The following is a 72,089-nucleotide window of genomic DNA, read 5'->3' as shown; positions in this document are numbered from 1 at the left end:
TTAATCGGGCAGAATTGGAAGCCACTAAGAGCACAGTCGGTCAGGACCTTGATCTCCCATTACACGGAAAGCAGTAAGAAAGCATGCGAAAATTTTGACCCAGTGGACAATGGCTGGACTGAACAGTGGGCAGTTATGCGCTTTACCCTCGCCTGGGAAAGGGAGGCGCAGGGGAATGCAAGGCAGCCGAATAAAGAAGGGCGAATGAACCAGGTTGAAAATCACAGTCAGGGCCCTGTATTGAAAAATGAAGGTCTAAGTGGGGGCGGGGAAATATCAACTCGCAGCAGCCTTCAACGTCATATGTTGCACCAGTAGGCAGAGGCTGGAATCAAAATCAAAATATCTATCCGGGTCAATGTTATAATTGCAGTCGGATGGACCATTACACGAGAGAGTGACAAGAATCACCCCGCCGAACTCCCCAAGATCAGGGACCCGGTGAAAATCAATTTTACCCTCCACCTCCACCACAGGAGGGGTGTTATGGAAAGGGTCAAACATCCGCCCATATGGCCCCATTCGCGGAGACAGACTGTCCCAACCTTCTGTACTTTCAGTGCCTGGCCCAAAATCGGAGCACATGATAGTGCCAGGCCTCTCAAATATGGGTGTGGAGCAGGAAATGGGATAGTGTGGGACGACCTCTTGTGGAAGCTGAGGCAGGAGGCCACCTCACCGAAATTGTCTGGGATACTGGAGGTTCCCGCACCACCCTTAATACGTCCAAAGGAATAGATCCGTCATGCCATATGCATGAATGTCAAGTATTGACAGCGCATGATCCCAAGGGACCATTTGAGCCAAAACAAAAAGTGTGGGGAGGACCTGCCAATCAGACACTATTATTTTTATTGATGGATCCTCCATAGTGGAGGACGTAATTAGAAAAACAGGATGTGCAGAAGACTACCAAGGTACAACCGCTAACAGAGATAGCTTTAAAACTGCCAGCTAAAATGAGCACTCAGACTGCCGAATTAGCAGTGATAGCGTATGTGGTCAGCTACCCAACAGATTTTCTCCACTAGTAGATCTATATTTGGATAGCATGTACATATGCAACCTTTTAACTGATTTCCTGCCCTTGCGGGAAGCAAAAGGTTTTGTTTCAGTGGACAGAAAATCTTTACCATCTGCACCCCTCGTAAAACAGACAGCCCAAGACAAGAAGATGGTATAATCAAAGTTAAAGCACACCTTAAATCTTCCCCAGCTGGGGGCATACGAGCAGACGAATTGGCAAAGCAAGGCGCCCGAGACGGAGAGCCATGGCTACTCCCAATCGGTGAACAAACAAATGCATTCACTTTCAATCAAGGTCAAGCCTGTCGACTATGATAAAGGACATGAAGTTATGCTCCAGGTCCACCAGCCAGGCACATTCCTGTCCCGTAAGGATTTTGCCCCCAATTCGATAGTGGACAAAGCTAGCCCCTAGGTATACAAAGTCCTGGTGGATTCTGGGAAGACCGGATGGTATAATGTTAAACAATTAAAATTGTTCTGCAAACAGAGTATTATCTCCAGCCTCTATCCTTTTGCCATTGCCACAACTACCGCAAGCGAGGCAGGCTTGAGGGAACGTTCAAGGGACCCAACAACAACAACCACCCCAGGGCCAAAGGCGAAGAAGGCCTAGGAAGATACCAATCTCCCCGTCCTGGACTCGCTTATGGGGGAACAGGCATTTAAATCGTCTGGATGATGATATTAATCTCAGCCAGTTAATTGGGTATAGTAAGAATCTGCAAATCAAAGCAGAAATTACCTTGTGTTTTACAGATAATAAGTCATTTGAAAATTAAGTTCTGAATCGTGTTTGTGATGAATGGACTGCCAAACTTTAAGGGCATTTAAGTGGTCATTGGATATAAATATGGATGAAAATGGAATAGTGTAGGTCAGATGGTTTCACAGGTCGGCGCAACATCGAGGGCCGAAGGGCCTGTACTGCGCTGTAATGTTCTAATTCTAATTCTAATAAATACCACATCCACTGAATCAAGGTCTGATCCTGCCCACACTTTCTGGGAACAGCCATATGGAGAGGTCGTGATATCCGGAGAACACCAACTGGCTTCAAACCGTGTTGCATTGGAAAGTAAGGGTCATCCATATCAGGGACCATCCCGGGGCCACAACCTGATGGCGAGGCACCTGGTTTGGTATTTACATGGACTTACAATGGATCAAGAAACAGTTAGCTGAAACTCATTTATAAAAGTCATCCAGAAAGCTGAGGGAACCAGGCGAAAGATTGAAAAAATTAGAGTAACCAACTGGTGGGCCGATATTTTGAATTGGGATACCATCATACAGATACATCCATGGACAAGAATTGTTTCGCACATTGTGATTTTTGGTAAGGTTGTGATTTTGACATATCAAACGTATAACATGATTATATTTAAACGTTAAAAAGTTGAAATGGAATGGAAGTTGGAAATGGACTGATTTGTGCAAAAACGTGAACGAATGAAAGATATAAATACATGTGACATGGTATGGACTTGAATATCTGCTGTCGCGATTTGGGTATGATCTGGGCTCCTTTATGATCCAATTCACTAATGCTTAATGGATCAAAGGGGGGATTGTAGTCAGGTGGCTAACAGCGAAGCATCTGGAGAGCAAGAAGGGAAAAATAGCCAGCCTTACACAAGGACAAGGACTGCGAAACAGCTGCAGTTGCAGTTTAATGAACCCAGCCTGCTGAATAGGTGGCGTTTGGTAAGATGTGCTCTAATTTAGACTGTGAGCTTTTGCGAAAGACGCTAGACAATTATTAATAAGGACAAGGCCAGCAGACGTATTTACTTTTTGCTTTGCAACTAACACTGGCTCCAAGTCATGGGTGTATGTGACAAAGAACATTCTCGCAGCTGGGAACAAGTGGATAAAATGGGGAGGCTAGGAGCCTCCAGACGAAGAAGACCTGCAGGACCATCAAGGAAGGAACCCTGACTCTGGGATTCAGTGAGGAGGACCAATCGGAGGGAGACTGTTCAGCTCGCCTCGCAACGGGTTGTATTTAAGACCAATCCATGGGACTTGTGCCTTATTGTAACAAGTAGCATATAGTTTAACAAGTGAAATAACGAGTAGTTTAGTGATTTAAGTATCAGTAATAGTGTTTATACGAAGTATCTCGTGCAGTTGTCTTTTGTCCGCCACATCAGTTGACATCCTAATATGATAGTCAACCGAATGTTCATGCAAAAGGACATTTAAAAGCAGCAGGACATGTTCAGATTGCAGTTAGTTACGAAGGAATATGGGATCTTGGGCTTCATAAACAGAGGAAATGAGCCCACAATCCAGTATCAGTTATGCAGAATCTTTATAAAGGTCTGGTTCGATCACATCTAGAGTATTATGTCCAGTTCTGGTCAACACACTCCAGAAAGGATGTGAGGGTCCTTGAGGTGCAGATGAGACTGACCAGAATGATTGCAGAGATTAGGGGTTTCAGCAACAAGGTAAGGTTGGAAAACAAAGAAAAAAGAACAAAGAAAATTACAGCACAGGAACAGGCCCTTCGGCCCTCCAAGACTGCGCCGATCCAGATCCTCTATCTAAACATGTCGCCTATATTCTAAGGGTCAGTATCTCTTTGCTTCCTGCCCATTCATGTATCTGTCTAGATCCACCTTAAAAGACGCTATCGTGCCCGCGTCTACAACCTCCACTGGCAACGCATTCCAGGCACCCACCACCCTCTATGTAAAGAACTTTCCACGCATATCCCCCCTAAACTTTTCCCCTCTTACTTTGAACTCGTGACCTCTAGTAACTGAATCCCCCACTCTGGGAAAAAGCTTCTTGCTATCCACCCTGTCGAGAACTGTCAGGATATTGTACACCTCAATCAGGTCCCCCCCTCAACCTTCGTCTTTCTAATGAAAATAATCCTAATCTACTTAATCTCTCTTCATAGCTAGCGCCCTCCATACCAGGCAACATCCTGGCATCCTGGTGAACCTCCTCTGCACCCTCTCCAAAGCATTTACATCCTTTTGGTAATGTGGCGACCAGAACTGCACGCAGTATTCCAAATGTGGCCGAACCAAAGTCTTATACAACTGTAACATGACCTGCCAACCCTTGTACTCAATACCCCGTCCGATGAAGGAAAACATGCCGTATGCCTTCTTGACCACTCTATTGACCTGCGTTGCCACCTTCAGGGAACAATGGACCTGAACACCCAAATCTCTCTGCACATCAATTTTCCCCAGGACGTTTCTATTTACTGTGCAGTTCACTCTTGAATTGGATCTTCCAAAATGCATCACCTCGCATTTGTCCTGATTGAACTCCATCTGCCATTGTTCTGCTCAACTCTGCAATCTATCTGTATTCTGCTGTATTCTCTGACAGTAGCCTTCACTATCTGCTACTCCACCAATCTTAGTGTCGTCTGCAAACTTGCTAATCAGACCACCTATACTTTCCTCCAGTTGTCCCAGCATGGTTCCCTGTGGAACACCACTGGCCACACGTCTCCATTTTGAGAAACTCCCTTCCACTGCTACTCTCTGTCTCCTGTTGCCCAGCCAGTTCTTTATCCATCTAGCTAGTACATCCTGGACCCCATGCGACTTCACTTTCTCCATCAGCCTACCATGGTGAATCTTATCAAACGCCTAACTGAAGTCCACGTATATGACATCTACATCCCTTCCCTCATCAATCAACTTTGTCACTTCCTCAAAGAATTCTATTAAGTTGGTAAGACTTGACCTTCCCTACACAAAACCATGTTGCCTATCACTGCGAAGCCCATTTTCTTCCAAAAGGGAATAGATCCTATCCCTCAGTATCTTCTCCAGCAGCTTCCCTACCACTGACGTCAGGCTCACCAGTCAATAATTACCTGGATTTTCCTTGCTACCCTTCTTAAACAAAGGACAACATTAGAAATTCTCAAGTCCTCTGTAACCTCACCCGTGTTTAAGTTTGCTGCAAATATATCTGTTAAGGCCCCAGCTATTTCCTCTCTCGCTTCACTCAGAAACCTGGGATAGATACCATCCGGACCTGGGAACTTGTCCACCTTAATGCCTTTTAGAATGCCCATCACGTCCAACCTCATTATGCCGACTTGACTAAGAGTAATCAAACTTCTGCCCCTAATCTCAACATCCGTCATGTCCCTCTCCTCGGTGAATACCGATGCAAAGTACTCTTTTAGAATCTCACCCATTTTCTCTGACTCCACGCATAACTTTCCTCCTTTGTCCTTGAGTGGACCAATCCTTTCTCTAGTTACCCTCTTGCTCCTTATATATGAAGAAAAGGCTTTGGCATTTTCCTTAACCCTGTTTGCTAAAGATATTTCATAACCCCTTTTAGCCCTCTTAATTTCTCGTTTCAGATTGGTCCTACATTCCCGATATTCTTCCAAAGCTTCGTCTTTCTTCAGCCTTCTGGACCTTTTGTAAGCTTCCTTTTTCCTCTTAGCTCGTCTCACAATTTCAACTGTCATCCATGGTTCCCTAATCTTGTCATCTCTTTCCCTCATTTTCACATTAACATGTCTCTCCTTCACGCTAATCAGCCTCTTTTGAAAAGCCTCCCACACAGCAAATGTTGATTTACCTTCAAACAGCTGCTCCCAAACTACATACCCCAGCTCCTGCCGAATTTTTGTATAGTTGGCCTTACCCCAATTTGGCACTCTTCCTTTAGGACCACTCTTGTTTTTGCCCATGAATATTCTAAAACTTACGGAACTGTGATCACGATTCCCAAAGTATTCTCCTACTGAAACTTCAACCACCTGGCCGGGCTATTTTACCAACACCCGGTCCAGTATGGCCCCTTCCCGATGTGGACTCTTTACATACTGCTCCAGAAAACCCTCCTGGATGCTTTTTTCAAATTCTGCCCCATCTAGACCTCGAACACGAAGTGAATCCCATTCAATGTTGGGAAATTTAAAATCTCCTATCACCCTGTTGCTCCTACAGCTTTCCATAATCTGTTTCCATATTTGTACCTCTATCTCACGCTCGCTGTTGGGAGGCCTGTAGTACAGCCCCAACATTACTACTGCACCCTTCCTATTTCTGAGTTCTGCCCATATTGCCTCACAGCTCGAGTCCTCGATAGTGCCCTCCTTCAGTACAGCTGTGATATCCTCTTTGTCCAGTAATGCAACTCCTCCACCCCTTTTACCTCCCTCTCTATCCCGCCTGAAGCATCGATATCCTGGGATATTTAGTTGCCAATCATGCCCTTCCCTCAACCAAGTCTCAGTAATATTAATAGCATCATACTCCCAGGTACTAATCCAAGCCCTAAGTTCATCTGCCTTACCTACTGCACTTCTTGCATTAAATCAAATGCACCTCAGAACACCAGTCCCTTTGCTTTCATCATCTGCTCCCTGCCTACCCTTTCCCTTTGTCACTTTGACTTCATTATCTAGTTCCTTACAGGCTTTTGTTACTACCTCCTTACTGTCCACTGACCTCCTCATTTGGTTCCCATCCCCCTGCCACATTAGTTTAAACCCTCCCCAACAGCATTAGCAAAAGCACCCCCAAGGACATTGGTTCCAGTCCGGCCCAGGTGTAGACCGTCCAATTTGTAATAGTCCCAGCTCCCCCAGAACCAGTCCCAATGTCCCAAAAATCTGAACCCCTCCCTCCTGCACCATCTCTCAAGCCACGCATTCATCCTGACTATTCTTTCATTTCTACTCTGACTATCACGTGGCACTGGTAGCAATCCTGAGATTACTACCTCTGAGGTCCTACTTTTTAACTTGGCTCCTAACTCCCTAAATTATGCTTGTTGGACCTCATTCCGTTTTTTACCTATATCATTGGTGCCTATGTGCACAACGTCAACTGGCTGTTCACCTTCCCCTTTCAGAATGTTCTGCAGCCGATCTGAGACATCCCTGACCCGTGCACCTGGGAGGCAACATACCATTCGGGAGTCTCGTTTTCGACCACAGAACCGCCTATCTACTCCCCTTGCAATCGAATCCCCGAAGACTATAGCCCTTCCACTCTTTTTCCCGCCCTTCCGAACGGCAGAGCCAGCCACTGTGCCATAAACCTGGCTACTGCTGCCTTCCCCTGGTGAGCCATCTCCCTCAACAATATCCGAAACGGTATACCTGTTTTGGAGGGAGATGACCACAGGGAACACCTGCGCTGCCTTCCTGCTCTTTCTCTGCCTTTTGGTCTCCCTTTCCGTTTCTCCCTCAGCAACCCTAATCTGCGGTGTGACCAAGTCGCTAAACGTGCTATCCACTACCTCCTCAGCATCGCGGATGCTCCAAAGTGAGTCCACCCGCAGCTCCAGAGCCGTCGTACAGTCTAACACGAGCTGCAGCTGGACACACTTCCAGCACGTGAAGGAGTCAGGGACATCAGCCGTGTCCCTGAGCTCCCACATTGAACAAGAGGAGCATAACACGGTTCTGAGATCTCCTGCCATTTTTATCTTAAGCTTAACTTACTCTTAACTTAGAGAAATGATAAAGGAACGAAAAGTTTTTACCAATCACACGGTTAAAAAAAATGAGAAATAGAAAAATCCTTACCTTATCTACACATCACCGAGTCCTTTTTTTTGGTTAGTGGAGGAGGGCGGGTGGGAGACACTACACGTGTAGTGTCTTGGGTTCAGAAACGGCCCAAATATCTAGGTTTTTACTTACCCAGAAGCCCCCTGGTCCGCCGAAAACAAAAGGAAATTAAGTTTCAGTTGAAACTGACCTTCCCAGCTGATCACTCGCTCGCGCTTTCTGCTTCCGAATAAGCTGCTGCAATGAAAGCCAAGTTATTTTAAACGGCCCAAATATATAGAAGCTGGGGTTGTTTGTATAAAATATTAAATCTATGTGGCATAATCTGTGATCACATTAAGTCTGATATTCTGCGACAATTTCAAGTGATATTTGTTGTGGCCACTTTCTCTGTTATTAGCTGTGACCATTTTAAGTGATAAGTGATTTGTTCCGTTTAAGGCATATTTGATTAGTCCATTTTTGTCATATTTGCTCTCTCTAAGTAATACTTTCTTGGAATTTACTGTCAAGTTTGTTCCTCCACGTCCTTCCCACTAGGTGGTGGCCTAAACACAACACCGAGCAATGTCACTACACATTTTCCGTTCTTTAGCTCTTGCCAAATATATTCTGTCCTCGACCCCTTTGAGACATCCTTTTTCTCCAGCTCTGCAGTGCTCTCCTTAATTAATCCCGCCACCCTTCCCCTCTTTTCCCCTTTTCTATCTTTCCTGAACACCTTGTGTCCAGTGATATTTAATACACAGTCCTGTCCTTCATTCAGCAGGTCTCGGTTACAGCCTCAACATCGTATTTCCGTCTGGCAATCTATGTCTGTACCTCACCAGTCCGTGCATTCACGTACACACACATTAACCTTGATTCAGACTTTATTACTTTCCAAAGATTCACAACACTTTGAATGAAGAGGACACTTCTCCTTTAAGTCCTGCATGATTGCCCCCTCATCGTGACAATGTACCCCGTGTTCTAGATTCCACATCTCGGGGCAACAACGTCTCATTGTCTACCCTGTTACGCACCTTCACGACCTGTGTGTTTCAATGCAATCTCCTCTCAATCTTCCAAACTCCAGAGAATATAGGCCCAATTTAATCAGCCTCTCATCGTCGCGAAACACTTTCATCCCAGGAACCAATTCAATTAACCTTGGCTGTCCCACCTCCAATGAAAGTACACCCTTCTATGAATGTGAACACAAAACTGCACACACTAGCGCAAGTGTTGAAGCCAAGTCCTTTACAATTGTAACAAGACTTCCTTATTCTTGGACTGCATTCTCCGAGCAATGAATGCCAGCATGCCTTTTGGCTTCCGAATTGCCTGTGGTACCTGCATGTGGAATGTCTTTTGGAAATCCTAGTTTACTGCATCTACTTGCTCTGACTGGTAACATCCTCAAAAACTCTAATAAATTTATGAAACTTGATTTCCCTTTGTTAAAGCCGTGTGTAATTTGTCTGATCATGCTATGAATTTCTAAGTGCATTATTAGGAATTATTGACCAACACGCCAGAGGCAGTTGTTTGTTTGTTTTACTTATTCGATCAAAACCTTTCATCATCTTGAAGACCGTTATTATGTCACCACTCAATCCTTTCTGTTACAAGTAGAACAGCGATCACGTTTCCATCCTTTCCTCACAACCGATGCCCCTCAACCCTGGGATCCTTTGGATCCTTTTCACAGCCCTTATATCTATTATGAAGGGGGCTGTCCATTGTTGTTAAGATATTTCCGCTGTGGCCTAACCAATGGTTCATAAAGTTCCATCATTTTACGTTCTGTTCCTCTGTTTATAAAAAAAGTAACCAATATGCTTAAAAAAAACACAGCAGCAACTTGTTCTGCCCCCTTTAAGGATTTGTGTAGCTGCACACCAAGGTCTTTCGCTTCATTTACACTCATATAAATCATGTCATTTATTGTACACTGTCTTTCTATATTAGTTCTCCCAAACTGCAACACTTCTCCGCATCGAAATCCATCTTCCATGTTCAGCCCATTTCACCTTTCTGTCTATGTCAACCTGACGTCGACGACCATACTCAACACAATCTACTGCTTTGTTAAGTTTTGTATCATCTGCAAACATAACAATCATGTTAGCTACTTTCTAGTCTAAATAATAAAAAGTGAAACAAGTAATGAAGCCCAAATTGACCTTTGAAAAGGTCATTGCGCTACTGAGCTACAAAGACCAGGTGGTTGGTAGCTTTCATACCTGCTGTGGTTGTTATTCGACTTTCACCAAGTGGCGGGAGAGTTTCCATGCCTTTTGATATGATTGTCTGAATTTCATCTTCTCCACTGTTTCCCGCCATCCTCTGAGGGGACTTTCATCGAGAACCTGAGGTGTGCTTTGCCATGTCGATGTCAGGATATGAGGATTGAGTGAGAAAAAAAAGCATTGAAGTAGATGATTAGCCATGAAATTAGCGAGTGCTTGGGCAGGCTCGATGGGCTGAAAGGCCTACTCCTGCTCCTATGTTACTATGTTCCTTTTCCTTAGATTCTTCAGGAGCTGTTCACTTTCCGGGATCCAGCGTGACATGACGTTTTTATTCTGAAAACCCAGGGAACTAAATTGGAGGCTGCCAGTTTGAGAAGTCGAATGAAGCTTTTGTAGTTTTCAGGGAGGGGTGGCAGCTGGCTAATGGTGTTTTCTATGCACCGGTTGTAGGTATCCCAGTTGTCCTTCCGCAGGTGCCTGCAAGGTTTGGCTTTGCATTTACAGATGGTAGCTCTAAGCCAATGTGGATGAGGCTTCCTCGACATTTTGCATGGTGGGCGTGGGGGTTGGGAGTGAAGGCGGGAGGATAGGCAGCACTAGTTATAGAGTCATAGAGTTATACAGTACAGAATTAAACAGGCCCTTCGGCCCATCGTGCCCATGCTGGTTATCGAGAACCTATTATATCCCATTTTCCAGCACTTGGATCACGTAACGTTGTATGCTATGGTGTTTCAGGTGATCATCTAAATACATTTTAAATGTTCTGAAAGTTACCCGCCTCTAGCACCCCTTCAGGCAGTGTATTGCAGACTCCAACCACCCTCTGGGTGTATATTTCTTCCTCAAATAGCCTCTAAACCTCCTGCCCCTTACCTTAAATCTATGCCGCCTGCTTATGGACACCTCCGCTAAGGGAAAGACGTTTCTTACTATCTATCCTATTAATGCCCTTCATAATTTTCTAACCTCAATCAGGTCTCCCCTCAGCCTTCTCCGTTCTAAGAAAAACAACCCTAACCTATCCAGTCTCTCTTCATAGCTGACATGCTCCAGCTCAGGCAACATGCTGGTGAATCTCCTCTGCACCCTCTCCAGTGCAACCACATACTTCCTATCGTGCAGCGACCAGAACTGTACATAATACTCAAGCTGTGGCCTAAATAGCCTTTTATACAGCTCCATCCTCACCTCCCTGCTCTCATACCTCGGTTAAGAAAGGCAAGGATCTCATATGCCTTCTTAATCACGTTATCTAGCTATGCTGCTTACTTCAGTGATCTATGGGCAGGTACACCAAGGTACCTCTGCACTTCCTAGGGTCCTACCATCTATTGGAGATTACCTTGCCTTGTTCGTCCTCGTAAAATGCATCACCTCACACTAAATTCCATTTTCCACTGCTCTGCCTATCTTACGAGTCCATCTATATCACCCTGTAATCTAAAGCTTTCATCCTCACTATTTATGACACCATCACGTTTTGTGTCATCTGCAAACTTAATGAACATACCTCCTATATTCACGTCTAAATCATTAATGTGCACTACAAACAGCAAGGGTTCCAGCTCCAACCCTGCTTACACCACTGATCATCGGCTTCCAATCGCAAAAGCAACCCTTGACCATCACCCTCTGCCTCCTGCCATCAAGTCAATTTTGGATCCAATTCGTCAAATTGCTTTGGATCCCATGGTGTCATAAAGTCTTGACCAATCTTCCATGTGGGACCTTATCGGGCCCGAGGATCGAGGCCCAGTCTCTTGCCTTCCGGGAGTGGAGCGGAGAGGACCTGTGGGGAGAACGCCGGGAGAGGAGCCTATGAATCGAGCCCGCGGATTGAGACCCACTCTGTTGCCTTCTGGGACTGGAGAGGAGCAGAGTGGATCTGTGAGGAGAACGCCAAAAGCGGAGCCTATAAACTGAAAGCGAGGATTGAGGCCCAGTCTCTTACCTACAGGGGCGCAGCGGAGTAGACCTGTCGGGAGAACGCCGAGAGTGGAGCCGATAAATCGAGCCTGAGGATCGAGGCCCAGTCTCTTACCATCAGGAGAGGGGTGAAGAGGAACGGAGCGGACCTCTGGGGAGACCGACGAGAGTGGAGCCTATGAATCGAAAACAAGGTCTTACCTCCAAGAGTTGAGATCAGTCCGACTTGTGTGAGAGCAGTCGGGCCTCTTCCAGCGCGCCGATTTTTGAAAAAAAAGCCAACAGGAACGTCACAGGAGAGCTGCAAGGTGATTGGTTGGTGAGAGACTGCTGTTCGGGAATAGCTCTAAATAGCTGGGTAAGTATCTCAGGTAAGAAAAGTTTAAAAGTTTAAAGTTTATTTCAAATACAGTAATCGCGTATTTTTTGGGGAGTTCTGTAGTAATGAGAACCGGGAAAGAAGGGCCCAAGAGTAACTGATATTATTGGACATTAAGAACTTCCAGAAGGTTTAATTTAATTTAAAGGGTTAAGTCATGGCAGGAGAGCTCAAAACCATGGTGTGCTCCTCGTGCTCCATGTCGGAAGCCGGGAACATTTCCAGTGCCCAGGACCAACATGTGTGCAGGAAGTGTGTCTAATTGCAGCTTTTGGAATTCCTGGGTTTTGAAGCTGCAGCGGCAGCTGGTGACACTGTGGAGCATCCACGAGGCAGACAGTTTCGTTGATAGCACGTACAGAGAGGTGGTCACACCGCAGGACCAGACCCCACAGCAGGAGGGGAATGGGTGACCACCAAGCAGAGCAAGAAGTCTCGGCAAACAGTGCAGGAGTTTCCTGTGGCTATACCGCTGCAAAACAGATATACTACTTTGGATACTGTTGGGGGCAGTGGCCTCTCAGGGGAAAGCAGCAACAGCCCAATTCGTTGCACCACGTTTGACTCCGCTGCACAGGGGAGCAGTATAAAATGTGGTAATGCAATAGTTATAGGGATTCAATTGTAAGGGGAATAGATAGGCGTTTCTGTGGCCGCAAAAGAGACTTCAGAATGGTATGTTGCCTCCCTGGTGCGAGGGTCAAGGATGTCTCAGAGCGGTAACAGGACATTCTCAAGGGGGAGGGTGAGCATCCAGTGGTCGTGGTATGCATTGGTACAAACGATGTAGGTAAAAAAAAGGGATGCGCTTCTAAAAGCAGAATATAGGGAGCTGGGAAGTAAGTTGAAAAGTAGCACCTCAAAGGTAGTGATCACAGGATTACTACCAATGCCACGTGCTAGTCACAGTAGAAAGAGCAGGAAATATTGGATCAATACATGGCTGAAGAGACGGTGTGAGTGGGAGAGTTTTAGATTCCTGGGGCATTGGAAACGGTTCTCGGGGAGGTGGGACCAGTACAAACTGGATGGGTTTCACCTGGGCCGGAATGGGACTGATGTCCAAGGGGGAGTATTTGTCACAGTGGTTGGGGAGGGTTGAAAGTAAAATGGAAGAGGGATGGGAACCTTTTCAAGGAGTCAGAGTGGGGGGGGGGGCGGGGGGGGGGGTGGTTCAAAGACAGGAACAAAAGTCAGTAAGGGGAATAAGAAAAGTGATAGGCAGAGAAATTAAGGGCCAGAATCAAACATGGACACAGTGAAAAATAGCGGTAAGAGGACAATTAATGTTAAAAAGAGAAGCCTTAAGGCTTTGTGCCTTAACACGCGGAATATTAGCAATAAAGTGGATGAATTGATCACATAAATAGATGTACTGCAGCAATACTCCTTAGACAGTATCTGGCAAACCCGCGACCTCTACCAACTAGAAGTAAAAGGGCAACAAATACATGGGAACACCACCACCTGCAAGTTCCCCTCCAAGTCACACAGCATCCTGACATGGAACTATATCGCCGTTTCTTCACTGTCTGTGGGTCAAACTCCTGGAACTCCCTTCCTACCAGCACTGTGGGTATGCCTACCCCAAATGGACTGCAGCGGTTCAAGAATGCAGCTCGCCACCACCTTCTCACGGGCAATTAGGGACGGGCAATAAATGCTGGCCTGGCCAGTGACACCCATGAATGAATTTTTAAAAAAGTCTCGTCCGCCTGGCATCCCCTGCGCTCACTGACCTACCTTGACAGATACCAGGTCCTGTTCCCTATCACCCCTGTACGCACTGACCTTCATTAACCAATACCAAGTCCTGTTCGCCTATCAACCCTGTACTCACTGATGTACATTAACACACACGAAGCGCCGATTCCCTATTACTCCTGAACTCACTGACCTACATCAACACCCATTCCTCTGTGTCTCTTGTGCTCAATGACCTCTATAACGCACACCAAGTCACGTTCATCTGTCAACTCTGTACTCACTGACTCTCTTGAGCGCATACTAAGTCCCGTTCCTCTATCACCACTGTGCTCAATAACTTACATTAGCACACGCCCAAGTCCCGTTCCACTACTAGCCTTGTGCTAAATGGCATATATTAGCACACACAAATTCCCGTTCCCCTATCACCCCTGTACTCATTGACCTACATCAAAACACACCGAGCCCGTTCCCCTGTGAGCGCTGTATTCTCTGACCTACATTATCGCACAAGATGTCCCGTTCCCCTGTCACCCTTATACTGAATCACTTACATTGACAAACAGCAATTTCCATTCCTAAATCACCCCTGTGCACAATGACCTACATTTGCTCAAAATAATTTCCGATCCACTATCACCCCTGTGCTCAATGACCTACATTAACAGACATCAAGTCCCGTTCCCCTATCACCCCTGTACTAACTGACCTGCATTTGCTCACAGGAAGTCTTGTACCCGTATTATCCCTGTACTCAGTGACCTACATCAACACACACTGAGTCCCAATTGCCTATCGCACCTGTACGCACTGACCTACATTAACACACACCGAGTCCCGTTCCTCTATCATCTCTGACCTACATTAAGACATACCAAATTCCGTTTCTCTATCACACCTGTGCTTACTGCCCTTCATCAACACACACCAATTCCGTATCCCCTATCACTGCTGTACTCTCTGAGCTACATTATTACAAGTAATGTCCCATTTCCCTGTCTCCTCTTTACTGACTGACCTACATTAACAAACACCTATCGTTCCCCTATCACCCATCAATTCACTGACATACATTTACTCGCACCAAGTCCCGTTTCCATATCATGCCCGTGCTCAATGACCTACAGTTGCTCACAATATGTACCTTTCCTCTACCACCCCTGTGCTGAATGACCGACATTACCACACACCAAGTCCTGTTTCCCTTTTACCCTTGTGCTTACCGACCCACATTATCACACTCACGTGATTAACACCACAGCTCTTGTGACCCGGATTCAGTTCTGGGTGCTACCTGTGACGAGTTTGCAAGTTCTCCCTCTAACCACGTGGGTTTCCTTCGTGTGCTTTGGTTTACTCCCACATGCCAAAGACTTGCAGGTTGATAGTTAAATAGGCCAATAAAAAAAGCCCCTAGTGTAAGTCGGTGGTAGGAGAATTCAGGGAAGGTGGGGATGTGAGAGGGAAAATGGGATTAATGTATGATTAGTATAAGTGGGTGGTTGATGGTTGGCACGGACTCGGTAGACCAAAGAGCCTGTTTTGGTTCTGTATCTCTCTATGACTCTGTAAGTTCCGATTCAGTATCACCGTTGTACTCACTGCCCTACATTAACACACACCAAGAGCTTCTCCTCTCTCAACTCTGTACTGAATGATCTATATTAACACACATCAAGACACGTCCACCGATTTTCATTGTTCCCACTACATAAATTAACATAAAACGAGTCACGTGCCGCTACGCCCGCTGTACTCACTGACCACACGCCATTCCCCTATCACCCCTGTACTCCATAACCTGCATTATCACACACAAAGCCCCATGCCTCTATTACTGATGTACTTATTGACATAAATTATCACACACCAAGTTCCATCTCCCTTTCACCCCATGTAATCACCGACCGACCTTAACACACGCCAAGATGCACTGTCCTAGGACCACTCTACTCACTGACATACATTAACCTACATCAAGTCCCGATACCCTATCAACCCTGTTCTGACTGACCAACATTAACACAGACCAAGTCCCATGCCGGTGTCACTTCTGTGCTCACTGACCCACATTAACAAATACCAAATCCCAGTCCCATATCATCCGTGTGCTCAAATATTTGCGCGGACACACACCAAGTCCCGTTCCTCTTTTATTATACTCACTGACCTACATTAACAAATAGCAAATCCCATTCCCCTATCAACCCTGTACTCAGTGAAATACCTTGACACACACCAGCTCCCGTTCCTCTATCACCATTGTACTCATTGACCTACATTTTAACACACACCAAGTCCTTTTTCCCTGATCACCCCTGTACTCTCTGACCTACATTAACATAAACCAGTCGTGATCCGCGATCACCCCTGTACTCACTTACCTTCATTAACACATACACCAAGTCCCGGTCCCCTATCACCCCTGTACCGCATAAACTGCATTAACACACACCAAGTCCCGTTCATCGATCACCCCGGTACACACTGACTGACGTTAACATACACAAAGTACCTTTCCTATCCCTATCACCGCGTTCCTCATTGCCCTACATTAACACAGACCAAGTCCCGTTCACCTATCAACCCTGTACTCACTGACGTACAACTACAGTTACCAAGAACCGTTCCTCTCTCAACTCTGTACTCAATGATCTAAATTAACGCACACTGAGTCCTGTTTCTCTATCACCCCGGTTCTCACTGACCTACATTAGTACAAACCAAACCCCGTTCTTCTATCACCCTTGTACTCACTGACCTACATTAATGCAAACCAAGCCCCGTTCTTCAATCACTCTTGTACTCACTGACCTACATTAATACAAACCAAGCCCCGTTCTTCTATCACCCTTGTACTCAATGACCTACATTAACACACACCAAGTCACGTTCCACTCTCACGCCTGTACTCAAAGACCTACATTGACACACCGCAAAACCCGTTCCCCGTTCACGCCTGTACTCAAAGACCTACATTAGCACACACCAAGTCCCGTACCACCCTCACTCCTGTACTTACTGACCTCCATTAACACAAGCCAAGTCCCGTTCCCCTATCGCCTCTGTTACTCACTGACCTACATTAACACACACCAAGTCCCGTTCCCCTTTCATGCCTGCACTCAAAGACCTACATTGACATACCACAAGTCCAGTTCCCCTTTCACGCCTGTTGTCATTGACCTACATTAACACACACCAAGTCCCGTTCCCCGATCAGAATCTGTAATCAATGACCTGCATTAACACACTCCACGTCCCATTCCCCTTTCGCACCCTGTTCTCACTGACCTTCAATAACTCACACCAAATCCCGTTATCCTATCAGCTCCTGCACTAACTGACCGACATTGAGCCAAACCAAGTCCCGTTTCCGTCTCACGCCTGTACTCAAAGTCCTACATTAACACACACAAAGTCCCGCTCCCCTCTCACGCCTCTGCTTACTGACCGACATTAACACACGCAAAGTCTCGTTCCCCTATCGCCTCCTGTATTCACTGACCCACATTAACACACACCACATCCCTTTCCCCTATCGACTCCTGCACTCACTGACCTACATTAACACATAACAAGTCCCGATCCCCAATCGCCTCCTGTACTCACTGACATACATTAGCACAAACCAAGTCCCGTTTCCCTCTCACGCCTGTACTCCCTGACCTACACCAACACACACCAAGTCCCGTTCCCCTATTGCCTCCTATACTCACTAACCTACATTAACCCACACCAAGTCCGTTCCCCTCTCACGCTTGTAATCAAAGACCTAAATTAACACACCGCAAGTCCCGTTCCCTGTCGCCCCCGGTACTCACTGACCTACATTAACACACACCAAGTCCCGTTCCCCTATCGCCTCCTGTACTCACTGACCTCCATTAACACACACCAAGTCCCGTTTTCCTATCACTTCCTGCACTCACTGACGTACATTAACCTACACCAAGTCCCGTTCCCCTCTCACTCCTGCACTCAAAGAACTACATTAATGCACGCCACGTCCCGTTCCCCTATCGCATCCGGTACTCACTGACCTGCATTAACACGCACCAAGTCCCGTTTTCCTATCACTTCCTGCACTCACTGACGTACATTAACCGACACCAAGTCCCGTTCCCCTCTCACTCCTGCACTCAAAGAACTACATTAATACACTCAAAGCCCTGTTCCCCTCTCACGCCTCTAATCACTGACCTACATTAACACACGCCACGTCCCGTTCCCCTATCGCCTCCTGTACTCACTGACCCACATTAATACACACCATGTCCAGTTCCCCTATCGCCTCTGGTACTCGCTGAACTACATTAACACACACCAAGTACCGTTTCCCAATCACCACCTGCACTCACTGACCTACATTAACTCACACCAAGTATCGTTCCCCTCTCATGCCTGCACTCAAAGACTGACATTAACACACACCAAGTCCAGTACCACCCTCACTCCTGTCGTAACTGACATCCATTAACACAAGCCAAGTTCCGTTCCCCTATCGCCTCCGGTACTCACTGACCTACATTAACACACACCAAGTCCCGTTCCCGTTTCACGCCGGCACTCAAAGACCGACATTGACACACCACAAGTCCTGTTCCACTTTCACACCTGCACACATTGACCTACATTAACACACACCAAGTCCCGTTCCATCCACACGCCAGTACTCACTGACCACCATTAACACACACCAAGTCCCGTTCCCCGATCTGAATCTGGACACAATGACCTAAATTAACACACTCCACGTCCCGTTCCCCTTTCGCCCCCTGTTCTCACTGACCTTCAATAACTCACACCAAGTCCCGTTCCCCGATCGCCTTCTGTACTCACTGACCTACATTAACCCACACCAAGTCCGTTCCCCTCTCAGGCTTGTACTCAAAGACCCAAACTAACACACCGCAAGTCCCGTTGCCATTTCACGCCATTACTCATTGAGCTACATTAAGCCACACCAAGTCTCGTTCCCCTCTCACGCCTGTACTCAAAGACCTACATGAACACACGCCAAGTCCCGTACAACCCTCACTCCTGTACTTACTGACCTCAATTAACACAAGCCACACCCCGTTCCCCTATCGCCTCAGGTACTCACTGACTTACATTAAAACGCACCAAGTCCCGTTCCCCTATCACCTCCTGCACTCACTGACAGACATTAAACCACACCAAGTCTCGTTCCCCTCTCACGCCTGTACTCAAAGACCTACATTAACACACACCAAGTCCCGTACCACCCTCACTCCTGTACTTACTGACCTCAATTAACACAAGCCAAGTTCCGTTCCCCTGTCGCCTCCTGCGCTCGCTGACCTACATTAACCCACACCAAGTCCCGTTCCCCTATCGCCTGCGGTACTCATTGACCGACATTAACACACACCAAGTCCCGTTCCCCTCTCACGCCTGTCCCCATTGACCTACACTAACACACACCAAGCCCCGTTCCCCTATCGCCTCCTGTACTCACTGACCGACATTAACACATAACAAGTCCCGTTTCCCCATCGCTTCCTGTACTCATTGACCGACATTAACACACACCAAGTCCCGTTCCCCTCTCACGCCTGTACTCATTGACCTGCACTAACACACACCAAGCCCCGTTCCCCCATCGCCTCCTGCGCTCACTGAACTACATTAACACACACAAAGTTCCGTTTCCCTATCACCTCCTGCACTCACTGACCGACATTAACCCACACCAAGTCACGGTCCCCTCTCACGCCTGTACACAAAGACATAAATTAACACACCGCAAGTCCCGTTTCGATTTCACGCCTGTCCTTATTGACCGACATTAACACTCACCAAGACCATTTCCCCTATCACGCCTGTAGTAACTGACCAACATTAACACACGCCAGGTCCCGTCCCACTACCACCCCGTGAGCTCACAGGCCTACATTAACGCTCACCAATCCCGTTCCCCAATCAAGCCAGTTCTCAAAAACAGAAATTAACACACCAAGTCCGGTTCCCCTGTCACAACCTGTACTCACTGACCTAGATTTACACAAAACCAGTCCCGTTTCCCCATCACATCCTGCACTCACTGTCCGACATTAACCAATACCACGTCCCGTTTCCCTCTCACGCCTGGACTCAGAGACCTACATTAACACACATCAAGTCCCGTACCGCACTCACGCTTGTTCTTACTGACGCACATTAAACCAAGCCAAGTCCTATTCCGCTATCGCCCCCACTATTCACGGACCTACATGAAGAAACACCAAGTCCCGTTGCCGTCTCACGCCTGTACTCATTGACCTACATTAACACACACCAAGTCCCGTTTCCCATTCGCCTCCTCTACTCACTGAACTGCATTAACACAAGCCACGTCTCAAAGAACATAGAGAACAAAGAAAATTACAGCACAGGAACTGGCCCTTCGACCATCCAAGCCTGCGCCAATCCAGATCCTCTATCTAAACATGACGCCTATTTTCTAAGGGTCTGTAACTCTATACTTCCTGCCCATTCATGAATCTGTCTAGAAACATCTTAAAAGACGCTATCGTGCCCGCGTCCACCACCTCCGCTGGAAACGCGTTCCAGGCACCCACCATCCTCTGCGTAAAGAACATTCCATGCATATCCCCCCTAAACTTTTCCCCTTTCACTTTGAACACGTGACCCCCAGTAATTGAAACCCCACTCTGGGAAAAAGCTTCTTGCTGTCAAACCTGTCTATACCTCTCATGATTTTGTACACATCAATCAGGTCCCCCCTCAACCTCCGTCTTTCTAATGAAAATAATCCTAATCTACTCAACCTCTCTTCATAGCTAGCGCCCTCCATACCAGGCAACATCCTGGTGAACCTCCTCTGCACCCTCTCCAAAGCATCCACATCCTTTTGGTAATGTGGCGACCAGAACTGCACGCAGTATTCCAAATGTGGCCGAACCAAAGTTCGATACAACTGTAACATGACCTGCCAGCTCTTGTACTCAATACCCCGTCCGATGAAGGAAAGCATGCCGTATGCCTTCTTGACTACTCCTTTGACCTGCGTTGCCACCTTCAGGGAACAATGGACCTGAACACCCAAATCTCTCTGCACATCAATTTTCCCCAGGACTTTTCCATTTACTGTATAGTTCACTTTTGAATTGGATCTTCCAAAATGCATCACCTCGCATTTGCCCTGATTGAACTCCATCTGCCATTTCTCTGCCCGACTCTCCAGTCTATCGATATTCTGCTGTATTCTCTGACAGTCCCCTTCACTATCTGCTACTCCATCAATCTTCGTGTCGACTGCAAACTTGCTCATCAGATCAGCTATACTTTCCTCCAAATCATTTATGTATATCACAAACAACAGTGGTCCCAGTACGGATCCCTGTGGAACATCACTGGTCACACGTCTCCATTTTGAGAAACTCCCTTCCACTGCTACTCTCTGTCTCCTGTTGCCCAGCCAGTTCTTTATCCATCTAGCTAGTACACCTTGGAACCCATGCACCTTCACTTTCTCCATCAGCCTACCATGGGGAACCTTATCAAACGCCTTACTGAAGTCCATGTATATGACATCTACAGCCCTTCCCTCATCAATCAACGTTGTCACTTCCTCAAAGAATTCTATTAAGTTGGTAAGACATGAGCTTCCCTGCACAAAACCATGTTGCCTATCACTGATAAGCCCATTTTCTTCGAAATGGGAATCGTTCCTATCCTACAGTAACCTCTCCAGCAGCTTCCCCCCTCACGACTGTCCTCACTGACCTACATTAACACACCACAAGTCCCATTCCCCTTTCACGCCTGTACTCATTGACCTACATTAACACACGCCAAGTCCCGTTCCCCTCTCACGCCTGTCCTCTTTGACCTACATTAACACACAACAAGTCCCGTTCCCCTTTCACGCCTGTACACGCTGACCTGCATTAAGAGACGCCAAGACCCGTTCCATTACCACCCCGTGTGCTCACAGACCTACATTAACGCTCACCAAACCCATTCCCCTCTCTCGCCTGCACTAAAATACCGACATTATAACACAAAGTTCCGTTCCCATATCGCAACCAGTACTCACTGACCTACATTAACACAAGCCACGTCCCGTTCCCCTATCGTCCCCTGTACTCACTGACCTACATTAACATACACCAAGTCCCGTTCCACTATCGCCTCCGGGACCCACTGACCTCCATTAACAGATACCAAGTTCCGTTCCGCTATCGACTCCTGTACTCACTGACCTACATTAACCTTCACCAGGTCCTTTCCCCTCTCACGCCTGTACTCAAAGACCTAAATTAACGCACCGCAAGTCCCATTTCAATTTCACGCCTGCACTCATTTACCTACATTAACACACGCAAAGACCCATTCCCCTTTCGCGCCTCTACTCACTGACCTACATTAACACACGCCAAGTCCCGTTACCCTATCGACTCCTCTACTCACTGACCCACATTAACAAACACCAAGTCCCGTTCCACTCTCACACCTGCACTCACTGAACTACATTAACACAAGCCAAGTCCAGAGCCCCTATCGTCCCCTGTACTCACGGACATACATTAACACAAGCCAATCCCGTTTCCCTATCACCTCCTGCACTCACTGACCTACATTAACACACACCAAGTCCCGTTCCACCCTCCCTCCTGTACTTACTGACCTCCATTAGCGCAAGCCAAGTCCCGTTCCCCTATCGCCTCCTTGACTCACTGACCTACGTTAACACACTCCAAGTCCCGTTTCCCTATCACCTCCTGCACTCACTGACCTTCATTAGCCTACACCAAGTCCCGTTCCCCTCTCACGCCTCTACTCACTGACCGACATTAACACAAGCCAAGTCCCATTCCCCCATCGCCCCCTGTACTCACTGACCTACATTAACAGACACAAAGTCCCGTTCCCATATCGCCTCCGGTACTCACTGACCTGCAGTAACACAAGCCACGTCCCATTCCCCTTTCACCCCATGTTCTTACTGACCTACATTAACACAAACCAAGTCCCATTTCACTATCACCTCCGGCAATCACTGACCTGCATTAACCCACACCAAATCTCGTTCCCCTCTCTGCCTGTACTCAAAGTCCTACACTAACTCACACCAAGTCCGGGACCACCCTCACTCCTGTACTTACTGACCTCCATTAACACAAGCCAAGTCCCGTTCCACTATCGCGTCCGGTAGTCACTGACCTACATTAACACACACCAAGTCCCGTTCCCCAATCAGAATCTATACTGAGTGACCTACATTAACACACTCCACGTCCCGTTCCCCTTTCGCCCCCTGTTCTCACTGACCTTCAACAACTCACACCTAGTCCCGTTATCCGATCACTTCCTGCATTCACTGAGCTGCATTGGCCCATACCAAGTCCCGTTTCCGTCTCACGCCTGTACTCAAAGTCCTACATTTACACACACAAAGTCCCGCTCCCCTCTCACGCCTCTGCTTACTGACCTACATTAACACACGCCAAGTCCCGTTCCCCTGTCGCCTCCTGTACTCACTGACCAACATTAACACACACCACATTGCGTTCCCCTATCGCCCCCTGTACTCACTGAACTACATTAACACATAACAAGTCCCTTTCCTCCATCGCCTCCTGGACTCACTGTCATGCATTAGCACAAACCAAGTTCCGTTCCGCTCTCACGCCTGTACTCACTGACCTATATTAACACACACCAAGTCCGTTCCCCTCTCTTGCTTGTAATCAAAGAACTAAATTAACACACCGCAAGCCCCATTTCCATTTCACGCCTGTACTCATTGACCGACATTAACACACACCAAGCCCCGTTGCCCTTTCACGCCTGCACTCATTGACCTACATCAACACACACCAAGACCATTTCCACTCTCACGCCTGTACTCACTGACCGACATTAACACAAGCCAAGTCCCGTTCCCCTCTCACGCCTGTACTCACTGACCGACATTAACACAAGCCAAGTCCCGTTCCCCTATCGCCCCCTGTACTCATTGACCTACATTAACACGCACCAAGACCATTTCCCCTCTGACGCCTGTACTCACTGACCAACATAAACACAAGCCACGTCCCGTTCCGCTTACGCCCCATGTTCTGACTGACCTACATTAACACACACCAAGTTCCGTTTCCCTATCACCTCCGGCACTCACTGACCTGCATTAACCCACTCCAAGTATCGTTCCTCTCTCACGCCTGTGCTCAAATACCTACATTAACATACACTAAGTCCCGTACCACTCTCACTCCTGTACTTACTGACCTCCATTAACTCAAGTCAAGTCCCGTTCCCCTATCGCCTCCGGTACTCACTGACCCACATTAACACACACCAAGTCCCGTTCCCCTATCGCCTCCTGCACTAACTGACCTACATTAACACACACCAAGTTCCGTTTCCCTGTCACCTCCTGCACTCACTTACGTACATTAACCTACACCAAGTCCCGTACAACTCTCACTCCTGTAGTTACTGACCTCCATTAACACAAGTCAAGTCCCGTTCCCCTATCGCCTCCAGTACTCACTGACCTACATTAACACACACCAAGTCCCGTTCCCCTATCGCCTCCTGTATTCACTGACCTACATTAACACACACCAAGTCCCGTTCCCCTTTCACGCCTGTTATCATTGACCTCCAATAACACACACCAAGTCCCGTTCCACCCTCACGCCTGTACTCACTGACCTACATTAACTTACGCCAAGTCCCATTCCACTACCGCCCCGCGAGCTCACTGACATACAATAACTCACACCAAGTCCCGTTCCCTGATCAGAATCTCTACTCAATGACCTATATTAACACACTCCACGTCCTGTTCCCCTTTCGCCCCCTGTTCTCACTGACGTTCAATAACTCACAACAAATTGCGTTATCCTATCAGCTCCTTCGCTCACTGACCAAAATTGACCAATACCAAGTCCCGTTTCCATCTCACGCCTGTACTCAAAGTCCTACATTAACACAAACAAATTCCCGCTCCCCTCTCACGCCTCTGCTTACTGACCTACATTAACACACGCCAAGTCCCGTTCCCCGATCGCCCCCTGTACTCACTGACCCACATTAACACAAACCTCATCCCGTTCGCCGATCGCCTCCTGTACTCACTGACCTTCATTAACACATAACAAGTCCCGTTCCACCATCGCCTCCTGTACTCACTGACATACATCAGCACAAACCAAGTCCCGTTCCCCTCTCACGCCTGTCATCACTGACCTACATTAACACACACCAAGTCCCGTTCCCCTCTCACGCCTGCACTCATTGACCGACATTAACACACACCAAGACAATTTCCACTCTCACGCCTGTACTCATTGACCGACATTAACACACACCAAGTCCCGTTCCCCTATCGCCTCCTGTACTCACTGACATACATTAGCACAAACCAAGTCCCGTTCCCCTCTCACGCCTGTACTCACTGACCGACATTAACACACACCAAGTCCCGTTCCACTATCGCCTCCTGTACTCACTGACCTACATTAACCCACAACAAGTCCGTTCCCCTCTCACGCTTGTACTCAAAGACCTAAATTAACACACCGCAAGTCCCGTTGCCATTTCACGCCAGTACTCATTGACCTCCATTAAGCCACACCAGGTCTCGTTCCCCTCTCACGCCCGTACTCAAAGACCTACATTAACACACGCCAAGTCCCGTACCATCCTCACTCCTGTACTTACTGACCTCAATTAACACAAGCCAAGTCCCGTTCCCCTAACGCCTCTGTTACTGACTGAACTACATTAACACACACCAAGTAACATTTCCCTATCACCTCCTGCACTCGCTGACCATCATCTACCTACACCAAGTCCCGTTCCCCTCTCACTCCTGCACTCAAAGAACTACATTAAAACACTCAAAGTCCTGTTCCCCTCTCACTCGTCTACTCACTGACCTACATTAACACACGCCAAGTCCCGTTCCCTTTTGGCCTCCTGTTCTCACTGACCTACATTAACACACACCAAGTTCCGTTTCCCTATCCCCACCTGCACTCACTGCCCTACATTAACCCACACCAAGTCTCGTTCCCCTCACACGCCTGTACTCAAAGACCTACATTAACACACATCAAGTCCAGTACCACCCTCACTCCTGTAGTCACTGACCTCCATTAACACAAGCCAAGTTCCGTTCCCCTGTCGCCTCCGGTACTCACTGACCTACATTAACACACCACAAGTCCTGTTCCCCTTTCACGCCTGTACTCATTGACCTACAATAACACACACCAAGTCCCGTTCCACCCTCACGCCTGTACTCACTGACCTACATTAACCTACGCCAAGTCCCATTCCACTACCGCCCCGCGAGCTCACTGACCGACAATAACTCACACAAAGTCCCGTTCCCCGATCAGAATCTGTACGCAATGACCTACATTAACACACTCCACGTCCCGTTCCCCTTTCGCCCCCTGTTCTCACCGACCTTCAATAACTCACAATAAATCGCGTTATCCTATCAGCTCCTGCACTCACTGACCGACATTGACCCATACCAAGTCCCGTTTCCATCTCACGCCTGCACTCAAAGTCCTACATTAACACACACAAAGTCCCGCTCCCCTCTCACGCCTCTGCTCACTGACCTTCATTAACACATAACAAGTCCCGTTCCACCATCGCCTCCTGCACACACTGACATACATTAGCACAAACCAAGTCCCGTTCCCCTCTCACGCCTGTACTCACTGACCTACATTAACACACACCAAGTCCGTTCCCCTCTCACGCTTGTACTCAAAGACCTAAATTAACACACCGCAAGTCCTGTTGCCATTTCACGCCAGTACTCATTGACCTACATTAAGCCACACCAAGTCTCGTTCCCCTCTCACGCCTGTACTCAAAGACCTACATTAACACACGCCAAGTCCCGTACCATCCTCACTCCTGTACTTACTGACCTCCATTAACACAAGCCAAACCCCGTTCCCCTATCGCCTCAGGTACTCACTGACTTACATTAACACGCACCATGTCCCGTTCCCCTATCACCTCCTGCACTCACTGACATACATTAAACCACACCAAGTCTCGTTCCCCTCTCATGCCTGTACTCAAAGACCTACATTAACACACACCAAGTCCCGTACACCCTCAATCCTGTACTTACTGACCTCAATTAACACAAGCCAAGTTCCGTTCCCCTATCGCCTCCTGTACTCACTGACCGACATTAACACATAACAAGTCCCGTTTCCCTATCACCTCCTGCACTCACTGACCGACATTAACCCACACCAAGTCTCGGTCCCCTCTCACGCCTGTACACAAAGACGTAAATTAACACACCGCAAGTCCCGTTTCAATTTCACACCTGTGCTTATTGACCGACATTAGCACTCACCAAGACCATTTTCCCTATCACGCCTGTAGGAACTGACCAACATTAACACACGCCAGGTCCCGTCCCACTACCACCCCGTGAGCTCACAGGCCCACATTAACGCTCACCAATCCCGTTCCCCACTCACGCCAGTTCTCAAAGACAGAAATTAACACACCAAGTCCGGTTCCCCTGTCACAACCTGTACTCACTGACCTAGATTAACACAAAACCAGTCCCGTTTCCCCATCACATCCAGCACTCACTGTCCGACATTAACCAATACCACGTCCCGTTTCCCTCTCGCGCCTGGACTCAGAGACCTACATTAACACACATCAAGTCCCGTACCCCACTCACGCCTGTTCTTACTGACGTACATTAAACCAAGCCAAGTCCTGTTCCCCTACCGCCCCCACTGTTCACTGACCTACATGAAGAAACACCAAGTCCCGTTGCCGTCTCACACCTGTACTCATTGACCTACATTAACACACACCAAGTCCCGTTTCCCATTCGCCTCCTCTACTCACTGACCTGCATTAACACAAGACACGTCCCAAACAACAAAGAGAACAAAGTACATTACAGCACAGGAACTGGCCCTTCGGCCATCCAAGCCTGCGCCAATCCAGATCCTCTACCTAAACATGACGCCTATTTTCTAAGGTTCTGTAACTCTATACTTCCTGCCCATTCATGAATCTGTCGAGAAACATCTTAAAAGACGCTATCGTGCCCGCGTCTACCACCTCCGCTGGCAACGCGTTCCAGGCACCCACCATCCTCTGCGTAAAGAACGTTCCACGCATATCCCCCCTAAACTTTTCCCCTTTCACTTTGAACACGTGACCCCCAGTAATTGAAACCCCACTCTGGGAAAAAGCTTCTTGCTGTCCAACCTGTCGATACCTCTCATGATTTTGTACACATCAATCAGGTCCCCCCTCAACCTCCGTCTTTCTAATGAAAGTAATCCTAATCTACTCAACCTCTCTTCATAGCTAGCGCCCTCCATATCAGGCAACATCCTGGTGAACCCCCTCTGCATCCTCTCCAAAGCATCCACATCCTTTTGGTAATGTGGCGACCAGAACTGCACGCAGTGTTCCAAATGTGGCCAAACCAAAGTCCTATACAACTGTAACATGACCTGCCAACTCTTGTACTCAATACTCCGTCCGATGAAGGAAAGCATGCCGTATGCCTTCTTGACTACTCCTTTGACCTTCGTTGCCACCTTCAGGGAACAATGGACCTGAACACCCAAATCTCTCTGCACATCAATTTTTCCCAGGACTTTTCCATTTACTGTATAGTTCACTCTTGAATTGGACCTTCCAAAATGCATCACCTCGCATTTGCCCTGATTGAACTCCATCTGCCATTTCTCTGCCCGACTCTCCAGTCTATCGATATTCTGCTGTATTCTCTGACAGTCCCCTTCACTATCTGCTACTCCAGCAATCTTAGTGTCATCTGCAAACTTGCTAATCAGACCACCTATACTTTCCTCCAAATCATTTATGTATATCACAAACTACAGTGGTCCCAGTACGGATCCCTGTGGAACATCACTGGTCACACGTCTCCATTTTGAGAAACTCCCTTCCACTGCTACTCTCTGTCTCCTGTTGCCCAGCCAGTTCTTTATCCATCTAGCTAGTACACCTTGGAACCCATGCGCCTTCACTTTCTCCATCAGCCTACCATGGGGAACCTTATCAAACGCCTTACTGAAGTCCATGTATGTGGCATCTGCAGCCCTTCCCTCATCAATCAACTTTGTCACTTCCTCAAATAATTCTATTAAGTTGGTAAGACATGACCTTCCCTGCACAAAACCATGTTGCCTATCACTGATAAGCCCATTTTCTTCGAAATGGGAATAGTTCCTATCCCACAGTAACTTCTCCAGCAGCTTCCCCCCTCACGATTGTCCTCACTGACCGACATTAATGCACACCAGGTCCCGTTTCCATATCACATCCTGCACTCACTGACCTACGTTAACCTACAACAAGTCCCGTTCCGCTCTCACGCCTGCACTCAAAGACCTACATTCACACACCACAAGTCCCATTCCCCTTTCACGCCTGTACTCATTGACCTACATTAACACACACCAAGTCCCGTTCCCCTCTCACGCCTGTACTCTTTGACCTACATTAACACACAAGTCCCGTTCCCCTCTCACGCCTGTACTCGCTGACCTGCATTAAGAGACGCCAAGACCCGTTCCACTACCACCCCGTGTGCTCACAGACCTACATTAACGCTCACCAATCCCATTCCCCTCTCTCGCCTGCATTAAATACCGACATTATAACACAAAGTTCCGTTCCCATATCACAACCAGTGCTCACTGACCTACATTAACACAAGCCACGTCCCGTTCCCCTATCGTCCCCTGTACTCACTGACCTACATTAACAGATACCAAGTTCCGTTCCGCTATCGACTCCTGTACTCACTGACCGACATTAACCCACACCAGGTCCGTTCCCCTCTCAGGCCTGTACTCAAAGACCTAAATTAACGCACCACAAGTCCCATTCCCCTTTCACGCCTCTACTCACTGACCAACATTAACACACACCAAGTCCCGTTACCCTATCGACTCCTGTACTCACTGACCCACATTAACACACACCACGTCCCATTCCATTATCGCCTCCTGTACTCACTGACCTACATTAACAAACACCAAGTCCCGTTCCACTCTCACACCTGTACTCACTGACATACATTAACACAAGCCAAGTCCCGTTTCCCTATCACCTCCTGCACTCACTGACCTACATTAACACACACCAAGTCCCGTTCCACCCTCCCTCCTTTACTTACTGACCTCCATTAGCACAAGCCAAGTCCCGTTCCCCTATCGCCTCCTTTACTCTCTGACCTACGTTAGAAGACTCCAAGTCCCGTTTCCCTATCACCTCCTGCACTCACTGACCTTCATTAGCCTACACCAAGTCCCGTTCCCCTCTCACGCCTCTACTCACTGACCTACATTAACACACGCAAAGCCCCGTTCCCCCTATCAACTCCTGTACTCATTGACCCACATTAACACACACCAAGTCCCGTTCCCATCTCGCGCCTGTACTCATTGACCTACATTAACAAACACCAAGACAATTTCCCCTCTCACGCCTGTACTCACTGACCGACATTAACACAAGCCAAGTCCCATTCCCCTATCGCCCCCTGTACTCACTGACCTACATTAACATACACCATGTCCCGTTCCCATATCACCTCCGGTACTCACTGAGCAGCAGTAACACAAGCCACGTCCCTTTCCTTTTCACCCCATGTTCTTACTGACCTACATTAACACAAACCAATTCCCATTTCACTATCACCTCCTGCACTCACTGACCTACATTAACCCACACCAAATCTCGTTCCCCTCTCTGCCTGCACTCAAAGTCCGACACTAACTCACACCAAGTCCGGGACCACCCTCACTCCTGTACTTACTGACCTCCATTAGCACACACCAAGTCCCTTTCCCCGATCAGAATCTGTCGTCAGTGACCTACATTAACACACTCCACGTCCCGTTCCCCTTTCGCCCCCTGTTCTCACTGACCTTCAACAACTCACACCTCGTCCCGTTATCCTATCAGCTCCTGCATTCACTGAGCTGCATTGACCCATACCAAGTCCCGTTTCCGTCTCACGCCTGTACTCAAAGTCCTACATTAACACACACAAAGTCCTGCTCCCCTCTCACGCCTCTGCTTACTGACCTACATTAACACACGCCAAGTCCCGTTCCCCTGTCGCCTCCTGTACTCACTGACCTACATTAACACATAACAAGTCCCTTTCCTCCATCGCCTCCTGTACTCACTGTCATGCATTAGCACAAACCAAGTCCCGTTCCGCTCTCACGCCTGTACTCACTGACCTATATTAACACACACCAAGTCCCGTTCCCCTATCGCCTCCTGTACTCACTGACCTACATTAACCCACACCAAGTCCGTTCCCCTCTCTTGCTTGTAATCAAAGAACTAAATTAACACACCGCAAGCCCCATTTCCATTTCACGCCTGGACTCATTGACATACGTTAACACACACCAAGCCCCGTTCCCCTTTCACGCCTGCACTCATTGACCTACATTAACACACACCAAGACCATTTCCCCTCTCACGCCTGTACTCACTGACCGACATGAACACAAGCCAAGTCCCGTTCCCCTATCGCCCCCTGTACTCACTGACCTACATTAACATACACCAAGTCCCATTCCCATCTCGCCTCCTGTACTCACTGACCAACATTAACACAAGCCACGTCCCGTTCCGCTTACGCCCCATGTTCTTACTGTTCTACATTAACACACAACAAGTTCCGTTTCCCTATCACCTCCTGCACTCACTGACCTACATTAACACACACCAAGTTCCGTTTCCCTGTCACCTCCTGCACTCACTTACGTACATTAACCTGCACCAAGTCCCGTTCCCCTCTCACTCCTGCACTCAAAGAACTACATTAATACACTCAAAGTCCCGTTCCCCTCTCACTCCTGCACTCAAAGAACTACATTAATACACTCAAAGTCCCGTTCCCCTCTCACGCCTCTACTCACTGACCTACATTATCACACGCCACGTCCCGTTCCCCTATCGTCTCCTGTTCTCACTGACCCACATTAACACACACCATGTCCAGTTGCCCTGTCTCCTCTGGTACTGGCTGACCGACATTAACACATGCCAAGCCCCGTTCCCCTATCGACTCCTGTACTCATTGACCTACATTAACACACACCAAGTGCCGTTCCCATATCACGCCTGTACTCATTGACCAAATTAACAAACACCAAGACCATTTCCCCTCTCACGCCTGTACTCACTGACCGACATTAACACAAGCCAAGTCCCGTTCCCCTTTCGTCCCCTGTTCTCACTGACTTACATTAACATACACCAAGTCCCGTTCCCCTATCGCCTCCTGTACTCACTGACATACATTAGCACAAACCAAGTCCCGTTCCCCTCTCACGCCTGTACTCACTGACCTACATTAACACACACCAAGTCCCGTTCCACTATCGCCTCCTGTACTCACTGACCTACATTAACCCACAACAAGTCCGTTCCCCTCTCACGCTTGTACTCAAAGACCTAAATTAACACACCGCAAGTCCCGTTGCCATTTCACGCCAGTACTCATTGACCTCCATTAAGCCACACCAGGTCTCGTTCCCCTCTCACGCCTGTACTCAAAGACCTACATTAACACACGCCAAGTCCCGTACCATCCTCACTCCTGTACTTACTGACCTCAATTAACACAAGCCAAGCCCCGTTCCCCTATCGACTCCTGTACTCATTGACCTACATTAACACACACCAAGTGCCGTTCCCATATCACGCCTGTACTCATTGACCAAATTAACAAACACCAAGACCATTTCCCCTCTCACGCCTGTACTCACTGACCGACATTAACACACCAAGTCCGGTTCCCCTGTCACAACCTGTACTCACTGACCTAGATTAACACAAAACCAGTCCCGTTTCCCCATCACATCCAGCACTCACTGTCCGACATTAACCAATACCACGTCCCGTTTCCCTCTCGCGCCTGGACTCAGAGACCTACATTAACACACATCAAGTCCCGTACCCCACTCACGCCTGTTCTTACTGACGTACATTAAACCAAGCCAAGTCCTGTTCCCCTACCGCCCCCACTGTTCACTGACCTACATGAAGAAACACCAAGTCCCGTTGCCGTCTCACACCTGTACTCATTGACCTACATTAACACACACCAAGTCCCGTTTCCCATTCGCCTCCTCTACTCACTGACCTGCATTAACACAAGACACGTCCCAAACAACAAAGAGAACAAAGTACATTACAGCACAGGAACTGGCCCTTCGGCCATCCAAGCCTGCGCCAATCCAGATCCTCTACCTAAACATGACGCCTATTTTCTAAGGTTCTGTAACTCTATACTTCCTGCCCATTCATGAATCTGTCGAGAAACATCTTAAAAGACGCTATCGTGCCCGCGTCTACCACCTCCGCTGGCAACGCGTTCCAGGCACCCACCATCCTCTGCGTAAAGAACGTTCCACGCATATCCCCCCTAAACTTTTCCCCTTTCACTTTGAACACGTGACCCCCAGTAATTGAAACCCCACTCTGGGAAAAAGCTTCTTGCTGTCCAACCTGTCGATACCTCTCATGATTTTGTACACATCAATCAGGTCCCCCCTCAACCTCCGTCTTTCTAATGAAAGTAATCCTAATCTACTCAACCTCTCTTCATAGCTAGCGCCCTCCATATCAGGCAACATCCTGGTGAACCCCCTCTGCATCCTCTCCAAAGCATCCACATCCTTTTGGTAATGTGGCGACCAGAACTGCACGCAGTGTTCCAAATGTGGCCAAACCAAAGTCCTATACAACTGTAACATGACCTGCCAACTCTTGTACTCAATACTCCGTCCGATGAAGGAAAGCATGCCGTATGCCTTCTTGACTACTCCTTTGACCTTCGTTGCCACCTTCAGGGAACAATGGACCTGAACACCCAAATCTCTCTGCACATCAATTTTTCCCAGGACTTTTCCATTTACTGTATAGTTCACTCTTGAATTGGACCTTCCAAAATGCATCACCTCGCATTTGCCCTGATTGAACTCCATCTGCCATTTCTCTGCCCGACTCTCCAGTCTATCGATATTCTGCTGTATTCTCTGACAGTCCCCTTCACTATCTGCTACTCCAGCAATCTTAGTGTCATCTGCAAACTTGCTAATCAGACCACCTATACTTTCCTCCAAATCATTTATGTATATCACAAACTACAGTGGTCCCAGTACGGATCCCTGTGGAACATCACTGGTCACACATCTCCATTTTGAGAAACTCCCTTCCACTGCTACTCTCTGTCTCCTGTTGCCCAGCCAGTTCTTTATCCATCTAGCTAGTACACCTTGGAACCCATGCGCCTTCACTTTCTCCATCAGCCTACCATGGGGAACCTTATCAAACGCCTTACTGAAGTCCATGTATGTGGCATCTACAGCCCTTCCCTCATCAATCAACTTTGTCACTTCCTCAAAGAATTCTATTAAGTTGGTAAGACATGACCTTCCCTGCACAAAACCATGTTGCCTATCACTGATAAGCCCATTTTCTTCGAAATGGGAATCGTTCCTATCCCACAGTAACTTCTCCAGCAGCTTCCCCCCTCACGACTGTCCTCACTGACCGACATTAATGCACACCAGGTCCCGTTTCCATATCACCTCCTGCACTCACTGACCTACGTTAACCTGCAACTAGTCCCGTTCCGCTCTCACGCCTGCACTCAAAGACCTACATTCACACACCACAAGTCCCATTCCCCTTTCACGCCTGTACTCATTGACCTACATTAACACACACCAAGTCCCGTGCCCCTCTCACGCCTGTACTCTTTGACCTACATTAACACACAACAAGTCCCGTTCCCCTCTCACGCCTGTACTCGCTGACCTGCATTAAGAGACGCCAAGACCCGTTCCACTACCACCCCGTGTGCTCACAGACCTACATTAACGCTCACCAATCCCATTCCCCTCTCTCGCCTGCATTAAATACCGACATTATAACACAAAGTTCCGTTCCCATATCACAACCAGTGCTCACTGACCTACATTAACACAAGCCACGTCCCGTTCCCCTATCGTCCCCTGTACTCACTGACCTACATTAACAGATACCAAGTTCCGTTCCGCTATCGACTCCTGTACTCACTGACCGACATTAACCCACACCAGGTCCGTTCCCCTCTCAGGCCTGTACTCAAAGACCTAAATTAACGCACCGCAAGTCCCATTCCCCTTTCACGCCTCTACTCACTGAACTACATTAACACACACCAAGTCCCGTTACCCTATCGACTCCTGTACTCACTGACCCACATTAACACACACCACGTCCCGTTCCATTATCGCCTCCTGTACTCACTGACCTACATTAACAAACACCAAGTCCCGTTCCACTCTCACACCTGTACTCACTGACATACATTAACACAAGCCAAGTCCCGTTTCCCTATCACCTCCTGCACTCACTGACCTACATTAACACACACCAAGTCCCGTTCCACCCTCCCTCCTGTACTTACTGACCTCCATTAGCACAAGCCAAGTCCCGTTCCCCTATCGCCTCCTTTACTCTCTGACCTACGTTAAAAGACTCCAAGTCCCGTTTCCCTATCACCTCCTGCACTCACTGACCTTCATTAGCCTACACCAAGTCCCGTTCCCCTCTCACGCCTCTACTCACTGACCTACATTAACACACGCAAAGCCCCGTTCCCCCTATCAACTCCTGTACTCATTGACCCACATTAACACACACCAAGTCCCGTTCCCATCTCGCGCCTGTACTCATTGACCTACATTAACAAACACCAAGACAATTTCCCCTCTCACGCCTGTACTCACTGACCGACATTAACACAAGCCAAGTCCCATTCCCCTATCGCCCCCTGTACTCACTGACCTACATTAACATACACCATGTCCCGTTCCCATATCACCTCCGGTACTCACTGAGCAGCAGTAACACAAGCCACGTCCCTTTCCTTTTCACCCCATGTTCTTACTGACCTACATTAACACAAACCAATTCCCATTTCACTATCACCTCCTGCACTCACTGACCTACATTAACCCACACCAAATCTCGTTCCCCTCTCTGCCTGCACTCAAAGTCCGACACTAACTCACACCAAGTCCGGGACCACCCTCACTCCTGTACTTACTGACCTCCATTAGCACACACCAAGTCCCTTTCCCCGATCAGAATCTGTCGTCAGTGACCTACATTAACACACTCCACGTCCCGTTCCCCTTTCGCCCCCTGTTCTCACTGACCTTCAACAACTCACACCTCGTCCCGTTATCCTATCAGCTCCTGCATTCACTGAGCTGCATTGACCCATACCAAGTCCCGTTTCCGTCTCACGCCTGTACTCAAAGTCCTACATTAACACACACAAAGTCCTGCTCCCCTCTCACGCCTCTGCTTACTGACCTACATTAACACACGCCAAGTCCCGTTCCCCTGTCGCCTCCTGTACTCACTGACCTACATTAACACATAACAAGTCCCTTTCCTCCATCGCCTCCTGTACTCACTGTCATGCATTAGCACAAACCAAGTCCCGTTCCGCTCTCACGCCTGTACTCACTGACCTATATTAACACACACCAAGTCCCGTTCCCCTATCGCCTCCTGTACTCACTGACCTACATTAACCCACACCAAGTCCGTTCCCCTCTCTTGCTTGTAATCAAAGAATTAAATTAACACACCGCAAGCCCCATTTCCATTTCACGCCTGGACTCATTGACATACGTTAACACACACCAAGCCCCGTTCCCCTTTCACGCCTGCACTCATTGACCTACATTAACACACACCAAGACCATTTCCCCTCTCACGCCTGTACTCACTGACCGACATGAACACAAGCCAAGTCCCGTTCCCCTATCGCCCCCTGTACTCACTGACCTACATTAACATACACCAAGTCCCATTCCCATCTCGCCTCCTGTACTCACTGACCAACATTAACACAAGCCACGTCCCGTTCCGCTTATGCCCCATGTTCTTACTGACCTACATTAACACACAATAAGTTCCGTTTCCCTATCACCTCCTGCACTCACTGACCTACATTAACACACACCAAGTTCCGTTTCCCTGTCACCTCCTGCACTCACTTACGTACATTAACCTGCACCAAGTCCCGTTCCCCTCTCACTCCTGCACTCAAAGAACTACATTAATACACTCAAAGTCCCGTTCCCCTCTCACTCCTGCACTCAAAGAACTACATTAATACACTCAAAGTCCCGTTCCCCTCTCACGCCTCTACTCACTGACCTACATTATCACACGCCACGTCCCGTTCCCCTATCGTCTCCTGTTCTCACTGACCCACATTAACACACACCATGTCCAGTTGCCCTGTCTCCTCTGGTACTCGCTGACCGACATTAACACATGCCAAGCCCCGTTCCCCTATCGACTCCTGTACTCATTGACCTACATTAACACACACCAAGTGCCGTTCCCATATCACGCCTGTACTCATTGACCAAATTAACAAACACCAAGTCCCGTTCCGCTCTCACGCCTGTACTCACTGACCTATATTAACACACACCAAGTCCCGTTCCCCTATCGCCTCCTGTACTCACTGACCTACATTAACCCACAACAAGTCCGTTCCCCTCTCACGCTTGTACTCAAAGACCTAAATTAACACACCGCAAGTCCTGTTGCCATTTCATGCCAGTACTCATTGACCTCCATTAAGCCACACCAGGTCTCGTTCCCCTCTCACGCCTGTACTCAAAGACCTACATTAACACACGCCAAGTCCCGTACCATCCTCACTCCTGTACTTACTGACCTCAATTAACACAAGCCAAGCCCCGTTCCCCTATCGACTCCTGTACTCATTGACCTACATTAACACACACCAAGTGCCGTTCCCATATCACGCCTGTACTCATTGACCAAATTAACAAACACCAAGACCATTTCCCCTCTCACGCCTGTACTCACTGACCGACATTAACACAAGCCAAGTCCCGTTCCCCTTTCGTCCCCTGTTCTCACTGACCTACATTAACATACACCAAGTCCCATTCCCATCTCGCCTCCTGTTCTCACTGACCTGCATTAACACACACCAAGTTCCGTTTCCCTATCCCCACCTGCACTCACTGCCCTACATTAACCCACACCAAGTCTCGTTCCCCTCACACGCCTGTACTCAAAGACCTACATTAACACACATCAAGTCCAGTACCACCCTCACTCCTGTAGTCACTGACCTCCATTAACACAAGCCAAGTTCCGTTCCCCTGTCGCCTCCGGTACTCACTGACCTACATTAACACACCACAAGTCCTGTTCCCCTTTCACGCCTGTACTCATTGACCTACAATAACACACACCAAGTCCCGTTCCACCCTCACGCCTGTACTCACTGACCTACATTAACCTACGCCAAGTCCCATTCCACTACCGCCCCGCGAGCTCACTGACCGACAATAACTCACACAAAGTCCCGTTCCCCGATCAGAATCTGTACGCAATGACCTACATTAACACACTCCACGTCCCGTTCCCCTTTCGCCCCCTGTTCTCACCGACCTTCAATAACTCACAATAAATCGCGTTATCCTATCAGCTCCTGCACTCACTGACCGACAGTGACCCATACCAAGTCCCGTTTCCATCTCACGCCTGCACTCAAAGTCCTACATTAACACACACAAAGTCCCGCTCCCCTCTCACGCCTCTGCTCACTGACCTTCATTAACACATAACAAGTCCCGTTCCACCATCGCCTCCTGCACACACTGACATACATTAGCACAAACCAAGTCCCGTTCCCCTCTCACGCCTGTGCTCACTGACTTACATTAACACGCACCATGTCCCGTTCCCCTATCACCTCCTGCACTCACTGACATACATTAAACCACACCAAGTCTCGTTCCCCTCTCATGCCTGTACTCAAAGACCTACATTAACACACACCAAGTCCCGTACACCCTCAATCCTGTACTTACTGACCTCAATTAACACAAGCCAAGTTCCGTTCCCCTATCGCCTCCTGCGCTCGCTGACCTACATTAACACACACCAAGTCCCGTTCCCCTCTCACGCCTGTACTCATTGACCTACACTAACACACACCAAGCCCCGTTCCCCTATCGCCTCCCGTACTCACTGACCGACATTAACACATAACAAGTCCCGTTCCCCCATCGCTTCCTGTACTCATTGACCGACATTAACACACACCAAGGCCCGTTCCCCTCTCGCGTCTGTACTCATTGACCTGCACTAACACACACCAAGCCCCGTTCCCCTATCGCCTCCTGTACTCACTGAACTACATTAACACAAACAAAGTTCCGTATCCCTATCACCTCCTGCACTCACTGACCGACATTAACCCACACCAAGTCTCGGTCCCCTCTCACGCCTGTACACAAAGACGTAAATTAACACACCGCAAGTCCCGTTTCAATTTCACACCTGTGCTTATTGACCGACATTAACACTCACCAAGACCATTTTCCCTATCACGCCTGTAGGAACTGACCAACATTAACACACGCCAGGTCCCGTCCCACTACCACCCCGTGAGCTCACAGGCCCACATTAACGCTCACCAATCCCGTTCCCCACTCACGCCAGTTCTCAAAGACAGAAATTAACACACCAAGTCCGGTTCCCCTGTCACAACCTGTACTCACTGACCTAGATTAACACAAAACCAGTCCCGTTTCCCCATCACATCCAGCACTCACTGTCCGACATTAACCAATACCACGTCCCGTTTCCCTCTCGCGCCTGGACTCAGAGACCTACATTAACACACATCAAGTCCCGTACCCCACTCACGCCTGTTCTTACTGACGTACATTAAACCAAGCCAAGTCCTGTTCCCCTACCGCCCCCACTGTTCACTGACCTACATGAAGAAACACCAAGTCCCGTTGCCGTCTCACACCTGTACTCATTGACCTACATTAACACACACCAAGTCCCGTTTCCCATTCGCCTCCTCTACTCACTGACCTGCATTAACACAAGACACGTCCCAAACAACAAAGAGAACAAAGTACATTACAGCACAGGAACTGGCCCTTCGGCCATCCAAGCCTGCGCCAATCCAGATCCTCTACCTAAACATGACGCCTATTTTCTAAGGTTCTGTAACTCTATACTTCCTGCCCATTCATGAATCTGTCGAGAAACATCTTAAAAGACGCTATCGTGCCCGCGTCTACCACCTCCGCTGGCAACGCGTTCCAGGCACCCACCATCCTCTGCGTAAAGAACGTTCCACGCATATCCCCCCTAAACTTTTCCCCTTTCACTTTGAACACGTGACCCCCAGTAATTGAAACCCCACTCTGGGAAAAAGCTTCTTGCTGTCCAACCTGTCGATACCTCTCATGATTTTGTACACATCAATCAGGTCCCCCCTCAACCTCCGTCTTTCTAATGAAAGTAATCCTAATCTACTCAACCTCTCTTCATAGCTAGCGCCCTCCATATCAGGCAACATCCTGGTGAACCCCCTCTGCATCCTCTCCAAAGCATCCACATCCTTTTGGTAATGTGGCGACCAGAACTGCACGCAGTGTTCCAAATGTGGCCAAACCAAAGTCCTACACAACTGTAACATGACCTGCCAACTCTTGTACTCAATGCTCCGTCCGATGAAGGAAAGCATGCCGTATGCCTTCTTGACTACTCCTTTGACCTTCGTTGCCACCTTCAGGGAACAATGGACCTGAACACCCAAATCTCTATGCACATCAATTTTTCCCAGGACTTTTCCATTTACTGTACAGTTCACTCTTGAATTGGATCTTCCAAAATGCATCACCTCGCATTTGCCCTGATTGAACTCCATCTGCCATTTCTCTGCCCGACTCTCCAGTCTATCTATATTCTGCTGTATTCTCTGACAGTCCCCTTCACTATCTGCTACTCCAGCAATCTTAGTGTCATCTGCAAACTTGCTAATCAGACCACCTATACTTTCCTCCAAATCATTTATGTATATCACAAACAACAGTGGTCCCAGTACGGATCCCTGTGGAACATCACTGGTCACACGTCTCCATTTTGAGAAACTCCCTTCCACTGCTACTCTCTGTCTCCTGTTGCCCAGCCAGTTCTTTATCCATCTAGCTAGTACACCTTGGAACCCATGCGCCTTCACTTTCTCCATCAGCCTACCATGGGGAACCTTATCAAACGCCTTACTGAAGTCCATGTATGTGGCATCTACAGCCCTTCCCTCATCAATCAACTTTGTCACTTCCTCAAAGAATTCTATTAAGTTGGTAAGACATGACCTTCCCTGCACAAAACCATGTTGCCTATCACTGATAAGCCCATTTTCTTCGAAATGGGAATCGTTCCTATCCCACAGTAACTTCTCCAGCAGCTTCCCCCCTCACGACTGTCCTCACTGACCGACATTAATGCACACCAGGTCCCGTTTCCATATCACCTCATGCACTCACTGACCTTCATTAGCCTACAACAAGTCCCGTTCCGCTCTCACGCCTGCACTCAAAGACCTACATTCACACACCACAAGTAACATTCCCCTTTCACGCCTGTACTCATTGACATACATTAACACACACCAAGTCCCGTTCCCCTCTCACGCCTGTACTCGCTGACCTGCATTAAGAGACGCCAAGACCCGTTCCACTACCACCCCGTGTGCTCACAGACCTACATTAACGCTCACCAATCCCATTCCCCTCTCTCGCCTGCATTAAATACCGACATTATAACACAAAGTTCCGTTCCCATATCACAACCAGTGCTCACTGACCTACATTAACACAAGCCACGTCCCGTTCCCCTATCGTCCCCTGTACTCACTGACCTACATTAACAGATACCAAGTTCCGTTCCGCTATCGACTCCTGTACTCACTGACCGACATTAACCCACACCAGGTCCGTTCCCCTCTCAGGCCTGTACTCAAAGACCTAAATTAACGCACCGCAAATACCATTCCCCTTTCACGCCTCTACTCACTGACCTACATTAACACACACGAAGTCCCGTTACCCTATCGACTCCTGTACTCACTGACCCACATTAACACACACCACGTCCCGTTCCATTATCGCCTCCTGTACTCACTGACCTACATTAACAAACACCAAGTCCCGTTCCACTCTCACACCTGTACTCACTGACAAACATTAACACAAGCCAAGTCCCGTTTCCCTATCACCTCCTGCACTCACTGACCTACATTAACACACACCAAGTCCCGTTCCACCCTCCCTCCTGTACTTACTGACCTCCATTAGCACAAGCCAAGTCCCGTTCCCCTATCGCCTCCTTTACTCTCTGACCTACGTTAAAAGACTCCAAGTCCCGTTTCCCTATCACCTCCTGCACTCACTGACCTTCATTAGCCTACACCAAGTCCCGTTCCCCTCTCACGCCTCTACTCACTGACCTACATTAACACACGCAAAGCCCCGTTCCCCCTCTCACGCCTGTACTCATTGACCTACATTAACACACACCAAGTCCCTTTCCTCCATCGCCTCCTGTACTCACTGACCTACATTAACATACACCAAGTCCCATTCCCATCTCGCCTCCTGTACTCACTGGCCAACATTAACACAAGCCACGTCCCGTTCCGCTTACGCCCCATGTTCTTACTGACCTACATTAACACACAACAAGTTCCGTTTCCCTATCACCTCCTGCACTCACTGACCTACATTAACACACACCAAGTTCCGTTTCCCTGTCACCTCCTGCACTCACTTACGTACATTAACCTACACCAAGTCCCGTTCCCCTCTCACTCCTGCACTCAAAGAACTACATTAATACACTCAAAGTCCCGTTCCCCTCTCACGCCTCTACTCACTGACCGACATTATCACACGCCACGTCCCGTTCCCCTATCGTCTCCTGTTCTCACTGACCCACATTAACACACACCATGTCCAGTTGCCCTGTCTCCTCTGGTACTCGTTGACCGACATTAACACATGCCAAGCCCCGTTCCCCTATCGACACCTGTACTCATTGACCTACATTAACACACACCAAGTGCCGTTCCCATATCACGCCTGTACTCATTGACCAAATTAACAAACACCAAGACCATTTCCCCTCTCACGCCTGTACTCACTGACAGACATTAACACAAGCCAAGTCCCGTTCCCCTTTCGTCCCCTGTTCTAACTGACTTACATTAACATACACCAAGTCCCGTTTCCCTGTCACCTTCTGCACTCACTTACGTACATTAACCTACACCAAGTCCCGTTCCCTTCTCACTCCGGCACTCAAAGAACTACATTAATATACTCAAAGTCCCGTTCCCCTCTCACGCCTCTACTCACTGACCTACATTATCACACGCCACGTCCCGTTCCCCTATCGCCTCCTGTACTCACTGACCCACATCAACACACACCATGTGCCGTTTCCATATCACGCCTGTACTCATTGACCAAATTAACAAACACCAAGACCATTTCCCCTCTCACGCCTGTACTCACTGACCGACATTAACACAAGCCAAGTCCCGTTCCCCTTTCGTCCCCTGTTCTCACTGACTTACATTAACATACACCAAGTCCCGTTTCCCTGTCACCTCCTGCACTCACTTCCGTACATTAACCTACACCAAGTCCCGTTCCCCTCTCACTCCTGCACTCAAAGAACTACATTAATACACTCAAAGTCCCGTTCCCCTCTCACGCCTCTACTCACTGACCTACATTATCACACGCCACGTCCCGTTCCCCTATCGCCTCCTGTACTCACTGACCCACATTAACACACACCATGTGCCGTTCCCATATCACGCCTGTACTCATTGACCAAATTAACAAACACCAAGACCATTTCCCCTCTCACGCCTGTCCTCACTGACCAACATTAACACAAGCCAAGTCCCGTTCCCCTATCGCCCCCTGTTCTCACTGACTTACATTAACATACACCAAGTCCCGTTCCCATATCGCCTCCGGTACTCACTGACCTACAGCAACACAAGCCACGTCCCATTTCACTATCACCTCCTGCACTCACTGACCAACATTCACCCACACCAAGTCTCGTTCCCCTCTCACGCCTGTACTCAAAGTCCGACACTAACACACACCTCATCCCGTTCCCCTATCGCCTCCTGTACTCACTGACATACATTAGCACAAACCAAGTCCCGTTCCGCTCTCACGCCTGTACTCACTGACCACCATTAACACACACCAAGTCCCATTCCCTTTTCAGAACCTGTACTCAATGACCTACATTAACACACTCCACGTTCCGTACCCCTTTTGCCCCCTGTTCTCACTGACCTTCAATAACTCACACCAAGTCCCACTCCCCTCTCACGCCTCTGCTTACTGACCGACATTAACACACGCAAAGCCCCGTTCCCCATCACCTCCTCTACTCATTGACCTACATTAACACACATCAAGTCCCCTTCCCATCTCACGCCTGTACTCATTGACCTACGTTAAGACACTCCAAGTCCCGTTTCCCTATCACTTCCTGCACTCACTGACCTTCATTAGCCTACACCAAGTCCCGTTCCCCTCTCACGCCTCTACTCACTGACCGACATTAACACACGCAAAGCCCCGTTCCCCATCACCTCCTCTACTCATTGACCTACATTAACACACATCAAGTCCCCTTCCCATCTCACGCCTGTACTCATTGACCTACATTAACAAACACCAAGACCATTTCCCCTCTCACGCCTGTACTCACTGACATACATTAGCACAAACCAAGTCCCGTTCCGCTCTCACGCCTTTACTCACTGACTTATATTAACACACACCAAGTCCCGTTCCCCTATCGCCTCCTGTACTCACTGACCTACATTAACCCACACCACGTGCGTTCCCCTCTCATGCTTGTTCTCAAAGACCTAAATTAACACACCGCAAGCCCCGTTTCCATTTCACGCCTGTACGCATTGACCGACATTAACACACACCAAGATCATTTCCCCTCTCACGCCTGTACTCACTGACCTACAGTAACATACACCAAGTCCCGTTCCCATATCGCCTCCGGTACTTACTGACCTACATTAACACAAGCCACGTCCCGTTCCCCTTGCGCCCCATGTTCTTACTGACCGACATTAACACAAGCCAGTTCCCGTTCCCCTATCGCCCCCTGTACTCACTGACCTGCATTAACACACACCAAGTTCTGTTTCCCTATCACCTCCTGCACTCACTGACCTACATTAACCCATACCAAGACTCGTTCCCCTCTCACGCCTGTACTCAAAGACCTACATTAACACACACCAAGTCCCTTACGACCCTCACTCCTGTACTTCCTGACCTCCATTAACACAAGTCAAGTCCCGTTCCCCTATCGCCTCCTGTACTCACTGACCTACATTAAACTTCATCAAGTCCCGTTCCCCTCTCTCGCCTCTACTCACTGACCTACATTAACACACGCCAAGTCACGTTCCCCTATCGCCTCCTGTACTCGCTGACCCACATTAATGCACACCATGTCCAGTTCCCCTTTCGCCTCTGGTACTCGCTGACCTCCATTAACACACGCCAAGTTCCGTTTCCCTATCAACACCTGCACTCACTGACCAACATTAACCCACACCAAGTCCCGTACCACCCTCACTCCTGTACTTACTGACCTCCATTAAAACAAGCCAAGTTCCGTTCCCCTATCGCCTCCGGTACTCACTGACCTACTTTAACACACACCAAGTCCCGTTCCCCTATCGCCTCTGTTACTCACTGACCTACAATAACACACACCAAGTCCCGTTCCCCTTTCACGCCTGTACTCAAATACCTACACTAACACACCACAAGACAGGTTCCCCTTTCACGCTTGAACTCATTGACCGACATTAACACACACCAAGTCCCGTTCCCCGATCAGAATCTGTACTCAATGACCTACATTAACACACTCCACGTCCCGTTCCCCTTTCGCCCCCTGTTCTCACTGACCTTCAATAACTCGCACCAAGTCCCGTTATCCTATCAGCTCCTGCACTCACTGACCTACCTTGACCCATACCAAGTCCCGTTTCCGTCTCACGCCTGTACTCAAAGTCCTACATTAACAAACACAAAGTCCCGCTCCCCTCTCACGTCTCTGCTTACTGACCGACATTAACACACGCCAAGTCCCGTTCCCCTATCGCCTCCTGTACTCACTAACCCACATTAACACACACCTCATCCCGTTTCCCTATCGCCTCCTGTACTCACTGACCTACATGAACACATAACAAGTCCCGTTCCACCATCACCTCCTGTACTCACTGACATACAATAGAACAAACCAAGTCCAGTTCCCCTATCGCCTCCTGAACTCACTGACCTACATTAACCCACACCAAGTCCCGTTCCGCTATCGCCTCCTGTACTCACTGACCTACATTAACCCACACCAAGTCTATTCCCCTCTCACGCTTGTACTCAAAGACCTAAATTCACACACCGCAAGCCCCGTTCCCCTCTCACGCCTGTACTCATTGACCTACATTAACAAATACCAAGACCATTTCCCCTCTCACGCCTGTACTCACTGACCTACATTAACCCACACCAAGTCCGTTCCCCTCTCACGCTTGTACTCAAAGACCTAAATTAACACACCGCAAGTCCCGTTTCCATTTCACGCCTGTACTCATTGACCAACATTAACACACACCAAGTCCCTTTCCACCTTCACGCCTCTACTCTCTGACCTACATTAACACACGCCAAGTCACGTTCCCCTATCACCTCCTGTACTCACTGACTCACATTAACACACACCACATCCCATTCCCCCATCGCCTCCTGTACGCAATGACATGCATTAGCACAAACCAAGTCCCGCTCCCCTCTCACGCCTGTACTCACTGACCTCCATTAACACACGCCAAGTCCCGTTCCCCTATCGCCTCCTGTACTCACTGACCCACATTATCACACACAAATTCCCGTTCACCCGTTGCGTCCGGTACTTACTGAACAACATTGACTCACACCAAGTCCCGTTCCCCTATCACCTCCTGCGCTCGCTGACCTACATTAACCCATACCAAGTCCCGTTCGCCCCTCGCCTCCGGTACTCATAGACCTACATTAACACACACAAACTCCCTTTCCCCTCTCACGTCTGTACTCATTGACCTACATTAACACACACCAACTCCCGTTCCCCTATCGCCCCCTGTACTCACTGACGCACATTAAAATGCATCAAGTCCCGTTCCTCTATCGCCTCCTCTACTCACTGACCTACATTAACGAGCACCAAATACCATTCCTGTTTCATCCCTGTACTCACTGACCTGCATTATTACAAATCAAGTCCCGTTCCCCAATCACCGCTGTTCTCACTGACGTGCATGAACACACACCAAGTCCCGTTCCCTTATCAACCCTGTTCTCACTGACCTGCATGAACACACACCATGTCCCGTTGCCCTATCGCCTCCTGCACCCAAAGACATAAATTAACGCTCACCAATCCCGTTCCTCACACACGCCTGTACTCAAAAACCGACATTAACACACCAAGTGCCGTTCCCCGACACAAGCTGTACTCAGTGACCTGCACAAACACACGCCACGTCTTCTTTGCCTTTCGCCCCCTGATCTCACTGACGTACATGAACACACACCAAGTCCCGTTTCCCTATCACCTCGTGCACTCACTGACCGACATTAACCCATACCAAGTCCCATTCCCCTCTGACGCCTGTACTCACTAATCTTCATTAACACAAACCAAGTCCCGAACCCCTATCGCCACCTGTACTTACTGACATACATTAACATACACCATGTCCCGTTCCCCTATCGCCTCCTGTTCCCACTGACCCAGATTAACATACACCATGTCGCGTTCCCCTATCGCCTCCGGTACTCACTGACACACATTAACACACACCATGTGGCGTTCCCCCATCGCCTCCGGTACTCACTGACCTACATTAACACACAGCAAGTCCCGTTTCCCTATCACCTCCTGCACTCACTGACCTAAATTGACACACAACAAGTCCCGGTCCACTATCACCCGTGGACTCACTGACGTACATCAAAGCAAACTATGTCCCATTCCACTATCACACTTGCACTCCCTGACCTACATGAAAACAAATCATGTCCTGTTCACGTATCACAACTCTCCTCTCTGACCTATATTAACAGACCAAATCCCATTCGCCTCTTACCCATCTACTCAATGGCCTGCATTTGCACACAACACGTCCAGTTCAGTTATCTGCTCAGTACTCGCTGAGCTGCATTAACACACACCAAGTCCCCGTACTCACTAACCTTCAAGAAAACGCATCAGTTCCCGTTCCCATCAACCCCAGTCATCACCGACCGACATCATAACAAACAAGACCCTTTCCATTGTCACCCGTGTACTCACTGACGTACATTATTACACACCAAGTCCCGTTCCACTATCATCCCTGTACTCACTGACAGACATTCGCACACACGAAGTCCTTTTCCCCATATCATCCCTGTACTCACTGACCTGCATTATTTCAAACCAAGTCCCGTTCCCAGATCATCCCTGTTCTCACTGATTTGCAAAACACACACCAAGTCCAGTTCCCCTATCGCCTCCTGTTCTCACTGACCTATATTAACGAGTGCCAAATCCCGTTCCCATATCATCCCTGTACTCATAGACCTGCATTATTAAAAACCAAGTTCCTTTCCCGATCACCTGCTGCACTCACTGACCTGCATGAACACACCAAGTCCCGTTCTCCTCTCACGCCTGCACTCACTGACCTCCATTAACACACAGCAAGTCCCGTTCCCCTATCGCCTCCTGTACTCACTGACCTACATTAGCACACAGCAAGTCCCGTTCCCCTATCGTTCCCCTATCGCCTCCTGTACTCACTGACCGACATTAACTCACAGCAAGTCCCATTCCCCTATCGCCTCCTCGACCCACTGACCTACATTAACACACACCAAGTCCCCTTTCCTTATCACCTCCTGCACTCACTAACCCAAATTAACACACAACAAGTCCCGGACCACTATCACCCGTGGACTCACTGACGTACATGAAAACAAATCATACCCTGTTCACGTATCACAACTCTCCTCTCTGACCTGTACTAACGAGGACCAAATCGCATTCGCCTTTCACCCATGTACTCATTTGCACACAAGAAGTCCAGTTCAGTTATCTGCTCAGTACTCGCTGAGCTGCAATAACACACACCAAGTCCCCGTACTCACTAACCTGCAAGAACACGCATCATTTCCCGTTCCCCATCAGCCCCTGTAATCACCAACCGACATGAAAACAAACAAGTCACTTTCCATTGTCACCCGTGTACTCACTGACCCACATTAACGAGCAGCAAATCCCGTTTCCCGATCATCCCTGTACTCACTGACCTGCATTATTAAAAACCAAGTCCCGTTCTCCGATCACCTCTGTTCTCACTGACGTGCATGAACACACACCAAGTCCCGTTCCCTTTTCATGACTGTTCTCACTGACCTGCATGAACACATACCATGCCCCGTTCCCCTATCGCCTCCTGTACCCAATGACTGATATTAACGCTCACCAATCCCGTTCCTCTCTCACGCCTGTACACAAAAACAGACATTAACACACCAAGTGCCGTTTCCCGACACAACCTACACAAACACACGCCACGTCTTCTTCCCCTTTCGCCCCCACTTCTCACTGACGTACATGAACACACACCAAGTCCCGTTCCCCTATCGCCTCCTGTACTCATTGATCTACATTAACACATTACAAGTACCGCTCCCTTCTCACGCCTGTACTCACTAACCTTCATTAATACACATCATGTCCCGTTCCCCTATCGCCTCCTGTACTCACTTACTCACATTTACACACACCAAGTCCCGTTCCCCTATCGCCTCCTGTACTCACTGACCTACATTAGCACACACCAAGTCCGGTTCCCCTATCGCCTCTGGTACTCACTGACCTACATTGACACTCACCAATTCGCGTTCCCCTATCAGCCCCCTTACTCACTGACATACATTAACACACACCAAGTCCCTTTTCCTTATCACCTCCTGCACTCACTCACCGACATTAACCCACACCAAGTCCCGTTACCCTCTCACGCCTGTACTCAAAGACCTGCATTAACACACCGCAAGTCCCGTTTCCCTGTCACACCTGTATACATTGACGTTCATTTACACACACCAAGTCCCGCTCCCCTCTCACACCTGTACTCAATGACCTAACTTAACAGATACCAAGCACAGTTCCCTTCTCACGCCTGTACTCACTGACCTACATTAACACACGCCAAGTCCCGTTCCAGTACCGCCCCATGTTGTCTCAGACCGACATTAACGCTCCACAATCCCAGTCCCCTCTCACGCCTGTACTCTAAAACCAACATTAACACACCAAGTCCTCTTCCCCTATCACAACCTGTACTCACTGACCTACATTAACACACGCCACGTCCGGTTTCCCTTTCGCCCCCTGTTCTCACTGATCTGCATTAACACACACCAAGTCCCGTTTCCCTATCAGCGCCTGCACTCACTAACCTACAATAACCCATACGAAGTCCCGTTTCCCTCTCACGCCTGTACTCAAAGACCTACATTAACACACAACAAGTCCCGTTTCCCTCTCACGCCTGCACTCACTGACCTACATTAACACAAGCCCAGTCCCGATCCCCTATCGCTTCCTGTACTCACTGACCCACATTAATGCACAACATGTCCCGTTCCCTATCGCCTCCCGTACTCTCTGACCTACATTGGCACACACCAAGTCCCGCTCCGCTATCGCCTCCGGTACTCACTGACCTACAGGAACACACGCCAAGTTGCGTTCCCCTATCGCCCTCTGTCCTCACTGACCTACATTAACACAAGCCAAGTCCCGTTCCCCTATCAGCCCCCTTACTCACTGACCTACATTAAGATTATGATTAGAGATACAGCACTGAAACAGGCCCTTCGGCCCACTGAGTCTGTGCTGAACATCAACCACCCATTTATACTAATCCTACACTAATCCCATATTCATATTCCTACCAAACATCCCCACCTGTCCCTATATTTCCCTACCACTTACCTAGACTAGTGACAATTTATAATGGCCAATTTACCTATCAACCTGCAAGTCTTTTGGCTTGTGGGAGGAAACCGGAGCACCCGGAGAAAACCCACGCAGACACAGGGAGAACTTGCAAACTCCACACAGGCAGTACCCGGAATCGAACCCGGGTCCCTGGAGCTGTGAGGCTGCGGTGCTAACCACTGCGCCACTGTGCCGCCCTGACATACAGCATACAGCATGTCCCGTTCCCCTATCACCTTCTGTCCTCACTGACCCACATTTACACACACCATGTCCTGTTCCCCTATCGCCTCCTGTACTCACTGACCTACATTAACACACACCAATTTCCGTTCCCCTATCGCCTCCGGTACTCACTGACTAAATCAACACAGAGCTAGTCCCGTTCCTCTATCGCCACCTCTACTCACTGACCTACATTAACACTCACCAAGTCCCCTTTCCCTATCACCTCCTGCACTTACTGACCTAAAATTAACCCACAACAAGTCCCAGTCCACTTTCACCCGTGTACTCACTGACGTACATCAAAACAAACTATGTCCCGTTCCACGATCACACGTGTGCTAACTGACCGACATGAAAACTAACCATGTCCTGTTCACGTATCACAACTCTCCTCACTGACCTATATTAACAGATCAAATCCCATTCGCCTATCACCCATGTACTCAATAGTCTGCATTTTCACACACCAAGTCCAGTTCAGTTATCTGCTCTGCAGTCACTGACCTGCATTAACACACACCAAGTCCCCGTACTCACTAACCTGCTGGAACACGCATCAGTTCCCGTTGTCCATCAGCCCATGTAATCACTCACCGACATTATAACAAACAAGTCCCTTTCCATTGTCACCCGTGTACTCACTGACCTTCATTATTTCAAACCAACTCCCGTTCCCAGCTCACCCCTGTTCTCACTGATTTGCAAAACACACACCAAGTCCCGTTCTCGTATCATGCCTGTTGTCACTGACCTGCATAAACACAGACCAAGTCCCGTTCCCCTATCGCCTCCTGTACTCACTGACCTATATTGACGAGTACCAAATCCCGTTCCCCTATCATCCCTGTACTCATTGACCTGCATTATTAAAAGCAAAGTCCCTTTCCCCGATCACCAGCTGCACTCACTGACCTACATTAACTCAAGCCAAGTCCCGATCCCCTATAGCCCCCTGTACTCACTGACGTACATTAACATACACCATGTCCAGTTCCCCATTCGCCTTCTGTCCTCACTGACCCACATTAACACACACCGAGTCCCTTTTCCTTATCACCACCTGCACTCACTGACCTACATTACCCCACACCAAGTCCCGTTACCCTCTCACGCCTGTACTCAAAGACTGGCATTAACACACCGCAAGTCCCGTTCCCCTTTCACACCTGTTCACATTGACGTTCATTAACACACACCAAGTCCCGCTCCCCTCTCACTCCTGTACTCATTGACCTACCTTAACAGACACCAAGCACAGTTCCCTTCTCACGCCTGTATTTACTGACCTACATGAACACACGCCAGTAACGCTCCGTGTGCTCACAGACATACATTATGGCTCACCAATCCCGTTCCCCTCTCACGCCTGTACTCTAAAACCGACATTAACACACCAAGTCCCTTTCCCCTATCACAACCTGTACTCACTGACCTACATTAACACAGGCCACGTCCGGTTCCCCTTTCGCCCCCTGTTCTCACTGACCTGCATTCACACACACCATGTCCGGTGCCCCTATCGCCTCTGGTACTCACTGACCTACATTGACACTCACCAATTCGCGTTCCGCTATCGCCTCCTGTACTCACTGACATACATTAACACACACCAAGTCCCTTTTCCTTATCACCTCCTGCACTCACTCACCTACATTAACCCACACCAAGTCCCGTTACCCTCTCACGCCTGTACTCAAAGACCTGCATTAACACACCGCAAGTCCCGTTTCCCTGTCACACCTGCACACATTGACGTTCATTTACACATACCAAGCACAGTTCCCTTCTCACGCCTGCACTCACTGACCTACATTAACACAAGCCCAGTCCCGATCCCCTATCGCTTCCTGTACTCACTGACCCACATTAATGCACAACATGTCCGGTTCCCTATCGCCTCCCGTACTCTCTGACCTACATTGGCACACACCAAGTCCCGCTCCGCTATCACCTCCTGTACTCACTGACCTACAGGAACACACGCCAAGTTGCGTTCCCCTATCGCCTCCTCTGCTCACTGAACTACATTAATACACACCAAGTCCTCTTTCCCTATCACCTCCTGCACTCACTGACCTAAATTAACACACAACACGTCCCTGTCCACGATCACCGATGTACTCACTGACATACATCAAAACAAACTTTGTCCCTTTCACCTATCACACCTCTCCTCACTGACCTACATTAGCACACCAAATTCTGTTTCCGTATCACCCCTGTACTCACTGACTTACGTTAGTACATACCTTGTCCCGTTCCACTATCACACGTGTACTCACTGACCGACATGAAAACAAACCATGTCCTGGTCACGTATCACAACTCTTCTCACTGACCGATATTAACAGACCAAATCCCATTCGCCGATCACCCTTGTACTCAATGGCCTGCATTTGCACAAGCCAAGTCCAGTTCAGTTATCTGCTCTGTACTCGCTGACCAGCATTAACACACACCAAGTCCCTGTGCTGACTATCCTGAAGGAACACGCATCAATTCCCGTTCCCCATCATCCCCTGCAATCACTGACCGACATTATAACAAACAAGTCCCTTTCCATTGCCACCCGTGTAATCACTGGCCTACATTATTACACACCAGGTCCCGTTCCACGATCATCCCTGAAATCACTGACTGACATTAGCATGGACGAAATCCTTTCCCCCTATCTTCCCTGTACTCACTGACCCACAATAACGAGTACCAAATCCCATTCCCCTTTCATCCCTGTACTCCCTGACCTGCATTATTACAAACCAAGACCCGTTCCCCGATCACCCCTGTTCTCACTGACTTGCATGAAAACACACCAAGTCCCGTTCCCCTAACACACCTGTTCTCAGTGACCGGCATGAATGCAAACCAAGTCCCGTTCATTGCAACAGCTTTATCGGGAGCAGAGAGTGCGAGCGAGTGAGCAGCTGGGAAGGTCAGTTTAAAATAAATTTAATTTCCTTTTGTTTTCGGCGGAGATCAGGGGGCTGTTGGGTAAGTAAAACCCTATATATTTGGGCCGTTCAAAATAACTTGCCTTTCATTGCAGCAGCTTTTTCGGGAGCAGAGAGTGCGAGCGAGTGAGCAGATGGGAAGGTCAGTTTTAAGTAAATTTAATCTGCTTTTGTTTTCGGCGGAGACCAGGGGGCTGCTGGGTAAGTAAAACCCTATATATTTGGGCCTTTTAAAATAACTTGCCTTTCATTGCAGCAGCTTTTTCGGGAGCAGAGAGTGCGAGCGAGTGAGCAGCTGGGAAGGTCAGTTTAGAGTAAATTTAATTTCCTTTTGTTTTCGGCGGAGATCAGGGGGATGCTGGGAAAGTAAAACCCTATATATTTGGGCCGTTTCTGAACCCGAGACACGACACCTGTAGTGTCTACCACCCGCCCTCCTCCTCCAACCAAAAAAAAGGACTCGGAGGTGTGTAGATAAGGTAAGGCTTTTTCTATTTCTCTTTTTTTTTATAGTGTGATTGGTAAAAAACTTTTCGTTCCTTTTTCATTTAACTAAGTTTAAGCTTAAGATTAAAAATGGCAGGAGATCTCAAACCCGTGATATGCTCCTCTTGCTCAATGTGGGAGCTCAGGGACATGGCTGATGTCTCTGACTCCTTCACGTGCAGGAAGTGTGTCCAGCTGCAGCTCTTGTTAGACCGCATGACGGCTCTGGAGCTGCGGATGGACTCACTTTGGAGCATCCGCGATGCTGAGGAGGTCGTGGATAGCACGTTTAGCGAATTGGTCACACCGCAGATTAGGATTGCTGAGGGACCAAAAGGCAGAGAAAGAGCAGGAAGGCAGCGCAGGTGTCCCCTGCGGTCATCTCCCTCCACAACAGGTATACCGTTTTGGATACTGTTGAGGGAGATGGCTCACCAGGGGAAGGCAGCAGTAGCCAGGTCCATGGCGCCGTGGCTGGCTCTGCTGTTCAGAAGGGCGGGAAAAAGAGTGGAAGGGCTATAGTCAAAGGGGATTCGATTGTAAGTGGAGTAGATAGGCGGTTCTGTGGTCGAAAATGAGACTCCCGAATGGTATGTTGCCTCCCAGGTGCACGGGTCAGGGATGTCTCAGATCGGCTGCAGAACATTCTGAAGGGGGAGGGTGAACAGCCAGTTGTCATTGTGCACATAGGCACCAATGATATCGGTAAAAAACTGGATGAGGTCCTACAAGCAGAATCTAGGGAGTTAGGAGCCAAGTTAAAAAGTAGGACCTCAGAGGTAGTAATTTCAGGATTGCTACCAGTGCCACGTGATAGTCAGAGTAGAAATTAAAGAATAGTCAGGATGAATGCGTGGCTTGAGAGATGGTGCAGGAGGGAGGGGTTCAGATTTTGGGGACATTGGGACCTGTTCTGGGGGAGGTGGGACTATTACAAATTGGACGGTCTACACCTGGGCCGGACTGGAACCAATGTCCTTGGGGGTGCTTTAGCTAACGCAGTTGGGGAGGGTTTAAACTAATGTGGCAGGGGGATGGGAACCAAATGAGGTCAGTGGCGAGGAAGGCTGTAGTAACTAAAGCCTGTAAGGAACTAGATAAGAAGTCAGCATGTCTAAGGGAAAGAGTAGGCAGGGAGCAGATGATGAAAGCAAAGGGACTGGTGTTCTGAGGTGTATTTGTTTTAATGCAAGAAGTGTAGTAGGTAAGGCAGGTGAATTTAGGGCTTGGATTATTACCTGGGAGTATGATGTTATTGCTATTACTGAGACTTGGTTAAGGGAAGGGCATGATTGGCAACTAAATATCCCAGGATACCGATGCTTCAGGCGGGATAGAGAGGGAGGTAAAAGGGGTGGAGGAGTTGCATTAATGGTCAAAGAGGATATCACAGCTGTGCTGAAGGAAGGCACTATGGAGGACTCGAGCTGTGAGGCAATATGGACAGAACTCAGAAATAGGAAGGGTGCGGTAACAATGTTGGAGCTGTACTACAGGCCTCCCAACAGCAAGCGTGAGATAGAGGTACAAATATGTAAACAGATTATGGAAAGCTGTAGGAGCAACAGGGTGGTGGTGATAGGAGATTTTAATTTTCCCAACATTGACTGGGATTCACTTAATGTTAGAGGTCCAGATGGAGCAGAATTTGGAAGGAGCATCCAGGAGGGTTTTCTGGAGCAGTCTGTAAATAGTCCAACTCAGGAAGGGGCCATACTGGACCTGGTGTTTAGAAATGAGCCGTTCCAGGTGGTTGACGTTTCAGTAGGGGACTACTTTGGGAATAGTGATCACAATTCCGTAAGTTTTAGAATACGCATGGACAACGACAAGAGTGGTCCGAAAGGAAGAGTGCTAAATTGGGGGAAGGCCAACTATACCAAAATTCGGCAGGAGCTGGGGAATGTAGTTTGGGAGCAGATGTTTGAAGGTAAATCAACATTTGCTGTGTGGGAGGCTTTTCGAGAGAGGCTGATTAGCGTGCAGGAGAGACATGTTCCTGTGAAAATGAGGAGTAGAAATGGCAGGATTATGGAACCATGGATGACAGGTGAAATTGTGAGACTAGCTAAGAGGAAAAAGGAAGCATGCATAAGGTCTAGGCGGCTGAGGAAAGACAAAGCTTTGAAAGAATATCGGGATTGTAGGCGCAATCTGAAACGAGGAATTAAGAGGGCCAAAGGAGTCATGAAATATCTTTAACAAACAGGGTTAAGGAAAATCCCAAAGCCTTTTATTCATATATAAGGAGCAAGAGGGTAACTAGAGAAAGGATTGGCCCACTCAAGGACAAAGGAGGAAAGTTATGCGTGGAGTTAGAGAAAATGGGTGAGATTCTAAATGAGTACTTTGCATCGGTATTCACCGAGGAGAGGGACATGACGGATGTTGAGGTTAGGGATAGATGTTTGATTACTCTAGGTCAAGTCGGCATAAGGAGGGAGGAAGTGTTGGGTATTCTAAAAGGCATTAAGGTGGACAAGTTCCCAGGTCCGGATGGGATCTATCCCAGGTTACTGTGGGAAGCGAGGGAGGAAATAGCTGGGGCCTTAACAGATATCTTTGCAACATCCTTAAACACGGATGAGGTCCCGGAGGACTGGAGAATTGCTAATGTTGTACCCTTGCTTAAGAAGGGTAGCAGGGAAAATCCCGGTAATTATAGACCGGTGTGCCTGACGTCAGTGATAGGGAAGCTGCTGGAGAAGATACAGAGGGATAGGATCTATTCCCATCTGGAAGAAAATGGGCTTATCAGTGATCGGCAACATGGTTTTGTGCAGGGAAGGTCATGCCTTACCAACTTAATAGAATTCTTTGAGGAAGTGACAAAGTTGATTGATGAGGGACGGGCTGTAGATGTCATATACATGGACTTCAGTAAGGCGTTTGATAAGATTCCCCATGGTAGGCTGATGGAGAAAGTGAAGTCGCATGGGGTCCAGGATGTACTAGCTAGATGGATAAAGAACTGGCTGGGCAACAGGAGACAGAGAGTAGCAGTGGAAGGGAGTTTCTCAAAATGGAGACGTGTGACCAGTGGTGTTCCACAGGGATCCGTGCTGGGACCACTGTTGTTTGTGATATACATAAATGATTTGGAGGAAAGTATAGGTGGTCTGATTAGCAAGTTTGCAGACGACACTAAGATTGCTGGAGTAGCAAATACTGAAGGGGACTGTCAGAGATTACAGCAGAATATAGATGGACTGGAGAGTTGGGCAGAGAAATGGCAGATGGAGTTCAATCAGGGCAAATGCGAGGTGATGCATTTTGGAAGATCCAATTCAAGAGTGAACTATACAGTAAATGGAAATGTCCTGGGGAAAATTGGTGTACAGAGAGATTTGGGTGTTCAGCTCCATTGTTCCCTGAAGGTGGCAACGCAGGTCAATAGAGTGGTCAATAAGGCATACGGCATGCTTTCCTTCATCGGACGGGGTATTAAGTACAAGAGCTGGCAGGTCATGTTACAGTTGTATCGAACTTTGGTTCGGCCACATTTGGAATACTGCGTGCAGTTCTGGTCGCCACATTACCAAAAGGATGTGGATGCTTTGGAGAGGGTGCAGAGTAGGTTCACCAGGAAGTTGCCTGGTATGGAGGGCGCTAGCTATGAAGAGAGGTTGAGTAGATTAGGATTATTTTCATTAGAAAGACGGAGGTTGAGGGAGGACCTGATTGAGGTGTACAAAATCATGAGAGGTATAGACAGGGTGGATAGCAAGAAGCTTTTTCCCAGAGGGGGGGTTTCAAATACAAGGGGACACGAGTTCAAAGTGAAAGGGGAATCGTTTAGGGGGGATATGGGTGGAAAGTTCTTTACGCAGAGGGTGGTGGGTGCATGGAATGCATTACCAGCGGAGGTGGTAGACGCGGGCACGATAGCATCTTTTAAGATGTATCTGGACAGATACATGAATGGGCAGGAAGAAAAGAGATACAGACCCTTAGAAAATGGGCGACAGGTTTAGATAGAGGATTTGGATCGGCGTAGGCTTGGAGGGCCGAACGGCCTGTTCCTGTGCTGTAATTTTCTTTGTTCTTTGTCTTTGTTCTTTGTTCCCCTGTCGCCTCCTGTACTCACTGGCCCACATTAACACACACCAAGTCCCGTTACCCTGATGCCTCCTGTACTCACTGACCTACATTAACCCACACCAAGTCCCGCTTCCCTCTCACGCCTGTGCTCATTGACCTAAATTAACACGCACCAATTTCTGTTCCCCTCTCACGCCTGTACTCACTGACCTACATTTACACAAGCCAAGTCCCGTTACCCTATCGCCTCTTCTACTCACTGACCTACATTAATACACGCCAAGTCCCGTTTCATTATCACATCCTGCACTCACTGACCTACATTAAGCCACACCAAGTCCCGTTCCCCTCTCACGCCAATACTCAAAGACCTACATTAACACACCGCAAGTCCCATTCCCCTTTCACGCCTGTCGTCACTGACCTACATTACCAAATACCTCGTCACTTGCCTCGATCACCCCTCTACTCACCAACCTACATCAGCACATACCAAGCCCTTTTCCTTTATCACCCCTGTGCTCACTGACCTTCATGAACATACACCAAATCCTCCTCCCCTCTCATCCTGTGTACTCACCGACTACATGAGCAGACATCAAGTCCCGTTCGCCTACGACCACTGTACTCACTGACATACATTAGCACCCACCAATTCCCGGTCCCCTATCACACCTGTATTCACTTACCTCTATTAAAACACACCATGTGCATTTTATCTGTCACCCCTGTACTCACAGACCTACACTTACACGGACCAAGTGCTGTTCCGTTATCATCCTCTGTTCCAACTGACCTACATTTACAAGCCAACTCCCTGTACTCACTGACCTCTCTTAATACGCACCAAGTCACGTGCCACTATCACCCCCTGTACTCACTGCCCTGCATTAACACAACAACAAGTCCAGTTCCACTATCGACCCCGAAATTAACTGACCTCCGTTAGCACACGCCACAACCCATTCCGATATCACCCCGGACTCACTGACCTACATTATTGCGCACCAAGTCCCGCTCCACTGTCATCCCTGTCCATACTGAGCTGCATTAACACACACCAAGTCCCGTTCTCCTATCATCCCTGTACTCACTGACCTGCATTATTACAAACCAAGTCCCGTCCCCCTATTACCCCGTTCTCATTGACCTGCATGAACACACACCAGGTCCAGTTCCTCTCTCACGCCTGCACTCACTGACCTACATTAAAACACATCTGGTCCCGTTCCACTACCGCCCCGTGCACTCACAGATCTACATGAACGTTCACCAATCCCGTTCAGCTGTCACACACTGTAATCACTGACTCACATTAACACACACCATGTCCCGTTACCCTATCGCCTCCTGTACTCACTGACCTACATTAACACACACCAAGCCCCCTTTCCCTATCACCTCCTGCACTCACTGACCTAAATTAACACGCAACAAGTCCTGGTCCACTATCACACGCGTACTCACTGACCTACATGAAAACAAATCATGTCCTGTCCACGGATCACAACTCTCCTCTCTGACCTATATTAACAGACCAAATCCCAATCGCCTATCACCCATGTACTCAATGGCCTGCATTTGCACACAACAAGTCCAGTTCAGTTATCTGCTCTGCACTCGCTGACCTGCATTAACACACACCAAGTCCCCGTACTCACGAACCTGCAAGAACACGCATCAGTTCTTGTTCCCATCACCTCCCGTAATCACCGACCTATATTGTAACAAACACGTCCCTTTCCATTGTCACCCGTGCACTCACTGGCCGACATTATTTCTCACCAAGTCCCGTTCCACTATCATCCCAGTACTCACGGACCAATATTAGCCAGCACGAAATCCTTTTCTCCTATCTTCCCTGTACTCACTGACATACATTAACGAGCACCAAATCCCGTTCCCCTATCATCCCTGTACTCACGGACCTGCATTATTTCAAACCAAGTCCCGTTCTGCGATCACCCATGTTCTCACTGAGCTGCATGAAGACACACAAACTCCCGTTCCCTTATCATGCCTGTTCTCAATGACCTGCATGAACACACACCCAATTCCCGTTCGCCTATCGCCTCCAGTACTCATTGATCTACATTAACACACACCATGTCCCGTTCCCCAATTACGTCTGTACTCACTAACCTGCATTAACACACACCATGTCCCGTTCCCCTATCGCCTCCTGTACTCACTGACCCATATTAACGCACACCAAGTCCCCGTACTCACTAACCTGCAGGAACACGCATCAGTTCCCGTTCCCCATCACCCCTAGTAATCACTGACCGACATTATAACAAACAAGTCCCTTTCCATTGTCACCTGTGTACTCACTGACCTACATTAACACACACAAAGCCCCGTTTCCCTATCACCCCCTGCACTCGCTGACCTACATTAACCCACACCAAGTCCCGCTCCCCTCTCACGCCTGTGCTCATTGACCTAAATTAACACACACCACGTTCTGTTCCCCTCTCACGCCTGTCTTCACTGACCTACATGAACACAAGCCAGGTCCCGTTACCCCATCGCCTCTTCTACTCACTGACCTACATTAATACACGCCAAGTCCCGTTTCATTATCACATCCTGCGCTCACTGACCTACATTAAGCCACACCAAGTCCCGTTCCCTTATCGTCTCGTGTACTCACTGACCAACATTACTGCAAACCAACTACCATTCCTCTATCACCCCTGTTCTCATTGACCTGCATGAAAACACACCAGGTCCCGTTCCCCCATCACGCCTGTTCTCACTGACAGACATGTACACACACCAAGTCCAGTTCCCCTCTCACGCCCCTACTCACTGACCTACATTAACACACACCAATTCCCGTTCCCCCATCACGCCTGTACTCACTGACCCACCTTAACACACGACAAGTCCCGTTCCCATACCACCCCGCGTCCTCACAGACCTGCATTAACGCTCACCAATCATGTTCACCGATCACACCCTGTACTCACTGACATAAATTAACACACACCACGTCCCGTTCCCCTATCGCCTCCTGTAATCATTGACCTACATTAACACACTGCAAATCCCGTTCCCCTCTCACGCCTGTACTCAAAGACTTACATTAACACACGTCAAGTCCTGTTCCCCGATCGACCCCTGTACTCACTGACCGAAATTAATGCACAACAATTCCCGTTCCCCTATCGCCTCCTGCAATCACTGATGTACATTAGCAAGTACCTAGTCACTTGCCTCTATAACCACTGTACCTGTATTATCAGACACCGTGTCCCATTCCTCTATCACCCCTCTACTCACCAACCTACATCAGTACATACCAAGCCCTGATCCTCTATCACCCCTGTGCTCACTTACCTACATGAACATACACCAAATCCTCCTCCCCTCTCATCCCGTGTACTCACCGACCAACATTAAGCAACACCAAGTCCCGTTCGCCTACGACCACTCGCTGAAATACATTAGCACAGATCAAGTCCCTTTGCCCGATCACACCTGTACTCACTTCCCTCCATTAACACAAACCATGTGCGGTTCCTCTTTCACCCCTGTACTGACCGACCTACATTAACACGGACCAAGTGTTTTACCGTTAGCAACCTCTGTGCCAACTGACCTACATTAACACGACAACTCCCTGTACTCACTGACCTACATTAAGACGCATCAAGTCCCGTTCCACTGTCACCCGTGCACTCACTGACCTACATCAAGACAAATTATGTCCCGTTCACACATCACACCTCTCCACATTGACCTCCGTTAACATACCAAATTCCATTCCCGTATCACCTCCTGTGCTCACTGACATACATTTGGGGACTCCATAGTTAGGGGAACAGATAGGAGGCTCTGTGGGAACGTGAGAGACTCACGGTTGGTCTGTTGCCTCCCAGGTGTCAGGGTTCGTGATGTCTCGGATCGTGTTTTTGGGATCCTTAAGGGGGAGGGGGAGCAGCCCCAAGTCGTGGTCCACATAGGCACCAACGACAGAGGTAGGAAGAGAGATGGGGATTTAAGACAGAAATTCAGGGAGCTAGGGTGGAAGCTTAGAGCGAGAACAAACAGAGTTGTTATCTCTGGGTTGTTGCCCGTGCCACGTGATTGCAAATCGAGGAATAGGGAGAGAGAGGATTTTGAACACGTGGCTGCAGGGATGGTGCAGGAGGGAGGGTTTTGGTTTCCTGGATAATTGGGGCTCTTTCTGGGGTAGGTGGGACTTCTACAAACAGGATGGACATCACCTGAACCAGAGGGGTACCAATATCCTGGGGGGGGGGGGGGATTTGCTCTTGCGCTTCGCGGGGGTTCAAACTAATTCTGCAGGGGAATGGGAACCTAAAATGTAGTGCCAGTGTACAGGATGTTGAGAGTAGTGAGGTCAGGGATAAGGTTACAAGGACGCAAGAGGGCACTGGCAAGCAAGAACCTGGTTTAAAGTGTGTCTACTTCAACGCCAGGAGCATCCAGAATAAGGTGGGTGAGCTTGCAGCATGGGTTGGTACCTGGGACCTCGATTTCGTGGCCATTTCGGAGACATGGGTAGAGCAGGGGCAGGAATGGATGTTGCAGGTATCGGGATTTAGATGTTTCAGTAAGAACAGAGAAGATGATAAAAGAGAGGGATGGGGTGTGGCATTGTTAATCAAGGAGACTATTGCAGCGACAGAAAGGACGTTTGAGGACACGTCTACGGAGGTAGTATGGGCCGAGGTTAGAAACAGGAGAGGTGAGGTCACCCTGTTGGGAGTCTTTTATAGACCTCCAAATAGTTCCAGAGATGTAGAGGAAAGGATAGCGAAGATGATTCTCGACAGGGGAGAGAGTAACAGGGTAGTTGTTATGGGGGACTTTAACTTTCCAAATATCGACTGGAAATACTATAGTTCGAGTACTTTAGATGGGTCAGTTTTTGTCCAGTGTGTGCAGGAGGGTTTTCTGACACAGTATGTAGACAGGCCAACCAGGGGCGATGCCACATTGGATTTGGTACTGGGTAATGAACCCGGCCAGGTGTTAGATTTAGATGTAGGTGAGTACTTTGGTGATAGTGATCACAATTCGGTTAGGTTTACCTTAGCGATGGGCAGGGACAGGTATATACCGCAGGGCAAACATTATAGCTGGGGGAAAGGAAATTATGATGCGATTAGGCAAGATTTAGGATGCGTAGGATGGGGAAGGAAACTGCAGGGGATGGGAACAATCGAAATGTGGAGCTTATTCAAGGAGCAGCTACTGCGTGTCCTTGATAAGCATGTAACTGCCAGGCAGGGAGGAAGTTGTCGAGCGAGGGAGCTGTGGTTTACTAAAGAAGTTGAAGCGCTTGTCAAGAGGAAGAAGAAGGCTTATGTTAGGATGAGACGTGAAGGCTCAGTTAGGGCGCTTGAGAGCTACAAGCTAGCCAGGAAGGATCTAAAGGGAGAGCTAACAAGAGCAAGGAGAGGACACGAGAAGTCATTGGCGGATAGATTAGATTAGAGATACAGCACTGAAACAGGCCCTTCGGCCCACCGAGTCTGTGCCAAACATCAACCACCCATTTATACTAATCCTACATTCATCCCATATTCCTACCAAACATCCCCACCTGTCTCTATATTACCCTACAACCTACCTATGCTAGTGACAATTTATAATGGCCAATTTACCTATCAATGTGCAAGTCTTTTGGCTTGTGGGAGGAAACCGGAGCACCTGGAGAAAACCCACGCAGACACAGGGGGAACCCGGAATCGAACCCGGGTCCCTGGAGCTGTGAGGCTGCGGTGCTAACCACTGCACCACTGTGCCGCCCTGATAGGATCAGGGAAAACCCTCAGGCTTTCTATAGGTATATCAGGAATAAAAGAATGACTCGAGTTACATTAGGGCCAATCAAGGAAAGCAGTGGGAAGTTGTGTGTGGAATCAGAGGAGGTAGGGGAAGTGTTAAATGAATATTTTGCGTCAGTATTTACAGTAGAGAAAGAAAATGTTGTCGAGGAGAATACTGAGATTCAGGCGACTAGGCTAGATGGGATTGAGGTTCACAAGGAGGAGGTGTTATCAATTTTGGAAAGTGTGAAAATAGATAAATCCCCTGGGCCAGATGGGATTTATCCTAGGATTCTCTGGGAAGCCACGGAGGAGATTGCAGAGCCTTTGTCCTTGATCTTTTTGTCGTCATTGTCGACAGGAATAGTGCCGGAAGACTGGAGGATAGCAAATGTTGTCCCCTTGTTCAAGAAGGGGAGTAGAGACTGCCCTGGTAATTGTAGACCTGTGAGCCTTACTTCGGTTGTGGGTAAAATGTTGGAAAAGGTTAGAAGAGATAGGATTTATAATCATCTTGAAAAGAATAAGTTCATTAGCGATAGTCAGCACGGTTTTGTGACCGGTAGGTCGTGCCTCACAAACCTTATTGAGTTTTTCGAGAAGGTGACCAAACAGGTGGATGAGGGTAAAGCAGTGGATGTGGTGTATATGGATTTCAGTAAGGCGTTTGATAAGGTTCCCCATGGTTGGCTATTGCAGAAAATACGGAGGTATGGGTTTGAAGGTGATTTAGAGCTTTGGATCAGAAATTGGCTAGCTGAAAGAAGACAGTGGGTGGTGGTTGATGGCAAATGTTCATCCTGGAGTTTAGTTACTAGTGGTGCACCGCAAGGATCTGTTTTGGGGCCACTGCTGCTTGTCATTTTCAGAAATGACCTGGAAGAGGGTGCAGAAGGGTGGGTTAGTAAATTTGCGGATGTCACTAAGTTCGGTGGAGTTGTGGATAGTGCCGAAGGATGTTGTAGGGTACAGAGGGACATAGATAGGCTGCAGAGATGGGCTGAGAGATGGCAAATGGAGTTTAATGCGGAAAAGTGCGAGGTGATTCACTTTGGAAGGAGTAACAGGAATGCAGAGTACTGGGCTAATGGGAAGATTCTTGGTAGTGCAGATGAACAGAGAGATCTTGGTGTCCAGGTGCATAAATCCCTGAAGGCTGCCACTCAGGTTAATAGGGCTGTTAAGAAGGCATATGGTGTGTTAGCTTTTATTAGTAGGGGGATCGAGTTTCGGAGCCACGAGGTCATGCTGCAGCTGTACAAATCTCTGGTGAGACCGCACCTGGAGTATTGCGTGTAGTTCTGGTCACCGCATTATAGGAAGGATGTGGAAGCTATGGAAAGGGTTTTGAGGAGATTTACTAGGATGTTGCCTGGTATGGAGGGAAGGTCTTACGAGCAAAGGCTGAGGGACTTGAGGTTGTTTTCGTTGGAGAGAAGGAGGAGGAGAGGTGACTTAATAGAGATATATAAGATAATCTGAGGGTTAGATAGGGTGGATAGTGAGAGTCTTTTTCCTCGGATGGTGATGGCAAACACGAGGGGACATAGCTTTAAGTTGAGGGGTGATAGCTATAGGACAGATGTCAGAGGTAGTTTCTTTACTCAGAGAGTAGTAGGGGCGTGGAACGCCCTGCCTGCAACAGTAGTAGACTCGCCAACTTTAAGGGCATTTAAGTGGTCATTGGATAGACATATGGATGAAAATGGAATAGTGTAGGTCAGATGGTTTCACAGGTCGGCGCAACATCAAGGGCCGAAGGGCCTGTACTGTGCTGGAATGTTCTAATTCTAATTCTAGTTCTAATTCGCACACACCAAGTCCTGTTCCACTGTCACCCGTGTAGTCACTCACCTACATAAAAACAAACCATGTCCTGTTCTCGTATCTACAGGAACACGCACCAGTTCCCGTTCCCCATCACCCAATGTAACCACAGACCTACATTCAAACAAACAAGTCCCTTTCCATTGTCACCCGTGTACTTACGGGCCGACATTAACACACACCAAGTCCCGTTCTCCTCTCACGCCTTTACTCACTGACCTATATTAACACACGCCAAGTCCCGTTCCCCTACCGCCCCGTGTACTCACTGACCTGCATTAACACACACCAAATTCAATTCCCCTCTCACGCCTGTACTCACAGACCTACATTAACACACACCAAATCCTGTTGCCCTATCGCCTCCTGCAATCACTGACCTAGATTGCCAAATACCTATTCACTTGCCTCTATAACCGCTGTACCGATATTATCTGACACCGTGTCCCATTCTTCTATCACCCCTCTACTCACCAAGCAACATCAGCACATACCAAGCTCTGTTCCTCTATCACCCCAGTGCGCACTGACCTGTACTATTTCAAACCAAGTCCCGTTCCTCTATCATCCCTGTCCTCACTAACCGACATTAACAAGGACCAAATCCCGTTCCATTATCACCCCTGTTCTCACTTACCTGCATGAACACACACCAAGTCCTGTTCCACTATCATTTCCTGTACTCACCGACCTTCATTATTTCAAATCAAGACCCTTTCCCTTATCACTCCTGTTCTCACTGACCTACATGAACACACACCAAGTCCCGTTCCCCTAACACGCCCCGACGGACTGACCTACATTGCCTCTCTGTCAAGCAATATCTTGATTTTTCAATTCTCATCCTTGTTTTGTAATCCCTCCATGGCCTCGCCTTCTTCCTATCTCTGTAATCTCTTTCAGCTTTGCAAAGCTCTAAAGTATCTGCACCTCTCTGATTATGGCCTTTTGAACATCTCTGCTTTTAATCACTCCACCTGTGGTGGCCTTGCTTTCAGTTTCCTGGTCCCCAACCTCTGGAATGCCCTCCCTACATCTCTCCACCTCACCTTCCTCCTTTAAGACATTCCTTAAAATTACCTGTTTGAAGAGCTTGTTCTCTTCACCCGAATATCTCCTGATATGTCATGTGTCATACGTTGCTTTATAATGCTCCTGTGAAGCACCTTGGGATGTTTTATTACGTTGAAGGCACTATTAAAAATAAATTGCTGTTGTTGTAACACCTTGACCTTCCCCTCCACCAATGCACACACCATCGAGACTTGGACATAGATCACAGTTTCTCCATCATCACTGAAAAATCTGAAATCCTTTCTGTAACAGTATTATGGGAATACCTTCACCACATGGACTGCACTGGTTCAGGATGAAGATTCACCATTTTCTCATGGTAACAAGGGATGGGGAAGTAATGCTGGCCTTTTCAGTATCACCCATATCCTGAGAACAAATAGGCAGGAAATAAAATAGGAATACAATTAATGAGTTTGTAATTGAAGGATTGAAACCAGGCGAGATTTGTGATCAGAGCGGGATCTCATTCTCTGCTAATATATTATCATCACAACTTGGCTCACCAGTCCATTGTGTTTGCGTTGTGCTGCTCCCTTTATCAGAGTACAAGTAACAATTAATCTGTGGCTCCAAAACTACTGAATGTCAGTTGTTTAGATGGGAATTGGCCGCTATGTCTTCTGTTTTCACAGTATTAGGGAATCATAAAGCACAGGATAAGGCCATTCGGCCCATAATGACTGTGGTGGCTCGTTGAAAGTTCTCTCCACTTATCCACTCTTTCCTGTTCTTTCCCAATCCCTCTGTAAATCTCAGGGCTTCCACCCCATCCCCCACTGACCTCCAGAGTTTTTCCAACTCCATTTTGAAAGTTATGATTAAATCTGCTTTCACCTGCCTTTCAGGCAATGAATTCCACATTTTAGCAGCTCGCACCCTTTCTCCCCCTGGTTCTCTTACCATTCACCTTAACACTAGCTCCTCTGATTACCGCCCCTTGTTCCAGTGAAATCAGGTTCTCCTTATTGAATCTGACAAAATCAGACAAAATACTCAACACATATATTAATTCTCCCATTTCTGTTTATATCCGATACAGAACACTCCCAGTTTCTCCAGTCACTCCATAGAACTGAACTCACTTATAAAAAAACATACAAACTTATAAACATACGAATTGGGGACAGGACTAGGCCATTCAGCCCCTCAAGCCAGCTCCACCATTCATTAAGATCATAGCTGATCTGACTGTAACCTCAATTCCACATTCCTACCTAATCACAATAACTCCCGATAATAGCTGGGAGGGAAACGCTCACTGGGTCATCATGTATTCATGGCTCCTTGTAACGTGTTTGTGACTAATGGGTGTATTGCTAAAGGGTGCATTGTGTTTGGGTATTTTATATAATTGTAAATTGTAGTATTCCTACTGAATGTAGTGGAGTCATTGGTGTTTAATTTGAGCTTGGAGTGTTGGCTCATTATTTCTTGTAATTCTCACGTTCGATCCATGGAGTAACTAATCAAAAATGATCATTTATAAACGACAATTGTTTAGATATGTGGACATGAGGCTTCACATTATCATTCCCAGGAATGTCGACACAAGGACCTGTATACAGAATTATGTCCTTGACTAGATAACGACCCTTATGAAAAACTCTGGAATACCTTTCCTTTAACTTTTTGAAACAAATTTATGGGATGTGGACGTCGTTGGTAAAGACAGCATTTGTTGACCATCCAGAATTATCCTTGACAACTGAATGACTTGCTAGACTCTTTCAGAGGACAGTTAAAAGTGAACCACATTGAGACCAGATCAGGTAAGGATGGCAGAGCTCCTCCCCGAAAGGACATTAGTGGACCAGATAGATGGTTACAAAAAATGACAGTAATGTTGCCTTGAAACTAAGTCCAGCTTTCAAATCCAGAAGTTTATTTCCCAATCGAATGTATTAATTAATTGAATTTTAAATTCCATGAGCTGCTATGGTAGGATTTGAACCCGTGTCCCCAGGGCATTTGCCTAGACCTCTGCATTACTAAAATTAAAACAAAAATAAACTGGAAATGATCAATAGGTCTGGAAGCATCTGTGGAGAGAGAAGCAGAGTTAACGTTTCAGGTCAGTGACCCTTCGTCATAACCTCTGTATTACTAGTTCAGTGACATTACCACTAGGCCATCAACACTGCCTCTCTATCTGACGTTCCTCCCTTAAGACACTACTGAAAACCTACCTCTTTCACCAAGCTGTTGGTCATCTGACCTCATATTTCCTGTTGTGTCTTTTGTCCAACGTCACTTTATAATGCTCCTGTGAAGCACCATGGATTTTTTATTAAATTAAAGGCACTATATAAATGTAAGTTGTTGTTGTTCACACTTGCCAGAATGATTTTCCATTAACATATTCTTGCTGCTTGCCGTTATTTGCGCTTTTTCTCTTTGCAAGCACCGAATACATTTGTCCTGGAATGTGAACTCCAGAAATTTCCCTTTCAGTGACATTAAACTGACTGGTAAGTAAATACAGGATTTATTCCATCTCTCCCATTTAAAAAAGGGTGTAATATTTGCAATCCCCCAGTCCTCTGCCACGACTCCCATTTCGAACGAGGATTGGAAGATGCTGGCCAGCGCATCTTCTACGTCAATCTTCCCATCCCGCAGCATCCCTCCAGCATCGCTTCCAGAATGGGTAAATAGTCTGGTTTAGTTATTAGAGCATTCCAGAGCAGTACAGGGCCTTCGGCCCGCGATGTTGCGCCGACCTGTGAAACCATCTGACCTACACTATTCCATTTTCATCCATATGTCTATCCAATGACCACTGAAATGCCCTGAAAGTTGGCGAGTCTACTACTGTTGCAGGCAGGGCGTTCCACGCCCCTACTACTCTCTGAGTAAAGAAACTACCTCTGACATCTGTCCTACATCTATCACCCCTCAACTTAAAGCTATGTCCCCTCGTGTTTGCCATCACCATCTGAGGAAAAAGACTCTCACTATCCACCCTATCTAACCCTCTGATTATCTTATATATCTCTATTAAGTCACCTCTCCTCCTCCTTCTCTCCAACGAAAACAACCTCAAGTCCCTCAGCCTTTGCTCGTAAGACCTTCCCTCCATACCAGGCAACATCCTAGTAAATCTCCTCTGCACCCTTTCCAGAGCTTCCACATCCTTCCTATAATGCGGTGACCAGAACTGCACGCAATACTCCAGGTGCGGTCTCACCAGAGTTTTGTACAGCTGCAGCATGACCTCGTGGCTCCGAAACCCTATCCCCCTACTAATAAAAGCTAACACACCATATGCCTTCTTAACAGCCCTATTAACCTGAGTAGCAACCTTCAGGGATTTATGCACCTGGACACCAAGATCTCTCTGTTCATCTACACTACCAAGAATCTTCCCATTAGCCCAGCACTTTGCATTCCTGTTACCACTTCCAAAGAGAATCTCCTCGCACTTTTCCGCATTAAACTCCGTTTGCCATCTCTCAGCGCAGCTTTGCAGCCTATCTATGTCCCTCTGTACCCTACAACATCCTTCGGCACTATCCATAACTCCACCGACCTTAGTGTCATCCGCAAATTTACTAACCCACACTTCCACACCCTCTTCCAGGTCATTTATAAAAATGACAAACAGCAGTGGCCCCAAAACAGATCCTTGAGGTACACCACTAGTAACTAAACTCCAGGATGAACATTTGCCATCAAGCACCACCCTCTGTCTTCTTTCAGCTAGCCAATTTCTGATCCAAAGCTCTAAATCACCTTCAACCCCATACTTCCGTATTTTCGGCAATAGCCTACCAATGGGAACCTTATCAAACGCCTTACTGAAATCCATATACACCACATCCACTGCTTTACCCTCATCCACCTGTTTGGTCACCTTCTCGAAAAACTCAATAAGGTTTATGAGGCTTGACCTACCCATCAGAAAACCGTGCTGACTATCGCTAATGAACTTATTCTTTTCAAGATGATTACAAATCCTGTCTCTGATAACCTTTTCCATCGTTTTACCCACCACCGAAGTAAGGCTCACAGGTCTATAATTACCAGGACTGTCTCTACTCCCCTTCTTGAACAAGGGGACAACATTTGCTATCCTCCAGTCTTCCGGCACTATTCCTGTCGACAATGGCGACATAAAGATCAAGGACAAAGGCTCTGCAATCTCCTCCCTAGCTTCCCAGAGAATCCTAGGATAAATCCCATCTGGCCCAGGGGACTTATCTATTTTCACACTTTTCAAAATTGATAACACCTCCTCTTTGTGAACCTCAATCCAATCTAGCCTAGTAGTCTGAATCTCAGTATTTTCCTCGACAACATTTTCTTTCTCTGCTGTAAATACTGACGCACCATATTCATTTAACACTTCCCCTATCTCCTCTGATTCCTCACACAACTTCCCACTACTATCCTTGATTGGCCCTAATCTAACTCTAGTCATTCTTTTATTCCTGATCTACCCATAGAAAGCCTGAGGGTTTTCCCTGATCCTATCCGCCAATGACCTCTCGTGTCCTCTCCTTGCTCTTCTTAGCTCTCCCTTTAGATCCTTCCTGGCTAGCTTGTAACTCTCAAGCGCCCTAACTGAGCCTTCACGTCTCATCCTAACATAAGCCTTCTTCTTCCTCTTGACAAGCGATCAACTTCTTTAGTAAACCACGGCTCCCTCGCTCGACTAACTCTGGTTTAGTGTGGTACAAAAAGTGTTGGATTGAAAGGGGTTAAGTGAACCTGTTTGTTCAGAGGCTGCAATTTATGTCAGCCTGCATGGAACCTAATTGTATCACTGGAGGGTTTCCATCTTCTAAA

This window comes from Heterodontus francisci, unplaced genomic scaffold (genome assembly GCF_036365525.1).
Source record: "Heterodontus francisci isolate sHetFra1 unplaced genomic scaffold, sHetFra1.hap1 HAP1_SCAFFOLD_267, whole genome shotgun sequence".
Lineage (NCBI taxonomy): Eukaryota > Metazoa > Chordata > Chondrichthyes > Heterodontiformes > Heterodontidae > Heterodontus > Heterodontus francisci.
Note: the sequence above shows the minus strand (reverse complement) of the source record.